Source organism: Petromyzon marinus, chromosome 36, assembly GCF_048934315.1.
Source record: "Petromyzon marinus isolate PM22_M1 ecotype Great Lakes invasive population chromosome 36, UKy_Petmar_22M1.pri1.0, whole genome shotgun sequence".
In the NCBI taxonomy this organism is placed as follows: domain Eukaryota; kingdom Metazoa; phylum Chordata; class Hyperoartia; order Petromyzontiformes; family Petromyzontidae; genus Petromyzon; species Petromyzon marinus.
Window position 1 is genome coordinate 11,862,404 of NC_133702.1, and position 72,089 is coordinate 11,934,492.

The following is a 72,089-nucleotide window of genomic DNA, read 5'->3' on the forward strand; positions in this document are numbered from 1 at the left end:
ACTCCACACTCCGCACTCCACACTCCGCACTCCACACTCCACACTCCGCACTCCGCGCTCCGCACTCCGCACTCCGCACTCCACACTCCGCACTCTACACTCCGCTCCGCACTCCACTCCTCACTCCACACTCCGCTCCGCATTCCGCTCCGTACTCCGCACTCCACACTCCGCGCTCCGCACTCCACACTCCGCGCTCCGCACTCCACACTCCGCACTCTACACTCCACACTCCGCTCCGCACTCCACACTCCACACTCCGCACTCCACACTCCACACTCCACACTCCGCACTCCACACTCCGCACTCCACACTCCACACTCCACACTCCGCACTCCACACTCCACACTCCGTTCCGCACTCCGCACTCCACACTCCACACTCCGCACTCCGCACTCCACACTCCACACTCCGCACTCCACACTCCACACTCCACACTCCGCACTCCACACTCAGCACTCCACACTTCGCGCTCCGCACTCCACACTCCGCGCTCCGCACTCCACACTCCGCGCTCCGCACTCTTCGCTCCGCACTCCACACTCCACACTCTGCACTCCACACTCCGCACTCCGCTCCGCACTCCACACTTCGCGCTCCGCACTCCACACTCCGCGCTCCACACTCCGCACTCCGCTCCGCACTCCACACTCCGCACTCCACACTCCGCACTCCACACTCCGCACTCCGTTCCGCACTCTACACTTCGCGTTCCGCACTCCACACTCCGCACTCCACACTCCTCACTCCGCTCCGCACTCCACACTCCGCTCCGCACTCCACACTCCGCTCCGCACTCCACACTCCGCACTCTGCTCCACACTCCGCTCCGTACTCCGCTCCGTACTCCGCACTCCACACTCCGCTCCGCACTCCACACTCCGCACTCTGCACTCCGCTCCGCACTCCGCACTCCGCTCCGTACTCCACTCCGCACTCCACACTCCGCACTCCGCACTCCGCACTCCACACTCCGCAATCCACACTCCGCTCCGCACTCCACACTCCGCGCTCCGCGCTCCGCACTCCGCACGCGTGGATTTTCTCCGGGCCCTCCGGTTGTATTCCCTCCACACTGAGAAACAACATCACGCGTTTAGACTATTTGGCTGCATTCACTTTCCACATGACGATGATAAGCCACTAAGTTGCGCTATCGTTTGTGGACAGGTCGCTTTTGAAAACGATCTATACACACCCGTGGGTCTTAGCTGGTGCAATAACAAAAATAGTAGACTTTTATTTGGTTAGTTTAAAGTAATTGTTAATATCTTCTGCTGCTATTGCTGCTGTTAATGCTGATACCCCCCCTGCTGCTGCTGGGCTATGGCGTGGCTCGCCAGTGCAACTGGACGTCTGTGAACAGCGGACAACCTGTGGGGAAAAAGAGCTTCGTGGCTCATCGGATTTCTCCAGGACGATTAAAAAAAATAGAATTCTGATGGATTCTGAACTGCGCTGGGTCCCTACAAATACATCAGACACTCGTGTCACACACTCACCTGTACCCCCCCCCCCAACCCCGGCCCTATAGCCCCCCAATCCTACAAATACATCAGACAGCCGTGTCACACACTCACCTGTACCCCCCCCCCGGCCCTATAGCCCCCCAATCCTACAAATACATCAGACAGCCGTGTCACACACTCACCTGTACCCCCCCCCCCCACCCACCGGCCCTATGGCCCCCCAATCCTACAAATACATCAGACACTCGTGTCACACACTCACCTGTACCCCCCCCCCACCCACCGGCCCTATGGCCCCCCAATCCTACAAATACATCAGACACTCGTGTCACACACTCACCTGTACCCCCCCACCCACCGGCCCTATAGCCCCCCAATCCTACAAATACATCAGACACTCGTGTCACACACTCACCTGTACCCCCCCCCACCCCCCGGCCCTATAGCCCCCCAATCCGCTCCGCTTGAAATCCCAGGGCTCCATTGTGATGATGTTTGGAGGGAGGGGGCCGTGCTAGCGGGGGGCGGGGGGTCTCGCTGATTGCTTCTGCCATTGGCTCTTGGTAGCTGCCAGGCCCAGAAAGGTCAACTCGGTGCCCCTCCCCTCCCTACCCCACCGCCCCCCCCTCCCCCCCCCACAAACCCTCCCACCCCGATCGTCCGCAGTGCTCGCCTCGAATTGGTTACCCGCTCAGAGTTATGATTGCCTTCTTCGGCGAGTTAATTAAAAAGTCAAAATAAAAAATGCCACAATGTGCCCGCCACGGTGGTGCCTGTGCGCCGTGGGTGCAGGTGCGGGACTAAGGCAGTCGCCCCAGCGCTTATTGATGGCGACCGGCGTGTTGGGGGAGCCGGTGGCGCGGTGGTGTGCGGATCCCTCCCCATCCCCTCCCCCCGCGAGAGAGAGAGAGAGAATTCGGTTCACGGCCCTAAGGTGTTGCCCAGATACGACACGAGTGGGAGAGTGATATCTGCACGAGCGGTGTGTAAAGACATCGGCACTGGGAGGAGACAAAGGCGGCCGGGCGTGGTGGTGGTCTCGCAGACCCTCGTGTTTGCCGGGCCGGCCTTCAATAGGTGCTCGCTAACAGCGCTTGCCCCGACACTCTGTGTGGTCTGCACAGGGGATCTTTGTCATGCACAAACACAAGCAGAAGCAGGACACAACACACACACTACTACGACTGGTCGTCTATTGTGACTTGGGGTTGAATCATGCACTCGATCGACTCGTCGCCCGGGCTTCAGGTGAATCGTGATTGATATCGCCAGCGGCGTTCCCTCCCTCCCTCTCTCTCTCGCTCATATCGTGGAGTTGTCCAAACTTCCCCATGTAGGATCGCAGAGCTGGGGCAACTTGCGTTGGTAGTGCCCGACTCTGGCTGCGATTGGCCCATGCGTGCACCTCCATAGGAATACCGCGCGAGTGTCGCAGCGATTTGAGATTTCAGTTTGAGAACCATAACTCATAGCTTTAACCTTGGCCTGAAGCCAAACCTCGACCGTAACTACATAACGTTAAGCCTTACCCTGGTATGGGCATCAAGCGTAACCATAACCTGAATCGCAAGCTCAATCGAAATGTTAACCCGAACTATCTAACCTTAAACCCATCCCATACACTTGAACCTCACCTGAACACGAACTCTAGCCATGCTATTCAGGGCTATGTTTACATATTGGTGTTCCAGTCACCCGTTGTCTGTTTATTGCCGTTACTAAAGCTTCGTTTTTTAGTTTGTGTTGTGTTCATCGGGAGGTCATCTGGAGTTCATTTGGAGGTCATTTGTAAGTCATCTAGGTGAAATATGGAGTCAATATGAAGATCACCTGGAAGTCATCTGGATGGAATCTGGAGGTAATCTGAAATTCATCTGTAGGTTATCTGTAAGTCATCTGGGTAAAATATGGAGGCAATCTGGAGGTCATCTGGAGGTCAACGGGATATAATCTGGAGGTAATCTAATGATCATCTAGAGGTCATCTGGAGTTCATCTGTAGGTCATCTGTAGGTCATATGGGTAAAATCTGGGAGCAATCTGGAGGTCATCTGGAGGTGCTCTAGCCAACCGTGCTAATCGGAGGTGCGGAGGTTGGCTTCGTGTACAGTGCAAAATAATTTCAAAATAGAGTGCATGCATATGTCGAGATCGTATCGTTCCCAACGACACTCACCTGACGTGGTGGACAGCGTGCGACACGGATACTCAGGAAGTAAAAAACACAACCCTCTGATTGGTACTTCAGGGGGCCTGAAAGGGGAATTGGTTAGAGGCAGGTTAAATTGAGAGGGATTGGAGGTAGAAATACAACATTGAAAGGACGGGAAAGGAAGGGTGATTGACAGGGAGGATGGTTGGGATCCGTTTGAGAAAGTGAGAAGGTGATTGGCTGGAGGGAAAATGGGTCAAAGAACCTTTGAGCAAGGGGCTTGAGGGATATAGAAGTGGGGGGAACGCGGCAGCTCGGGACGCTTGGAGTGAACGGAATTTTTGAAGACCCGCGTGTGTGTCTCGTGCTGGAAGAAATAAAGACGACTGCTGTGTCGGGCGTCACTTCACATACATACGTGGGTCGTCATAGCCCTAAACACCTTCACTCGATTTCCCTAACCCGCGTCTCAAACCCTGTGGGGGCAATCCACCATCATCTGGAGGCCCGATTGTCTCTGTGGTTGTTTGTCATCGCTATGAAACTCCCAGGCCGGCTGTCTCAAGTAACGCAGTGACGGAGCGTTTACCGGCACCCCTCTGTCTACGCGGTATTTATGATGAAAAATAACAATAGTTGTGGTTCGTTTTACCCTTTTCTGGCAATAATACCGGAGTTGAGTTAAGAGGTTCAAATGCCAAATAGACGGTACATCTGTTTCTGCAAGGCATCGAGTCTGCATTCACCACACATACTCGTGGCTAAAACATGCAAAACAAATATGGCCCGGATAATAATGTGCGCATTGTCTTTGAAACTGACTGGCTCCTTTAATGCTCCCAGCGCGGCCCTGGCTCCGCCCTGCCCGCGCCTCCCTTCTCGAACCCGCCAGCAGGTTCCAGGGGCCTCCAGACGGGGTCCTCCATGACCCTTGCCCCAGTTCCTCCGCTCTGCCCACACACCGTGCACGCCCTCACCGACGAGTGTACTGTCTGTCCACCACAGTTGCCGCTACTGTCCACCAGCCGGCGCTATTACACTACACGAGTACCGTGCCAGGTAAGTGGTCTGCTAGTTGTCGGTCTTTACACAAATATCAGAGCATTTATGTTTCCCGTTGGCGAGTCTTATCTATTTAGCGGTTCGCAATCGGCCGATACAGCGCCATTACTAAACCTCGCGATGCATATTTATCGGCCGAATGAATTCAGAAAATATTTGTTTTTATCGGCTGTCTAAGTGTACGGCCCTTCTCGTGATCCACTGCTGGATGAAGGCCTCCCCAGGTGCCGTGTCGGTCACAGCCGGGTAGGACATCTTCATTTATAAGAAATTCAAAACATCTTGTGAATGTGATTAAAGATATTCAACTTAACCCTAATGATATTCTGGTGAGTTTTGATGTAATTTCTCTATTCACTAAGGTTACAGTTAACGAGTCACTTAAATTACTTGATACACTGGTAAAGAAGACAGGTTTACCAGAAGATATTCCAAAACTAGCTGCCCATTGTCTAAATAACACTTCTTATGGAGAGGGGATTTCTTTAAACAAAAGGAAGGAGCAGCAATGGGCTGTCCTTTATCTCCTGCTATAGCAAATTTATACATGGAAATTTTTGAAACAAGAGCACTTGCCTCAAGTACATTAAAACAATATTTTTGGTTGAGATATGTCGATGAAACTTTGGTTGTCTGGCCACATGGTAAAGATAAACTTAATGATTTTTAAAAATAATCTCAATGCACAAAACCCGGCCATCCAGTTCACCATGGAAATGGATGTGAACAACACACTCCCCTTCCTAGATATTTTGCTTGGACACGGCCTAAATGGCAAAATAACACACAGCGTTTACAGAAAGCAAATGCACACTGATGCCTATCTGAATGCAGATTCACATCATTAGCCAGCACAGAAATCCTCTCTCATCAAGACGCTCATACATCGGGCAAAAACAGTGTCAGATGGTGAAAGTCTAAGGAGAGAGATTAAACACGTTAAAGAAGCACTACGACTGAATGGCTACAATAATGTTCAAATTAACAGAGCACTGAATGCCAAACCAAGACCGAACAACAATACTGCTGAAAGTGATCAGATTATATAAAAAAATAAAATACCATATATCTCAGGAGTAATTGACAAATTAGCCCTTATTTTGCAAAAGTAAAACATTACCGTAAGATTTGGTACGGTACACAAAATAAAAAAAATGTGTCTTGTACTAAAGATGAATTACCGAAGTTATCAACAGAAAGTGTATATCGGATCAATTGCTTATGCGGTAAATGTTATATTGGACAGACGGGACGTAACAGCAGCGTACGGCTAAAAGAACACCAAAGGAACATTAAATTATCTCAAACACAGCTGTCAGCAGTTGCAGAACATGCTTGTCAACAAGGACACTCAATTGATTTTGATAACGTTGAAGTGTTATGCAAAACGAATGACTGGCCAAATCTAATTAGAGAATCCATCGAAATTGAGAAAAATACAAATATTGTTAACCACTCTGATAGCTACAGACTTAGCGCAGCCTGGAAGCGTATTATTAAGTAATACACAACACATATTGCAATTCCTTATAGAGGAGTCACTAGCTAAGCGGCTGATTACTGGTCTATTACGTAATTGCAATACCCCCCCACCTCCGCCTCTGACCTCGAATCCTGATGGGGTTCAACAATGATGACATCATCCTGCACTATTTAAGACCGGGAGCAGGTGGATGATGGCTTCACTGGTCTGGCAAATCGCCCGAAGATGCTGGTTGATGTAATTACCAGCGAAACGTGGTACTACTCAAATTCTAAATGTTGTGGATTCACTCTTCAAACACACCGGTTGGGCTGATGAAGTAACTAATTGGCGTTTTGTTAACGTGACACATTTTTTACTGATTGGCCGTGTCGGGTGGTGGAGGGTTGCGACACATTTACCAGAACACGATCTAACCCAAAAATCTTTATTATGAATATATTACTGGTCGAGAAAGCTTACACGTGTTAAACTGAATTGTTAAATCTTGACTAAAAGCTTTCGTCACTGCAGGAATTCATATTCTTTGGGTCTTTCAGTAAAGCCACGTAGATAGGAAAATAATGGAAATGTCGTGATATTGTTATTACTTTGATTATTATTTTGATTATTTGGATTATTATTTTGATTATTTTTTATATCTACGTGGCTTTACCATAAAGACCCAAAGAATATGAATTCATGTTCCAAGTACTGTATGTTGAACTTCTTTCGCGCCGTACGGTATGGTAAGATGTACTGTGCAGTTAATGGGTAGAGTGGTGGCGCAGTGGTTGAGCACCCTGCACTCCACACCCAGCAACCTGAGTTCGATTCCTGACCACGGCTAAAATCAGTGGCGAGTGGCAACCCTTCACCAACTCGCACTGACCAGCGTGGTGATGTATGGTCACAAACAACCTCCACGACCGACGACAGTGTGGCGATTACTTTATCCACCAGTGGGCCCTTGCCCGGAACGTCGCATATGACCATGCCGTGTGTGTATTTATAAAAACGTTTTGTATCTATTAAGGCCAAACAGCGGTGTTGACAAATGTGTTGGTTTGACTGAGGGCTGCTGATGATTTGATAGCCCCCACATCGCCTCTCAAAGCTACACAGTCCGCAGGCTGGGAATTGGTGGGGGGTAGGTGGGGGGTGGGGATGAAATTGTGGGGGATAGGGAGAGGGGGGTAGGGGGAGGAGGGGGGCTATGGGGGATTGAGGGGGATAGGGGGGAGGGGTTAGTGGGGCAGCGGTAGGAGGGTGAGAATTGAGGTGGAGGGGGCTAGTGGGGTAGGAGTGGGGGGCTAGGCTATGGTGGGGATGGGGGGTTGAGGGGGATGGGGAGAGAGGGAGGGGGCTAGTGGGGGTGGGGTAGGAGGGGGACGGCTATGGTGGGTGGGGGGGGATTTAGTGGGGTAGGGGGAGGAGGGGTGTTTGGGTGGGGGGGATTGAGGGGGGTGGGGGGGGCCCACGTGACCCTGCCTCGCGCTGCCGTGGTCTGGCGGCTTCCGCTGCAGCGCTCCGGAGAGACACCACGTGGGGTGGGGATGGAGAGACACCACGTGGGGTGGGGATGGAGAGACACCACGTGGGGTGGGGATGGAGAGACACCACGTGGGGTGGGGATGGAGAGACACCACGTGGGGTGGGGATGGAGAGACACCACGTGGGGTGGGGATGGAGAGACACCACGTGGGGTGGGGATGGAGAGACACCACGTGGGGTGGGGATGGAGAGACACCACGTGGGGTGGGGATGGAGAGACACCACGTGGGGTGGGGATGGAGAGACACCACGTGGGGTGGGGATGGAGAGACACCACGTGGGGTGGGGATGGAGAGACACCACGTGGGGTGGGGATGGAGAGACACCACGTGGGGTGGGGATGGAGAGACACCACGTGGGGTGGGGATGGAGAGACACCACGTGGGGTGGGGATGGAGAGACACCACGTGGGGTGGGGATGGAGAGACACCACGTGGGGTGGGGATGGAGAGACACCACGTGGGGTGGGGATGGAGAGACACCACGTGGGGTGGGGATGGAGAGACACCACGTGGGGTGGGGATGGAGAGACACCACGTGGGGTGGGGATGGAGAGACACCACGTGGGGTGGGGATGGAGAGACACCACGTGGGGTGGGGATGGGAGGAGCAGGGGTCGGGTTGAACCCTAACCCTGACGTTGACCCCAATCCCATCCCGGACTCCAACATTCATCTTAACCCCAACATTAACCCTAACTCCAACATTCATCTTAACTCCAACATTAACCATAACCCCAACATAAACCCTAACTCCAACATAAACCCTAACTCCAACATTAACCCTAACTCCAACATTAACTCCAACATTAACCCTAACTCCAACATTAACCCTAACTCCAACATTCATCTTAACCCCAACATAAACCCTAACTCCAACATTAACCCTAACTCCAACATTAACCCTAACTCCAACATTCATCTTAACCCCAACATAAACCCTAACTCCAACATTAACCCTAACCCCAACATTAGCCGTAACTCCAACATTAACCCTAACTCCAACATTAACCCTAACTCCAACATTAACCCTAACTCCAACATTAACTCCAACATTAACCTTAACCCCAACATTAACCCTAACTCCAACATTCATCTTTGCCCCAACATTAACCCTATCCCTAATAGCGCTAACACCATCCCTAACCCTAACAGTAACCTTGACTCTATCCCTAACATTAATCCTGTCCTTAACCCTGTTTCTATCTGCAACAACCTACTTGTGAATCCCTAATCATAACCATGAACTTACTTTAAAGCCTTACCATGGAATAACCTTATCTCCTTCAACTAACCCGATCATTAAACCTCTTGCCTTACCCATAACCTCCAACCCCACCCGTAACCCTGACATTAACCCTACACAGGACACGATTCCCATTTGCCATCTTATCCGTGTACCCTAACCCCTATACACTAAACCCTATTCCTGTACCCTAACCGCTGTTCATATACCCTAACCCCTATACCGATACCCTAACGCCTAGACCCTAAACTCTATCCTTATAACCTAACCATGTCAGCTAAGGTGCAGCATTTGTCGTAGTTGTGAAAAAACAAGAGCGAGAGAGTGAGCGATAGAGCGCCAAATGGAGTAGGAAGAGAGGGGGCAGAGAGAGAGAGGGGGGGGGCAGAGAGGGGGGTAGAGAGAGGGGGAAGGGGTAAGGAGAGCAGAAAAAATAAATAATATATTTAGTTGGGTCTTTCATTTAAAAGGGGGGGGGGTTACACAAAGCAAAGCATTAAAAAACCGAAATGATGAACGGAGCAAAGTGCCGACTATCCCGAGCACTTCTTGTCTCCTCTGATCGTAAAGAAAGAGAGGGAGAGAGGGAGCTATCGTGACCTCTCTCTCGTTTTTCTACGATCAAGAGAAACTTGAAGATGCTCGGTTTAGTCGGCACTTTGCTCCGTTCGTCATTTCGGTTTTTCCATTGCTTTGCTTTATGTGCTCCCCCCTCCCCCTTTTTAAATGAAAGATTTCACGTATTTTTTTTCACGTGTCTTTCTCTACCCCCTCTCTCTCTACCCCTCTCCCCCCCCCTCTCTCTACCCCCCCTCTCTCCCTACCCCCTCTCTCTCTCTCTACCCCCTCTCTCTCCCTACCCCTCTCCTCTCTCTACCCCCTCTCTCTCTACCCCCTCTTCTCCTACCCCCTCTCTCCTCTCTACCCACTTCTCCTCTACCCCTCTCTTCTACCCCCTCTCTACCCCTTCTCTCTCTACCCCTCTCTCTCTACCCCACTCTCTCTCTACCCCCTCTCTCTCTACCCCTCTCTCTCTACCCCACTCTCTCTCTACCCCTCTCTCTCTACCCCCTCTGTCTCTACCCCCTCTCTCTCTACCCCCTCTCTCTCTCTACCCCCTCTCTCTCTCTACCCCCTCTTTCTCTACCTCCTCTCTCTCTACCCCTCTCTCTTTACCCCCTCCCTCACTACCCCCTCTCTCTCTACCCCCTCTCTCTCTACCCCCTCTCTCCCCCCTACCCCTATTCTCTCTACCCCCTCTCTCTCTACCCCCTCTCTCTACCCCTCTCTCTACCCCTCTATCTACCCCCTCCTCTCTACCCCCTCTCTCTCTCTCTACCCCCTCTCTCTCTCACCCCTCTCTCTATTCCCTATCTCTCTCTACCCTCCTCTCTCCCCCCCTCTCTCTACCCCCCTCCCCTCACCCCCTCTCTCTCTCTACCCCCTCTCTCTCTACCCCCTCTCTCTCTAACCCCTCTCTCTCTACCCCCTCTCTCTCTCTCTACCCCTCTCTCTCTCTCACCCCCTCTCTCTCTACCCCTCTCTCTCTACCCCTTCTCTCTCTACCCCACTACCTCTCTACCCCTCTCTCTCTACCCCCTCTCTCTCTCACCCCCCTCTCTCTACCCCCTCTCTCTCTACCCCCCTCTCTCTCACCCCCCTCTCCCCCTCTCTCTACCCCTCTCTCTCTCACACCACCTCTCTCTACCCCTATCTCTCTACCCCCTCTCTCTACCCCCTCTCTCTCTACCCCCTCTCTCTCTATCACCTCCTCTCTACGACCCCTCTCTCTCTACCCCCTCTCTCTCTACCCCTATCTCTCTACCCCCTCTCTCTCTACCCCCTCTCTCTCTACCCCTCTCTCTCTACCCCCTCTCTCTCTCTCTACCCCCTCCCTCTCTACCCCCTCTCTATCCCCTCTCTATCTACCCCCTCTCTCTACCCCCTCTCTCTCTACCCCTCTCTCTCTACCCCTCTCTCTCTACCTCCTCTCTCTCTACCCTCTCTCTCTACCCCCTCCCTCTCTACCCCTCTCTATCTCTCTATCCCCTCTCTATCTACCCCCTCTCTCTCTACCCCTCTCTCTACCCCCTCTCTCTCTACCCCCTCTCTCTCTACCCCTCTCTCTCTACCCCCTCTCTTTCTATCCCCTCTCTCTCTACCCCCTATCTCTCTACCCCTTCTCTCTCTCTCTCTACCCCCTCTCTCTCCACCCCCTCTCTCTACTCCCTCTCACTCTACCCCCTCTCTCTCTACCCCCTCTCTCTCTACCCCTCTCTCTCTACCCCTCTCTCTACCCCCTCTCTCTCTACCCCCTCTCTCTCTACCCCCTCTCTCTCTACCCCCTCTCTCTCTACCCCCTCTCTCCCTCTCTCTACCCCATCTCTCTCTACCCCATCTCTTTCTCTCTACCCCCTCTTTCTCTACCCCTTATCTCTCTACCCCCTCTCTCTCTACCCCTCTCTCTACCCCCTCTCTCTCTACCCCTCTCTAGCTCTAACCCTCTCTCTCTACCCCCTCTCTCTACTCCCTCTCTCTCTACCCCTCTCTCTACCCCCTCTCTCTCTACCCCCTCTCTCTCTACCCCCTCTCTCTCTACCCCTCTCTATCTCTACCCCCTCTCTGGGAGGAGGCTGCATGCAGGTGGAGCTCCGCGCTTCCCGCCTGGATCAATGGAGGCCTGATTATTCCATCGTTTAGGCTAGACCCGAGAGAGAGTTCATCAACGAAGAAGAATACAACAACCGTGACTCCCCTCCCTTCTCTTCCCGTTTCGGGGTTCATATCCCCACCTTTATTTCTTTCTCCCCTAGTCGGTCTCGTGCGGACCGTGAGTGTTGCACAACTTTACAGCAGGGACAACAGCAGCAGCGGCAGCGACAGGAACAACAGGGACGCGCCCAGGTGCGCTGTGGCCGGCTACCACCATGGCGCAGCGCACCAGGCTGGAGAGCCTCGCGGTCGTCGCGTTCCCCCCGCCGGAGGCGACCGTCGAGGCCGTCGTGGACGCGGCGGCCGGGCCCGTGGGCTGCGCCCGGCGTCGTCGCCGCCCAACGAGAGAACCGAGGGGCGACCGCGTCCGTGGCGGAGGAGGGGACGGCGGCGCGCCTCGTGGAAGCGGAGCCGCACGTCGGCGTCGCGCGCCCCGCTCGCGACGCCCGCGGTCAGGGTGTGCCGCTCTCGGGCGCGCCGCCGTTCCTGAGGAGCGCGGACACCCGGCAAGACTCGCAAAGGTTCGGCACGGCGGTGTCGCGAATTGCGATGCTCCCCTTACGCACGGAAACCCGAGGAAGGGGCACGTCGTGACGCTGCAGCGCCACGCATCCATGATACTCGAAGGCGGCGAAACCGAGTTGAATGCGACCCTCAAATATACAATAGAGGGGCACGTCTGCACGGTTTGCGCGTCCTCGGCCTTGCCGCGGTGCTTCGGGTGTGGTGGAACCGGCCACACCCAGAGAACCTGCCCGAGCAAGAAGAGCGACGGCACCGCTCCTGCCGTGCCACACACACCGGCGTACGCGGAGCAGCAGCGGCAGCAGCAGCCACAGCCGCAGCTGCAGCAGCGGCAGCACCAGCGGCAGCAGCAACAGGAGGAGCAACCGCAACAGCAGCAGCAGCAGCGGCGGCGGCAGCAGCAGCAGGAGGAGCGGACAACCCGCGTCGACCCGGCGCCCAGCTGCGGCGCGCAAGAGCCCGAGGACGTCGGCGGCGGCCCCTTCACCCTGGTCCAACCACGCAGTGCACGGAGGGCGAGCGATGGCTCTGAGGCGGCAGGTCGTGCCGGAGCTCCCCCGAAGAAGACGGCGGCCGTCGTCATTGACGACCACGGCGGCGGCGTGTCGGGAGGTCCCGCGGAGACGGCGGCGGCGGGCGACGTCGCCGGGCCTGGAGACGGACATCGGTGACGGCGCCCTCGTCCCACCGGTCGGCGGCGGGGGTGAGGAGCGTCCGCCGGACCCCGGACCGGACTCCGGTCGCGCCATCGGGAGAGGGAGGAGGCCGGCTGACCCCCCCCCCATCGCACGACGAGGCGACGACGGCGACGACGTCGGCGATGACGACCACGGAGCGGGCGGAGGAGAGCCGCCCTGGGTCGAGCGACGCCCCAGCCCCGAGTGGGTTGGCAGGGGACGCGGAGGCCGAGGGCGGCGCCGTGGACGAGGTGGATGACGACGACGAGGACGACGGGTATGTGGTCGACGACGACGAGGACGGTTGCAGCTGCGCCAGCGACTGGATCCACGCGTCGGTCAAGCAGGAGAGGGAGGTCCCTGCGGGAAAAATCCTCGCCTTCCTCAGGGAAAACTTTGGGAAGAGGGTGAAACCCCTAGAAGCGTTCCCCAACATCGTGGCCTTCCTGGCGATGGCGCACAAGATCAGCCCGGAGCCCAGAGGCGTTCGGGCGCACTCCACGAGAGTGCCACCGCGTCAAAGCGCTGGCGACGAGGCTCAAGGCGGACTCCCGCGTCCCCCAGAAGCGGAAGCCGGACATAAACCTCCCTTGATAATCGCGATGGCACCAGAAGTCCGTGTGGGCGTCTTAAACTGCGACAGCGCACGAAGCGACGACAGGTGGCACCGGGTGCGCCGGCTGCTTCGGGATCAGAAGATCACGGCGGCGCTGTTACAAGAGACGCACTTTGACGCCGTGGTACAGGCGCAGGGCCAACACCTGATGGGCGGTCGGTCCTTTTTCAGTAACGGCGTGGCCGGAGCGGCGGGTGTCGCGATCGTGCGCGCCCCGGGGTTCGCCCCGGATCACGTGACGTTCAAAGAGGTGGCGTAGGGCCGCCTCATCACGGCGGAGTTAACTATCGGCGGCACCAGACTGCGGGCACTCAACCTCTGTGCGCCCAGCGCGAGCCGGGAGAGGGCGGCTTTCTCCGCGGGCGCGCTGCGGCGCACGGCGGAGGAGGCGCGCGGCGATGACGGCGTGCCCGCGGTCGTGGGGGGTGACTTTAATTGCATGCTCGCACCGGCCCTCGATCGGAACGGCCCCGAGCCCCACCCGGGGTCGGCGGGGGCGTGGGCCGCCGTCGTCAAGGATTTTGACCCGCCGGACACGTGGCGTCTTCAACACCCGGGCCAGCGCCAACACACGTGGTGCAGGTGCGGCGCGCAGGGGCGAGTGAGCCTCGCGAGGCTGGACCGAATATACGTCGGCGCCGGGGGGGGCACCCCGGGTTTCTCGGACCACCACCTGATGGTCACGAGTCTCCGCCCCCCCCGGTTGAGCAGCGTAGCCCGTATTGGCGCCTGAACACGCAACTGTTGGAGAACGAAGAGTTCCAGGCGGCCTTCAGGGCCTTCTGGAAGGTGTGGGCGGGGAGAAAAGGGTCTGTTCACCTCAATCCAACAATGGTGGGACAACGCGAAAGCCCAAGTGGGAGTGTTGAGCCGGCTCTTCCTGAGCCAACATGCCGCGACCGGGCGGGCGGAGGAGGAGACGCTGCGGGGTCAGCTGCTGGCGATGGAGGAGGAACCGGGTCACCACCAGACAGCCGCGGGCCACCGTGCGCTCCAGGAACAACAGCGGCTGCTGCGTGCGGTCTCCGACCAGGAGGCCTATCGGGGTTTTGTCGAACAGAAAATGCAGCACCTGCACCGCCTGGACGCTCTGACCAGGGCTTTCTTCAGGCAACGGAGCCGGCCGGTGCAAGGGAACGTCATCACTGGCCTGCTGGCGCCGAGCGGTGAGATCCGAACGGGCGACACGGAGATCGCCAAAATCGTCAAAGACTTTTCTGGAACGCTGCTTGCGGCGGAGGGCGTCCGAGAATCCGCACTGGAGGAGCTGCTGCAGGGCGTGCCCAGGCTGGTCCCTCCTGACGCGGAGCTTCTAGAGAGGCCGGTCACCGCCCCGGAGCTCGAGGCCGCGGCGAGACTGTTCGCCGCGGGGAAGGCCCTGGGGATTGACGGCCTCCCTACGGAGTTTTATAGAACCTTCTGGGGCGAGCTTGGCCCAGCGCTAGCCGACGTGATCCACGCGAGCCTGGAGTCGGGAGAACTGCCGCAGAGCAGCAGGAGGGCGGTGGTCACCCTTCTGCCCAAGAGGGGTGACCTGCGCCACGTGTGGAACTGGCGACCGGTGTCCGCGCTGAGTGCGAACTACAAGATTTTGGCGAAAGCGCTGGCAAACCGCCTAAAGACCGTGGCGGGTAGTGTCGTGCACCCGGATCAATCGTACTGTGTCCCCGGGAGAACCATACACGACAACATTGGGACAGCACGGGATATGATTGACCTGGCGGCTGCCCACAGGGTCGACGCCGGCCTTCTATCTCTAGATCAAGAGAAGGCTTTCGACCGTGTGGGTCACGAGTACATGTGTGCAGCGCTGAGGGCCTTCGGCGTCGGCGACGGGTTTATGGCGCACATTCGCCTCCTAGACACCAACGTCAGCAGTATAGTGAAAATTAACGGAAGGCTCCGTGGCCCTCTGGCCGTTACGAGAGGGGTCCGCCAGGGTTGTCCACGATGAGAGATCTGTGTGGAGACACGATGAGACCTCTGAGTGGAGACACGATGAGAGATCTGAGTGGAGACACGATGAGACCTCTGCCTGGAGACACGATGAGAGATCTGAGTGGAGACACGATGAGAGATCTGAGTGGAGACACGATGAGAGATCTGTGTGGAGACACGATGAAAGATCTGTGTGGAGACACGATGAGAGATCTGTGTGGAGACACGATGAGAGATCTGAGTGGAGACACGATGAGATATCTGAGTGGAGACACGATGAGACCTCTGAGTGGAGACACGATGAGAGATCTGTGTGGAGACACGATGAGAGATCTGTGTGGAGACACGATGAGAGATCTGTGTGGAGATACGATGAGACCTCTGAGTGGAGACACGATGAGAGATCTGTGTGGAGACACGTTGAAACCTCTGAGTGGAGACACGATGAGAGATCTGAGTGGAGACACGACGAGAGATCTGAGTGGAGACACGATGAGAGATCTGTGTGGAGACACGATGAGAGATCTGTGTGGAGACACGATGAGAGATCTGAGTGGAGACACGATGAGAGATATGTGTGGAGACACGATGAGACCTCTGAGTGGAGACACGATGAGAGATCTGTGTGGAGACAAGTTGAGAGATCTGAGTGGAAACAAAGAGAGAGCTCTGAGTGGAAACACGATGAGAGATCTGAGTGGAGACACGATGAGAGATCTGAGTAGAGACACGATGAGAGCTCTGTGTGGAGACACGATGAGAGATCTGAGTGGAGACACGATGAGAGATCTGAGTAGAGACACGATGAGAGATCTGAGTAGAGACACGATGAGAGATCTGAGTGGAGACACGATGAGAGATCTGAGTGGAGACACGATGAGAGATCTGAGTGGAGACACGATGAGAGATCTGAGTTGAGACACGATGAGACCTCTGAGTGGAGACACGATGAGAGATCTGAGTGGAGACACGTTGAAACCTCTGAGTGGAGACACGATGAGAGATCTGAGTGGAGACACGATGAGAGATATGAGTGGAGACACGATGAGAGATCTGTGTGGAGACACGATGAGAGATCTGAGTGGAGACACGATGAGAGATCTGAGTGGAGACACGATGAGAGATCTGAGTAGAGACACGATGAGAGATCTGAGTAGAGACACGACAAGAGATCTGAGTGGAGACACGATGAGAGATCTGAGTGGAGACACGATGAGAACTCTGAGTGGAGACACGATGAGAGATCTGTGTGGAGACACGATGAGAGATCTGAGTGGAGACACGATGAGAGATCTGAGTGGAGACACGATGAGAGCTCTGCCTGGAGACACCATGACAGATCTGTGTGGAGACACGTTGAGAGATCTGAGTGGAGACACGATGAGAGATCTGAGTAGAGACACGATGAGAGATCTGAGTGGAGACACGATGAGAGATCTGAGTGGAGACACGATGAGAGATCTGAGTAGAGACACGACAAGAGATCTGAGTGGAGACACGATGAGAGATCTGAGTGGAGACACGATGAGAACTCTGAGTGGAGACACGATGAGAGATCTGTGTGGAGACACGATGAGAGATCTGAGTGGAGACACGATGAGATATCTGAGTGGAGACACGATGAGAGCTCTGCCTGGAGACACCATGACAGATCTGTGTGGAGACACGTTGAGAGATGTGAGTGGAGACACGATGAGAGATCTGAGTAGAGACACGATGAGAGATCTGAGTGGAGACACCATGAGAGATCTGTGTGGAGACACGATGAGAGATCTGAGTGGACACACCATGAGAGATCTGAGTGGAGACACGATGAGACCTCTGTGTGGAGACACGATGAGAGATCTGAGTGGAGACACGATGAGAGATCTGTGTGGAGACACGATGAGAGATCTGAGTGGAGACACGATGAGAGATCTGTGTGGAGACACGATGAGAGATCTGTGTGGAGACACGATGAGAGATCTGAGTAGAGACACGATGAGACCTCTGCCTGGAGACACGATGAGAGATCTGAGTGGAGACACGATGAGAGATGTGTGTGGAGACACGATAAGAGATCTGTGTGGAGACACAGAGAGGGCTCTGAGTGGAGACACGATGAGAGATCTGAGTGGAGACACGATGAGAGATCTGAGTGGAGACACGATGAGAGCTCTGCCTGGAGACACCATGAGAGATCTGAGTGGAGACACGATGAGAGATCTGTGTGGAGACACGATGAGAGATCTGTGTGGAGACACGATGAGAGATCTGAGTAGAGACACGATGAGACCTATGCCTGGAGACACGATGAGATCAGAGTGGAGACACGATGAGAGATCTGAGTGGAGACACGATGAGAGATCTGAGTGGAGACACGATGAGAGATCTGAGTGGAGACACGATGAGAGATCTGAGTGGAGACACGATGAGAGATCTGAGTGGAGACACGATGAGAGATCTGAGTAGAGACACGATGAGAGATCTGAGTGGAGACACGATGACAGCTCTGAGTGGAGACACGATGAGAGATCTGAGTGGAGACACGATGAGAGATCTGAGTGGAAACAAAGAGAGAGCTCTGAGTGGAAACACGATGAGAGATCTGAGTGGAGACACGATGAGAGATCTGAGTGGAGACACGATGAGAGATCTGAGTGGAGACACGATGAGAGATCTGAGTTGAGACACGATGAGACCTCTGAGTGGAGACACGATGAGAGATCTGAGTGGAGACACGTTGAAACCTCTGAGTGGAGACACGTTGAGAGATCTGAGTGGAGACACGATGAGCTGCCGTCGTAGGCCGTAGGACTGCGAGGAGTGGTGGGTGCAGATGCAGCACTTGTCGTAGTTTCTAAAATACATTAAAAAGGGGGAACATAGAGAGAGCATCGGGGGGGGGGGGGTGGCGGGGGGTAGAGAGAGAGTGGAGAGAGAGAGAGAGGGGGGGGGGGGGTAGAGAGAGAGGGGGTAGAGAGGGGGTAGAGATAGAGAGGGGGTAGAGATAGAGAGGGGGTAGAGAGAGAGGGGGTAGAGAGAGAGGGGGTAGAGAGGAGGTAGAGATAGAGAGCGGGTAGAGCGAGAGGGTGTAGAGAGAGAGGTAGAGAGAGAGGGGGTAGAGAGAGAGGGGTAGAGAGAGAGGGGGTAGAGATAGAGAGGGGATAGAGAGAGAGTGGGGGTAGAGAGAGAGAGAGGGGGTAGAGAGAGAGGGGATAGAGAGATAGTGGGGGTAGAGAGAGAGAGGGGGTAGAGAGAGAGGGGGTAGAGAGGTAGGTGGTAGAGAGAGAGGGGGTAGATAGAGAGGGGGTAGAGAGAGAGGGGGTAGAGAGAGAGGGAAGGGGTAAGGAGGAGGAGCAGAGCGTTCTTCTTCGTGTTGAGGTTTGTGTCTACGAAGAAAGTCGAACAGATTGATTTTGTTTCACAATGGGAAAACACGTGAAATCTTTCATTTAAAAAAGGGGGGGGGGGGGAAGCACATAAAGCAAAGTAATGGAAAAAAACACAAAAAACGAAATGACGAACGAAGCAAAGTCTCGACTCCAGCGAGCATCTTCTTGTTTCCTCTGATCGTAGAGAGAGAGGCAGGTCACGGGATCTCTCTCTCTCTGTGCGCTCCCTCACCAGAGCGGTGATCTCCGATCCCGCTCACACACACACACAGAGTAAATATTCGTCCCATGACGGTCAAACCGAAATTTAAAAAAAAATCAGAGCTGGAATTTAGACAAATTAAGTGCAGAACCACGTTTCATTTCATGTGGTTGTTTTTGGTGGTGGTGGTGGTGGTGATGGCACAGTAGGGGGCACAGGTGATGCATCTTACACTCATCTCAGTCAGCCATGGCACCTGCTGGGTCTGTCCCGAGACCTGCTCCTGTCAGCAGCGAGCCTTCGACACTTCACGCGATAGCCTCAAAGTGCACCTAGCCTGGCACGGGTGCCGTGGTCACGTCGCGTTCACTTAGCGGCGAATGGCGGGTGTCGCTATTGGTTGATGGTGGCGGTGATAATGGTGATGGTGGCAGTGATGATGGTGCTGGTGATGGCGTTGATGATGGTGATGGTGCTGGTTCTAGATTTAAAGCTTTCGTGACTGCAAGGATCCATACTCTTTGGTTCTATTCGGTAAAGTCACGTAGGTAAAAAATTAAACAGCAAAAATCACGACGTTTCGGCCACAACACAAGCGGCCTTCATCAGGTGAAGGGATCAGGTTGTCTCGATGACAGCGCTGGAGTGAAACACAGCCACGCTCAGACCGCGGACCTTTAAGCTGTGTGCGCGGAAACAAGGTGCCTTGAAACAATACCTACTTTACTTGGAATGGCTCCTTCTACAAACAAAATGAGGGTACCCCCATGGGATCCCCCTTGTCACCAGTGATAGCCAATATTTTCATGGAGAAATTTGAATCAGACGCCATCCAGACTTCCACCCTCAGACCTTCCCTGTGGAAGATATGTGTGGATGACACTTTCGTCATTTGGCTACATGGCCTCCCAGCTCTGAACCTTTTCCTACACCACATCATTTCCAGACATCCCGCCATCAAATTCACCATGGAAGTGGAGAAAGATGGCAAGCTACCATTCTTAGATGTTCTGTTTGAGAGGAGACCTGATGGCTCATTGGGGCATTCTGTCTACAGGAAACCCACCCACACAGATTCCTACTTGAAACCTGATTCCCACCACCACCCAGCCCAAAATAATTCTCTCATCAAAACTTTATACCATAGGGCTCATTGCATTTCGGACCAACACCACCTGACCAGTGAATTAAAACATGTACACCTGGCCCTCAAAAGGAATGTATACTCTGACCGTACCATCCGCCAAGCTGTTTCTCCCTCCGTACAGAAACAACCACTTGATACTCCGGTCAAAACCATCACACTACCATATATAGCAGGCGTTACTAAAAAGATTTCCAAAATTCTAAACAAACTCAAGATCCAGGTCCGGTTCAATACAGTACACAAAATTCGTTATCTGATCCCATCCGTGAAGGATGTCATTCCTGACTTACAGTACCCCGGGGTTTACAAATTGAGTTGTACCTGCGGTGATTGCTATATCAGGGAGACAAAGCGACATGTATCTGACCAAATTCGCGAGCACAAATCAGATTTGAAACACGGCAAAACGAATTCTTCTGCCGTGGCTGATCACTGTTACAACGCTGTGGGTGATCACGATATAATTTTCTCCGATACCAAGGTTCTTTGCAAACCCACGGGTTTTTATCAGAGATTTGTTCACGAGGCAATTCAGATCTACAAACACAGACACAATTTCAACCGAGAAGATGGTTTCAAATTAAGCAACCATTGGAAAGATGTTCTAAATAGAACTAAACATTAAACTAATTTTTAATGGTACAGTATATTTTTCAAGTAGTGGTACCCCAAACTTTCGCAGCTCTTAAAAATTCCTTTTCACACCATCAATAGGTAAACTCCCCCCCCTCCCCGCGCCAAACGGCAAGTCCACCCGCACGTACACCACCACTATGCTAAGTCGGCCAATCAAATGCTAATTTTTATGCTAATTCCTTTGTCAAGGCACCTTGTTTCCTCACATACAGCTTAAAGGTACGCGGTCTGAGCGTGGCTGTGTTTCACTCCAGCGCTGTCCTCGAGACAACCTGATCCCTTCACCTGATGAAGGCCGCTTGTGTTGTGGCCGAAACGTCGTGATTTTTGTTGTTTTATTTTTACCTACGTGACTTTACCGAATAGAACCAAAAAGGATGGTGCTGGTGATGGTGGCGGTGATAATGGTGATGGTGGCAGTGATGGTGGCAGTGATGATGGTCATGGTGCTGGTGATGGCGTTGATGATGGCCGTGGTAATGGTGGTGATGATGGCGATTGCCGTGATGAGCGTAACGATAATGACGTCATCCACCACCATTCACCTCCGAGAGGAGGCGACGTAGCGAGTTAATTATATCTCTCTTAATTGGAACACTCTCCTGGGAAAATGAACACGAATTAGGTGGGGAGGGAGGAGAGGGGGGGAGAGGGGGGAGAGAGGGGGAGATACACAGTCTAAAAAAAATGCACGAAAAATGTCAAACCGTTCAGAAATGTGCTCGCATGCTCCCCCCTAATTAGGGCCATTAGCCAGCTGAGGGGTAGACGCTAATGCGCGCGCGATCCGAGTCGCGACTAATTGATATATTCACTGAATCCGTGGCAGGATCATGTGGATGACTTGCCACGTCTTCCTCCGGCCCACGCGTGCTTCCCCCACTCGGGGTGACGCGAAGCGCCAGGCGGAGAGAGCCGAGGCCAAGGAGTCGAACCGTGGTGGCCGAGCTCCGTAGCGCTCCACCACCACCACCACCACCCCCATGCGCGCACTCGCCACGGCAGCTTGTAGAGCCGAGGGTGGCCTCACTTCCGACTTTGACTCGATGTGGATTTCGGCTGAATGTCTGCGGGCTTCCAAGGATGTCTGCTCGGGATGATTCTGTCACCCCCACCACCAACACCCACCCACCACTCACCACCCACCCTCACATCCCAGCCACCACCAACACCCACCCACCCTCACATCCCACCCACCACCCACCCTCACATCCCACCCACCACCCACCCTCACATCCCACCCACCACCCACCCACCCACCACCCACCCACCCTCACATCCCAGCCACCCTCACACCCTTGCAGCGAGGTCTCAGCCCCCATCAGTGCCCCCGCGCCAACACTCTCATCAATCAATGACCAATCAATTAAATTTAGATTTAAAATAAAACACAAAGACGACCGCACGGGGCTTCACATCGTCACGGGAGGCTCCTTGAGAAATGGGGGGCGCGGTGCGGGGCGGTTTGGGGGTGGGGGGCGCTATCGGGTTGTGGTGGTGAAGGATGGCCGGATTGGGATGCTGTGGGGTTTGACAGCGGAGCTGGGAAACAGTTTATGATTGGCTGCTGACGAGTTGACACCTCATTTAACAGCCCCGTGTGCGCGTGTGTGTGCGTGCGTGTGTGTGCACGTGTGTGCGTGCGTGTGTGCGTGCGTGTGTGCGCGCGTGTGTGTGCGCGTGCGTGCGTGCGTGTGTGTGGGCGTGCGTGTGTGCGTGCGCGTGTGCGCGTGCGTGTGTGTGTGCGCGTGTGTGTGCGTGTGTGCGCGTGTGTGTGTGCGTGTACGCGTGTGTGTGCGTGTGTGTGTGCGCGACAGCGATTGGGGGGAGCGGTGGCGCACCGGTTAGCGCACTGCGCTACGAACCCGGCGACCCGAAATCGATTCCTGCTCACGGCCAACAGCAACATTTGCCCCAACAGTCTGTCAAGGCTATACGGGGGATCTTTGTCTTTGTGTGTGAGAGTGAGTGTGTATCCTAGCTGCTGCTCGCTAACTGCACTTGCCCCATCAGTGTGTCAAGGCTATACGGGGGATCTTTGTCTTTGTGTGTGAGAGTGAGTGAGTGTGTATCCTAGCTGGTGCTCGCTAACTGCACTTGCCCCATCAGTGTGTCAAGGCTATACGGGGGATCTTTGTCTTTGTGTGTGAGAGTGAGTGAGTGTGTATCCCAGCCGGTGATCGCTAACTGCACTTACCCCATCAGTCTGTTGAGGCTACACGGGGGATCTTTGTCTTTGTGTGTGAGAGTGAGTGAGTGTGTATCCCAGCCGGTGATCGCTAACTGCACTTACCCCATCAGTCTGTCAAGGCTATACGGGGGATCTTTGTCTTTGTGTGTGAGAGTGAGTGAGTGTGTATCCCAGCCGGTGATCGCTAACTGCACTTGCCCCATCAGTCTGGTGAGGCTATACGGGGGATCTTTGTCTTTGTGTGTGAGAGTGAGTGTGTATCCTAGCTGGTGCTCGCTAACTGCACTTACCCCATCAGTCTGTTAAGGCTATACGGGGGATCTTTGTCTTTGTGTGTGAGAGTGAGGGAGTGTGTATCCCAGCCGGTGATCGCTAACTGCACTTGCCCCAACAGTCTGTCAAGGCAATACGGGGGATCTTTGTCTTTGTGTGTGAGAGTGAGTGAGTGTGTATCCCAGCCGGTGATCGCTAACTGCACTTACCCCATCAGTCTGTTGAGGCTACACGGGGGATCTTTGTCTTTGTGTGTGAGAGTGAGTGAGTGTGTATCCCAGCCGGTGATCGCTAACTGCACTTACCCCATCAGTCTGTCAAGGCTATACGGGGGATCTTTGTCTTTGTGTGTGAGAGTGAGTGAGTGTGTATCCCAGCCGGTGATCGCTAACTGCACTTACCCCATCAGTCTGTCAAGGCTATACGGGGGATCTTTGTCTTTGTGTGTGAGAGTGAGTGAGTGTGTATCCCAGCCGGTGATCGCTAACTGCACTTACCCCATCAGTCTGTCAAGGCTATACGGGGGATCTTTGTCTTTGTGTGTGAGAGTGAGTGAGTGTGTATCCTAGCTGGTGCTCGCTAACTGCACTTGCCCCATCAGTCTGTTAAGGCTATACGGGGGATCTTTGTCTTTGTGTCCCAGCCGGTTTCGCGTTCGCCGTTTTCTCGTCACGGAGGTTTGCGGTTGGAATCCAGCGGCTGCCTTAGTTATTTAGAAGCACGCGTTTAGAGGAATTGGCTGCTGTAAATGTCGACACGATGATAAGGCCACTTCGTTGAGCTACCATTTGTGATAGCCAGCTCGCTTCTGATTAAAAACAAAGTTACCTAGCTCAGAGACAAGAATATAAACATTTGTTTTTTATATAGTTTAATTTGCGTCACTCACAGCGGAGGGAGTTAAGGATTCCGTGACATGATTCGTAAGAGCAGGTCATTGCGTCAGGGGCAAAATTTGCCAAAATCGAAAATGACCCCGCAAATAACTCAATTGGGAGAAACACAAAGATCCCCCGTGTAGCCTTTACAGACTGCTGGGGCAAGTGCTGTTAGCGAGCAGCACCTGTGAAGGCCTACGCGGTACACGAGGAGGTGGGTGTCCAACACCACGCCCGACCGCCTTTGTCTCCCCAGTGGCGATGTTTACTACACACCGCACCAGGTGCTCGTTTGAGGCTGAGTACAGCTCTACGCGCCGCCACGAAGCAGCAGGGACGTGTGGTCAGGGGAGAAGAGCCTCCTCACCTGACACACTCAAATGAAAATCTCTCCCACTGATGTGTGTGTGTTATAAATGTCATTTCTGTTTGATTACAATCGTTACAGAGAGATAGCAACGGGCACGCGCTTATTGCCCACGCTGCCTCCTCGCCTCTCGTCTCTGTCTCTCGTCTCTGTCTCTCGTCTCTGTCTCTCGTCTCTGTCTCCTCGTCTCTGTCTCTGTCTCTGCCTCTCGTCTCTGTCTCCTCGTCTCTGTCTCTCGTCTCTGTCTCCTCGTCTCTGTCTCCTCGTCTCTCGTCTCTGTCTTCTCGTCTCTGTCTCTCGTCTCTGTCTCTCGTCTCTGTCTCCTCGTCTCTCGTCTCTGTCTCTCGTCTCTGTCTCCTCGTCTCTGTCTCTCGTCTCTGTCTCCTCGTCTCTGTCTCCTCGTCTCTCGTCTCTGTCTTCTCGTATCTGTCTCTCGTCTCTGTCTCTCGTCTCTGTCTCCTCGTCTCTCGTCTCTGTCTCTCGTCTCTGTCTCCTCGTCTCTGTCTCTCGTCTCTGTCTCCTCGTCTCTGTCTCCTCGTCTCTCGTCTCTGTCTCTCGTCTCTGTCTCCTCGTCTCTGTCTCTGTCTCTGCCTCTCGTCTCTGTCTCCTCGTCTCTGTCTCTCGTCTCTGTCTCCTCGTCTCTGTCTCCTCGTCTCTCGTCTCTGTCTTCTCGTCTCTGTCTCTCGTCTCTGTCTCTCGTCTCTGTCTCTCGTCTCTGTCTCCTCGTCTCTCGTCTCTGTCTCCTCGTCTTTGTCTCTCGTCTCTGTCTCCTTGTCTCTGTCTCCTCGTCTCTGTCTCTCGTCTCTGTCTCCTCGCCTCTCGTCTCTGTCTCCTCGTCTCTGTCTCCTCGTCTCTCGTCTCTGTCTCCTCGTCTCTGTCTTCTCGTCTCTGTCTCTCGTCTCTGTCTCTCGTCTCTGTCTTCTCGTCTCTGTCTCTCGTCTCTGTCTCCTCGTCTCTCGTCTCTGTCTCTCGTCTCTGTCTCTCGTCTCTGTCTCCTCGTCTCTGTCTCTGTCTCTCGTCTCTGTCTTCTCGTGTCTGTCTCTCGTCTCTGTCTTCTCGTCTCTGTCTCTCGTCTCTGTCTCCTCGTCTCTGTCTCTCGTCTCTGTCTCCTCGTCTCTCGTCTCTGTTTCTCGTCTCTGTCTCTGTCTCCTTGTCTCTGTCTCTCGTCTCTGTCTCCTCGTCTCTCGTCTCTGTCTCTCGTATCTGTCTCTCGTCTCTGTCTCCTCGTCTCTGTCTCTGTCTCTCGTCTCTGTCTTCTCGTCTCTGTCTCTGTCTTCTCGTCTCTGTCTCTCGTCTCTGTCTCCTCGTCTCTGTCTCTCGTCTCTGTCTCTCGTCTCTGTCTCCTCGTCTCTCGTCTCTGTCTCTCGTCTCTGTCTCTGTCTCCTCGTCTCTGTCTCCTCGTCTCTCGTCTCTGTCTCTCGTCTCTGTCTCTCGTCTCTGTCTTCTCGTCTCTGCCTCTCGTCTCTGTCTCTCGTCTCTGTCTCTCGTCTCTGTCTCCTCGTCTCTGTCTCTCGTCTCTGTCTCCTCGTCTTTGCCTCTCGTCTCTGTCTCTCGTCTCTGTCTCTCGTCTCTGTCTCCTCGTCTCTGTCTCTCGTCTCTGTCTCCTGGCCTCTCGTCTCTGTCTCCTCGTCTCTGTCTCCTCGTCTCTGCCTCTCGTCTCTGTCTCCTCGTCTCTGTCTCTCGTCTCTGTCTCCTCGTCTCTGTCTCCTCGTCTCTGTCTCTCTTCTCTGCCTCTCGTCTCTGTCTCTCGTCTCTGTCTCTCGTCTCTGTCTCCTGGCCTCTCGTCTCTGTCTCCTCGTCTCTGCCTCTCGTCTCTGTCTCTCGTCTCTGTCTCCCGTCTCTGTCTCTCGTCTCTGTTTCTCGTCTCCTCGTCTCTGTCTCCCGTCTCTGTCTCTCGTCTCTGTTTCTCGTCTCCTCGTCTCTGTCTCCTCGTCTCTGTCTCTCGTCTCTGTCTCTCGTCTCTGTCTCCCGTCTCTGCCTCTCGTCTCTGTCTCTCGTCTCTGTCTCCTCGTCTCCCGTCTCTGCCTCTCGTCTCTGTCTCTCGTCTGTCTCCTCGTCTCTGTCTCACGTCTCTGTCTCCTCGTCTCTGTCTCCTCGTCTCTCGTCTCTGTCTCTCGTCTCTGTCTCTGTCTCCTTGTCTCTGTCTCTCGTCTCTGTCTCCTCGTCTCTCGTCTCTGTCTCTCGTCTCTGTCTCTCGTCTCTGTCTCCTCGTCTCTGTCTCTGTCTCTCGTCTCTGTCTTCTCGTCTCTGTCTCTCGTCTCTGTCTTCTCGTCTCTGTCTCTCGTCTCTGTCTCCTCGTCTCTGTCTCTCGTCTCTGTCTCCTCGTCTCTCGTCTCTGTCTCTCGTCTCTGTCTCTGTCTCCTCGTCTCTGTCTCCTCGTCTCTGTCTCTCGTCTCTGTCTCCTCGTCTCTCGTCTCTGTCTCTCGTCTCTGTCTCTCGTCTCTGTCTCTCGTCTCTGTCTTCTCGTCTCTGCCTCTCGTCTCTGTCTCTCGTCTCTGTCTCCTCGTCTCTGTCTCTCGTCTCTGTCTCTTCGTCTCTGCCTCTCGTCTCTGTCTCTCGTCTCTGTCTCTCGTCTCTGTCTCCTCGTCTCTGTCTCTCGTCTCTGTCTCCTGGCCTCTCGTCTCTGTCTCCTCGTCTCTGTCTCCTCGTCTCTGCCTCTCGTCTCTGTCTCCTCGTCTCTGTCTCTCGTCTCTGTCTCCTCGTCTCTGTCTCCTCGTCTCTGTCTCTCTTCTCTGCCTCTCGTCTCTGTCTCTCGTCTCTGTCTCTCGTCTCTGTCTCCTGGCCTCTCGTCTCTGTCTCCTCGTCTCTGCCTCTCGTCTCTGTCTCTCGTCTCTGTCTCCCGTCTCTGTCTCTCGTCTCTGTTTCTCGTCTCCTCGTCTCTGTCTCTCGTCTCTGTCTCTCGTCTCTGTCTCCCGTCTCTGCCTCTCGTCTCTGTCTCTCGTCTCTGTCTCCTCGTCTCCCGTCTCTGCCTCTCGTCTCTGTCTCTCGTCTGTCTCCTCGTCTCTGTCTCTCGTCTCTGTCTCCTCGTCTCTGTCTCCTCGTCTCTGCCTCTCGTCTCTGTCTCTCGTCTCTGTCTCCTCGTCTCCCGTCTCTGTCTCTCGTCTCTGTCTCTCGTCTCTGTCTCCTCGTCTCCCGTCTCTGTCTCCTCGTCTCTGTCTCTCGTCTCTGTCTCTCGTCTCTGCCTCTCGTCTCTGTCTCCTCGTCTCTGTCTCCTCGTCTCCCGTCTCTGTCTCCTCGTCTCTGTCTCCTCGTCTCTGTCTCCTCGTCTCCCGTCTCTGCCTGCTCACAGTGCAGCTCCGCAAATGTGGCGACGTGGACCACGCAGACGATTGGAATCGTACAGAAACCACGTGACGCAGATCAGTGGGGGAAATGTTGATTTTGTCTCTATAGGGCCGTCCATAAATGACGTCACGCACCTACGGGGGAGGGGGGTCAGACATTTGTGACGATGTGTGACGAGGGGGGGGGTTTGAGAAATGTGACGTCACATCAAAATGCGCAACTTTAAATATAAACAACACGTTCTACTTAATTAAATATAATTGTTATAACAACACTAATTTTGATTACATTTAATTATTAACTATTTGATAATTTAAATTTTACTAAGGTCACCTTTGATTTATTCTCATGAAGGAGCATTTTGCTTCTTCATCGGAGAATGGAGAAGCATAAATTTAGTTATTAAACATTTTGATTTTAATGATTCTACCAGGGCTTTTCATTCTGTGGAAAGAATATGTGATTGTTATAATTGTACTCTCCATTTTGCTTCATTCCACTACAAAGTTTCAAGTATATTTTTTATAGTTTGAATATATGATAATTTTAAGAGAATTTCAGTTTTAGTTAGACGTTTATTTTCAAGTGAATTTTATGCTAAATTTCAGCTTCCCAACGCCTCCTTTTAATAAATGTTTCTCCTACAATATCATAGTGCAGCGCCACATTAAACACGTACTACAAAGACAATAGTTTAAAGTGAGTTGAAGCATAGTTTATTTTCAAAATGGAAATATGGTTTTGGGGGGGGCAGAGCTTTGTGACGTCATATTTTAGGGGGGGTCTGACTTTTTGTGACGCCGTGTGACGAGATGGGGGGGGGGGGTAAAAAATCGTCCAAAATTGCGTGACGTCATTTATGGACGGCCCCCCAACACATGTGATTACTTTCCATAACGGCTATTTTCATTGGAGTATGTCAGGTGAGGCACTGCCTCCCCCTGCCTCCCCTAGCGGCTCCCCCCCACGCTGTGAGGAAGAGGCACACGGAGCAAGCGGTGCCCCACCCTGGCTCATGGCCCCCACCGGAAACACCCCGACCCACGTGATCACGACTGTCGTGATGCTAGCCACATTAACAAGCGGCTGGATGGCTGAAGCGGCGAGAGATGACCGTTGTGGTGTGTGGTGGTATAAGGGCGTCCCAGTTTGGGTGAAGGGAAAGGTGTGTAGTGTATAGTGTAGAGTATAGTGTAGTGTATAGTGTAGTGTATAGTAGTACATAGTGTAGTGTATAGTGTGTAGTGTAGTGTGTATTATATAGTGTAGTGTATAGTGTAGTGTATAGTGTAGTGTATAGTAGTACATAGTGTAGTGTATAGTGTGTAGTGTAGTGTGTATTATATAGTGTAGTGTATAGTGTAGTGTATAGTGTAGTGTATAGTGTATAGTGTAGTGCATAGTAGTGTATAGTGTAGTGTATAGTGTAGTGTATAGTAGTACAAAGTGTAGTGCATAGTAGTGTTTAGTGTAGTGTATAGTGTAGTGTATAGTGTAGTGTAGTGTATAGTGTAGTGTATAGTAGTACATAGTGTAGTGTATAGTGTAGTGTATAGTGTAGTGTGTAGTAGTACATAGGGTAGTGCATAGTAGTGTATAGTGTAGTATATAGTGTAGTGTATAGTGTAGTGTATAGTGTAGTGTAGTGTGTAGTGTATAGTAGTACATAGTGTAGTGTATAGTGTAGTGTATAGTGTAGTGTAGTCTATAGTGTATAGTGTAGTGTATAATGTAGTGTAGTGTATAGTGTAGTGAATAGTGTAGTGTATAGTGTAGTGTATTGTATAGTAGTGTATAGTGTAGTGTAATGTATAGTGTAGTGAATAGTGCAGTGTGTAGTGTATAGTGCAGTGTATAGTGGTAGTGTAGTGTATAGTAGTGTATAGTGTAGTGTATAGTGTAGTGTGTAGTGTATAGTGTAGTGTATAGTAGTGTAGTGTATAGTGTATTGTATAGTAGTGTATAGTGTAGTGTATAATGTAATGTATAGTGTAGTAAATAGTATAGTGTGTAGTGTATAGTGCAGCGTATAGTGGTAGTGTAGTGTATAGTAGTGTATAGTGTAGTGTATAGTGTAGTGTATAGTGTACAGTGTAGTGTATAGTAGTGTAGTGTATAGTGTAGTGTATAGTAGTGTATAGTGTAGTGTATAGTGTAGTGTAGTGTATAGTGTGTGTAGTGTAATGTATAGTGTAGTGTAGTGTGTAGTGTATAGTAGTACATAGTGTAGTGTATAGTGTAGTGTATAGTGTAGTGTAGTCTATAGTGTATAGTGTAGTGTATAATGTAGTGTAGTGTATAGTGTAGTGAATAGTGTAGTGTGTAGTGTATTGTATAGTAGTGTATAGTGTAGTGTAATGTATAGTGTAGTGAATAGTGCAGTGTGTAGTGTATAGTGCAGTGTATAGTGGTAGTGTAGTGTATAGTAGTGTATAGTGTAGTGTATAGTGTAGTGTGTAGTGTATAGTGTAGTGTATAGTAGTGTAGTGTATAGTGTATTGTATAGTAGTGTATAGTGTAGTGTATAATGTAATGTATAGTGTAGTAAATAGTATAGTGTGTAGTGTATAGTGCAGCGTATAGTGGTAGTGTAGTGTATAGTAGTGTATAGTGTAGTGTATAGTGTAGTGTATAGTGTACAGTGTAGTGTATAGTAGTGTAGTGTATAGTGTAGTGTATAGTAGTGTATAGTGTAGTGTATAGTGTAGTGTAGTGTATAGTGTGTGTAGTGTAATGTATAGTGTAGTGTAGTGTGTAGTGTATAGTAGTGTATAGCGTAGTGTATAGTAGTGTAGTGTATAGTGTAGTGTATAGTGCAGTGTATAGTGGTAGTGTATAGTTTAGTGTAGTATGGAGTGTATAGTGTAGTGTATAGTGTAGTGTATAGTAGTGTATAGTGTAGTGTATAGTGTATAGTAGTACATAGTGTAGGGTAGTGTGTAGTGTATAGTGTAGTGTATAGTATACTGTATAGTAGTGTATAGTGTAGTGTATAGTGTAGTGCATAGGGTATAGTGTTGTGCATAGTGTAGTGTATAGTGTAGTGTGAAGTGTATAGTGCAGTGTATAGTGCAGTGTATAGTGTAGTGTATAGTGGTGTATAGTGTAGTGTACAGTGTAATGTATAGTATAGTGTAGTGTGTAGTGTAGTGCATAGTAGTGCAGTGTGTAGTGTAATGTATAGTGTAGTGTATAGTGTAGTGCATAGTGTATAGTCAGTGTATAGTAGTGTATAGTGTAGTGTATAGTAGTGTATAGTAGTGTATAGTGAAGTGTATAGTGTATTGTATAGTAGTGTATAGTGTAGTGTATAGTGTAGTGTGTAGTGTAGTGTGTATTGTATAGTGTAGTGTATAGTGTAGTGTATAGTGGAGTGTATAGTGTAGTGTATAGTAGTGTATAGTGTAGTGTATAGTGTAGTCTATAGTATAGTGATTAGTGAAGTGTATAGTGTAGTGTATAGTGTAGTGTATAGTGTAGTGTATAGTGCAGTGTATAGTTCAGTGTATAGTGTATAGTGGTAGCGTGATGTATAGTGTAGTGTATAGTGTGTGTTTAGTGCAGTGTATAGTGTAGTGTATAGTGTGTGTATAGTGTAGTGTATAGTGGTAGTGTATAGTGTAGTGTATAGTGTAGTATACTAATGTAGTGTATAGTGTAGTGTATAGTGTAGTGAATAGTGGTAGTGTATAGTGTAGTGTATAGTGTAGTGCATAGTGTAGTAGTGTGTAGTGTATAGTTTAGTGTATAGTGTAGCGTATAGTAGTGTATAGTGTATTGCATAGTGTAGTGTATAGTGTAGTGTATAGTGTTGTGCATAGTGTAGTGTATAGTGTAGTGTATAGTGTAGTGTAGTGTGTAGTGTATAGTTCAGTGTATAGTGCAGTGTATAGTAGTGTATAGTAGTGTATAGTGTAGTGTATAGTATAGTGTATAGTGTAGTGTGTAGTGTAGTGTATAGTAGTGTAGTGTGTAGTGTCATGTATAGTGTAGTGTATAGTGTAGGGCATAGTTTATAGTCTAGTGAATAGAAGTGTATAGTGTAGTGCATAGTAGTGTATAGTAGTGTATAGTGAAGTGTATAGTGTAGTGTATAGTAGTGTATAGTGTAGTGTATAGTGTAGTGTGTATTGTATGGTTTAGTGTATAGTGTAGTGTATAGTGTAGTGTATAGTGCAGTGTATAGTATTGTATAGTGTAGTGTATAGTGTAGTGTATAGTGTAGTGTATAGTAGTGTACAGTGTAGTGTATAGTGAAGTGTATAGTGTAGTGTATAGTGTAGTGTATAATGTAGTGTATAGTGTGTGTATAGTGCAGTGTATAGTGTAGTGTATAGTGTGTGTATAGTGTAGTGTATAGTGTAGTGAATAGTGTAGTGTATAGTGTAGTGTATAGTTTATAGTGTAGTGTATAGTAGTATATATAGTGTAGTGTATAGTGCAGTGTATAGTGTGTAGTGGTAGTGTATAGTGAAGTGTATAGTGTAGTGTATAGTGCAGTGTATAGTGTAGTGTATAGTGGTAGTGTATAGTAGTGTATAGTGTAGTGTATAGTGTAGTGTGTAGTGTAGCATATAGTGTGTGTATACTGTAATGTATAGTGTAGTGTATAGTGTGTGTATAGTGTAGTGTAGGGTGAAGTGTATAGTGCAGTGTATAGTTTAGTGTATAGTGGTAGTGTTTAGTGCAGTGTGTTGTGTAGTGTATAGTGTGTGTATAGTGTTGTGTAGTGTATAGTGCAGTGTATAGTGTAGTGTATAGTGTAGTGTATAGAGTAGTGTATAGTGTAGTGTAGTGTGTATTGTATATTGTAGTGTATAGTGATATTGTAGTGTATAGTGTAGTGTATAGTGTAGTGAATAGTGGTAGTGTATAGTGTAGTGTATAGTGGTAGTGTATAGTGTAGTGTATAGTGTAGTATACTAGTGTAGTGTATAGTGTAGTGTATAGTGTAGTGAATAGTGTAGTGTATAGTGTAGTGTATAGTGGTAGTGTATAGTGTAGTCTATAGTGGTAGTGTACAGTGTAGTGAATAGTGTAGTGTATAGTGTAGTGTATAGTGGTAGTGTATAGTGTAGTGTATAGTGTAGTATACTAGTGTAGTGTATAGTGTAGTGTAGTGAATAGTGGTAGTGTATAGTGTAGTGTATAGTGGTAGTGTATAGTGTAGTCTATACTGTAGTATACTAGTGTAGTGTACAGTGTAGTGTATAGTGTAGTGAATAGTGTAGTGTATAGTGTAGTGTGTAGTGTAGTGTATAGTAGTGTAGTGTGTAGTGTCATGTATAGTGTAGTGTATAGTGTAGGGCATAGTTTATAGTCTAGTGAATAGAAGTGTATAGTGTAGTGCATAGTAGTGTATAGTAGTGTATAGTGAAGTGTATAGTGTAGTGTATAGTAGTGTATAGTGTAGTGTATAGTGTAGTGTGTATTGTATGGTTTAGTGTATAGTGTAGTGTATAGTGTAGTGTATAGTGCAGTGTATAGTATTGTATAGTGTAGTGTATAGTGTAGTGTATAGTGTAGTGTATAGTAGTGTACAGTGTAGTGTATAGTGAAGTGTATAGTGTAGTGTATAGTGTAGTGTATAATGTAGTGTATAGTGTGTGTATAGTGCAGTGTATAGTGTAGTGTATAGTGTGTGTATAGTGTAGTGTATAGTGTAGTGAATAGTGTAGTGTATAGTGTAGTGTATAGTTTATAGTGTAGTGTATAGTAGTATATATAGTGTAGTGTATAGTGCAGTGTATAGTGTGTAGTGGTAGTGTATAGTGAAGTGTATAGTGTAGTGTATAGTGCAGTGTATAGTGTAGTGTATAGTGGTAGTGTATAGTAGTGTATAGTGTAGTGTATAGTGTAGTGTGTAGTGTAGCATATAGTGTGTGTATACTGTAATGTATAGTGTAGTGTATAGTGTGTGTATAGTGTAGTGTAGGGTGAAGTGTATAGTGCAGTGTATAGTTTAGTGTATAGTGGTAGTGTTTAGTGCAGTGTGTTGTGTAGTGTATAGTGTGTGTATAGTGTTGTGTAGTGTATAGTGCAGTGTATAGTGTAGTGTATAGTGTAGTGTATAGAGTAGTGTATAGTGTAGTGTAGTGTGTATTGTATATTGTAGTGTATAGTGATATTGTAGTGTATAGTGTAGTGTATAGTGTAGTGAATAGTGGTAGTGTATAGTGTAGTGTATAGTGGTAGTGTATAGTGTAGTGTATAGTGTAGTATACTAGTGTAGTGTATAGTGTAGTGTATAGTGTAGTGAATAGTGTAGTGTATAGTGTAGTGTATAGTGGTAGTGTATAGTGTAGTCTATAGTGGTAGTGTACAGTGTAGTGAATAGTGTAGTGTATAGTGTAGTGTATAGTGGTAGTGTATAGTGTAGTGTATAGTGTAGTATACTAGTGTAGTGTATAGTGTAGTGTAGTGAATAGTGGTAGTGTATAGTGTAGTGTATAGTGGTAGTGTATAGTGTAGTCTATACTGTAGTATACTAGTGTAGTGTACAGTGTAGTGTATAGTGTAGTGAATAGTGTAGTGTATAGTGTAGTGTATAGTGGTAGTGTATAGTGCAGTGTATAGTGTAGTTTACTAATCTAGTGTATAGTGTAGTGTATAGTGTAGTAAATAGGGGTAGTGTATAGTGTAGTGTATAGTGTAGTGTATAGTGTAGTAGTCTGTAGTGTATAGTGTAGTGTATAGTGTAGTGTATAGTAGTGTATAGTGTAGTGTATAGTGTAGTGCATAGTGTATAGCGTTGTGAATAGTGCAGTGTATAGTGTATTGTAGTGTGTAGTGTATAATGCAGTGTATAGTGCAGTGTATAGTGGTAATGTATAGTGTAGTGTATAGTGTAGTGTATAGTAGTGTATAGTGCAGTGTATACTGTAATGTATAGTATAGTGTATAGTGTAGTGTGTAGTGTAGTGTATAGTAGTGTAGTGTAATGTATAGTGTAGTGCATAGTGTATAGTATAGTGAATAGTGTAGTGTATAGTAGTGTATAGTGAAGTGTATAGTGTAGTGTATAGTCGTGTATAGTGTAGTGTATAGTGTAGTGTAGTGTGTATTGTATAGTGTAGTGTATAGTGTAGTGTATAGTGCAGTGTATAGTGTAGTATATAGTAGTGTATAGTGTAGTGTATTCTATAGTGTAGTGTATAGTAGTGTACAGTGTAGTGTATAGTGAAGTGTATAGTGTATAGTGTAGTGTATAGTGTAGTGTATACTATAGTGTCGTGTATCGTGTGGTATAGAGTGTGTGTATAGTGTATAGTGTAGTGTATAGTGTAGTGTATTCTATAGTGTAGTGTATAGTAGTGTAGTGTAATGTATAGTGTGTGTATAGTGTATAGTGTAATGTATAGTGCAGTGTATAATTCAGTGTATAGAGGTAGTGTGATGTATAGTGTAGTGTATAGTGTAGTGTATAGAGTAGTGTATAGTGTAGTGTAGTGTGTATTGTATAGTGTAGTGTATAGTGATATTGTAGTGTATAGTATAGTGTATAGTGTAGTGAATAGTGGTAGTGTATAGTGTAGTGTATAGTGGTAGTGTATAGTGTAGTGTATAGTGTAGTATACTAGTGTAGTGTATAGTGTAGTGTATAGTGTAGTGAATAGTGTAGTGTATAGTGTAGTGTATAGTGGTAGTGTATAGTGTAGTGTATAGTGGTAGTGTACAGTGTAGTGAATAGTGTAGTGTATAGTGTAGTGTATAGTGGTAGTGTATAGTGTAGTGTATAGTGTAGTATACTAGTGTAGTGTATAGTGTAGTGTAGTGAATAGTGGTAGTGTATAGTGTAGTGTATAGTGGTAGTGTATAGTGTAGTCTACAGTGTAGTATACTAGTGTAGTGTATAGTGTAGTGTATAGTGTAGTGAATAGTGTAGTGTATAGTGTAGTTTATAGTGGTAGTGTATAGTGCAGTGTATAGTGTAGTTTACTAGTCTAGTGTATAGTGTAGTGTATAGTGTAGTAAATAGTGGTAGTGTATAGTGTAGTGTATAGTGTAGTGTATAGTGTAGTAGTGTGTAGTGTATAGTGTAGTGTATAATGTAGTGTATAGTAGTGTATAGTGTAGTGTATAGTGTAGTGCATAGTGTATAGCGTTGTGCATAGTGCAGTGTATAGTGTATTGTAGTGTGTAGTGTATAATGCAGTGTATAGTGCAGTGTATAGTGGTAATGTATATTGTAGTGTATAGTGTAGTGTATAGTAGTGTATAGTGCAGTGTATACTGTAATGTATAGTATAGTGTGTAGTGTAGTGTATAGTAGTGTAGTGTGTAGTGTAATGTATAGTGTAGTGCATAGTGTATAATATAGTGTATAGTGTAGTGTATAGAACTGTATTGTGAAGTGTATAGTGTAGTGTGTAGTCGTGTATAGTGTAGTGTATAGTGTAGTGTAGTGTGTATTGTATAGTATAGTGTATAGTGTAGTGTATAGTGCAGTGTATAGTGTAGTGTGTAGTAGTGTATAGTTTATTGTATAGTGGATTCTATAGTGTAGTGTATAGTAGTGTACAGTGTAGTGTATAGTGAAGTGTATAGTGTATAGTTTAGTGTATAGTGTAGTGTATACTATAGTGTCGTGTATAGTGTGGTATAGAGTGTGTGTATAGTGCAGGGGTCGGGAACCTTTTTGACTAAGAGAGCCATGAAAGCAAAAAATTTGGAAATTTATTTCAGTGAGAGCCATATAATATATTTTAAAAGTGAATTCAACTAAATGTCAGTATAATAAGCCTCTGAATTTATTCTTTTAAATAATGTTGTTATAACACTCACCATTAATGCGACTTCTGGTGCTGCATGGATTTGCTGATGTCTTTGTAGTCGGGTTGGTACTTGGTGAGGTTAAGCTTCATGCAAGCGTTGAGGCTTTCATCCGTTAAACGTGATCGTAGGTTGGACTTGATGTTTTTAAGATGTGAGAATGACTGCTCACATGCATACGTAGATCCAAACATGGTCAATACAGCAATACTCACACGCTGCAGTGTGTGGTATGTGACAGGAAGCGCGTTCCAAGTTTTGAGAATCAGCTGGTCTTCGGGTTGGAGTTTTTTCATTTCTGTCCACATGTGCTTGCTCGCCAACTCCGCTTTCTGTCGTGTGATTCTTTCCAAATCTTCATTCAGTGACTTGAACTTATTCACCCACATGTCTGAGGCCTTCAGGTCAGCCACTTCTGCTTCAAAATCTCTGACGGAGACACCAGGGATGTAATTCAGGTCGGCTGTGTTCAGTGAACACTCGTTTGGATGGGTGATGAACTTAAAAAGACGAGTGTGCTCACGAAATTCTCCAAAGCGTGCTTTGAAGGACTGTAGGAGACTGGATGTGCAGCCAGCTAGCTGGTGGAGATCAAGGTTTTGAATGGGCTCACTTGCTGTGCATGCATCTTTAAATTGGCTCAGTTTTTCAAAATGTAGTAAACGACCTGTTTCAAGATCCGTGATGAAAAGCTCCAGCTTGTTTTCAAAAGCAAATACAGCTTGTTGAAGGGATAACACTGTATTTCCAATGCCTTGCATTTTCACGTTGAGCTGGTTCAGATGTTCAGTCAGATCTACGAGATAGTAAAACTTGAGGAGCCACTCGGTGTCGGCTAGCTCAGGATGCCCGACGCCTTTCATTTCAAGGAAAGTCCGGATTTCGTTCAGGCAAGCCGCAAAACGGCTAAGCACCTTCCCTCTTGACAACCAACGCACATTGCTGTGCAAAAGCAGACCAGGATAGTTATTTACAACTTCATCCAGCAGTGTTTTAAACTGGCGATCATTTAAGGCTCGGGCAACAATAAAGTTGATCACACGAATGACCAGCGACATCACTTCGCCAAACTGCCTGTCACACATCTGAGCACAAAGTGCCTCCTGGTGTATAATGCAATGGAAACTTAGGATGGGTCTATTTTCATGTTCACGGAGAAGCGCCACAAATCCTTTGTTTTTCCCCACCATACACGGAGCACCATCAGTACACACTGAGAGAAGTTTATCCATAGGTAGACTTTTTTCTTGAGCAAACTCCATGAAAGACTTGAATAAATCCTCACCTCTTGTGGACCCTTTTAATGGCAGAACAGCAAGACTTTCTTCGCGCAGTGTGTCACCAACAGCATATCTTGCAATCACGCTGAACTGCGACAAATGGCTCACGTCTGTTGACTCATCCAAAGCCAGAGAAAAGAACGGCGCTGCATTTATGTCCTTCACTTGCGTTTCCTCCACTTTGTTTGCCATCACGATGGTACGATCATGAACAGTTCTTGCCGACAGAGGCATGTCTTGTATCCGTTTGATTATCTTGTCTTTGTTCGGAAGATCATCAAAAAGTTCATTGGCTACATCCAGCATGAACGTTTTAGCATACTCGCCATCTGTGAATGGTTTTCCGTTCCTCACTATTGCTAAAGAACCAGCAAAGCTAGCCGAATTATAGTCACCTTGCCGGGTCCATACGCGGAGTTGCTGCTGGCTAGCTTGCACCCTGCTCAGAAGCTCTTGGCACGCTTTCTTTCTGCTGTCTCCCGCAGGGTATTTTGATGCAAAGGTAGCGTGGCGCGTGTCGAAGTGCCGCTTTACATTCGACCGTTTCAACGATGTAATTTTGTCATTGCAAATTAGACACACCGCAGAACCCGCTCTCTCCACAAAGGCGAATTCTTCGGTCCATTCGTCCTGAAATGTACGATACTCGTCGTCTTTTTTTCTTTTCGCCATCTTTTTCGTCGAAGGGTTAGCTTTGAGCTAATGACCGAGCAGACGCAGTCTCAGACTGATTCAAAAGGGGGCGTTTACCTGTTTTACCCAGCAACGGCAAACGTAGGCCAGTATCATCCAATTAAAATAATGGACAATTGCTCCTGCAGCCCTGAACAGGACATGCGCAGTGAAAAATCGATGGATGGATTAAAACAAGTGAGAATATTTTGTTTTATCTGCGAGCCATATGCAATCATCAAAAGAGCCACATCTGGCTCGCGAGCCATAGGTTCCCGACCCCTGGTATAGTGTAATGTATAGTGCAGTGTATAATTCAGTGTATAGAGGTAGTGTGATGTATAGTGTAGTGTATAGTGTGTTTATAGTGCAGTGTATAGTGTAGTGTATAGTGTGTGTATAGTGTAGTGTATAGTGTAGTGAATAGTGTATAGTGTAGTGTGTAGTGTATAGTGTAGTGTATAGTAGTGTATAGTGTAGTGTAGAGTGTAGTGCATAGTGTATAGTGTTGTGCATAGTGCAGTGTATAGTGCAGTGTAGTGTGTAGTGTATAATGCAGTGTATAGTGCAGTGTATAGTGGTAATGTATAGTGTAGTGTATAGTGCAGTGTATAGTGGAATGTATAGTATAGTGTATAGTGTAGTGTGTAGTGTAGTGTATAGTAGTGTAGTGTGTAGTGTAATGTATAGTGTAGTGCATAGTGTATAGTATAGTGTATAGTAGTGTATAGTGTAGTGTATAGTCGTGTATAGTGTAGTGTATAGTGTAGTGTGTAATGCGGTGTGTATTGTATAGTGTAGTGTATAGTGTAGTGTATAGTGCAGTGTATAGTGTAGTGTATAGTAGTGTATAGTGTAGTGTATAGTGTATTCTTTAGTGTAGTGTATAGTAGTGTACAGTGTAGTGTATAGTGAAGTTTATAGTGTATAGTGTAGTGTATAGTGTAGTGTATACTATAGTGTCGTGTATAGTGTGGTGTAGAGTGTGTGTATAGTGTAATGTATAGTGCAGTGTATAATTCAGTGTATAGTGTATAGTGGTAGTGTGATGTATAGTGTAGTGTATGGTGTGTTTATAGTGCAGTGTATAGTGTGTAGTGGTAGTGTAGTGTATAGTGAAGCATATAGTGTAGTGTATAGTGCAGTGTATAGTGTAGTGTATAGTGGTAGTGTATAGTGGTAGTGTATACTAGTGTAGTGTAGTGTATAGTGTAGTGTATAGTGTAGTGTATAGTAGTGTATAGTGTAGTGTAGCGTATAGTGTGTGTATAGTGTAATGTATAGTGTAGTATATAGTGTGTGTATAGAGTAGTGTAGTGTGTAGTGTATAGTTCAGTGTATAGTGTAATGTATAGTGGTAGTGTATAGTGTAGTGTGTTGTGTATTGTATAATGTGTGTATAGTGTAATGTATAGTGTAGTGTGTGTATAGTGTAGTGTAGTGTGTAGTGTACAGTGCAGTGTATAGTGTAGTGTATAGTGTAGTGTATAGAGTAATGCATAGTGTAGTGTGTAGGGTATAGTGTAGTGTATAGTGATAGTGTAGTGTATAGTATAGTGTAAAGTGTAGTGTATAATGTAGTGTATAGTGTAGTGTATAGTGTAGTGAATAGTGTAGTGTATAGTGTAGTGTATAGTAGTAGTGTATAGTGTAGTGTATAGTGGTAGTGTATAGTGTAGTGTATAGTGTAGTATACTAGTGTAGTGTATAGTGTAGTGAATAGTGGTAGTGTAGTGTATAGTGTAGTATACTAGTGTAGTGAATAGTGGTAGTGTATAGTGGTAGTGTATAGTGTAGTGTATAGTGGTAGTGTATAGTGTAGTGTATAGTGTAGTGTATAGTGGTAGTGTATAGTGTAGTGTATAGTGTAGTGTATAGTGTAGTAGTGTGTAGTGTAGTGTATGGTGTAGTGCATAGTAGTGTATAGTGTAGTGTATAGTGTAGCGTATAGTACAGTGCATAGTGTATAGTGTTGTGCATCGTGTAGTGTATAGTGTAGTGTGTAGTGTATAGTGCAGTGTATAGTGCAGTGTATAGTAGTAATGTATAGTGTATTGTATAGTGTAGTGTATAGTGTAGTGTAGTCTGTAGTTTATAGTGTAGTGCATAGCGTAGTGTATAGTATAGTGTATAGTGTAGTTTGTAGTGTAGTGTGTAGTGTATAGTGTAGTGAATAGTGGTAGTGTATAGTGGTAGTGTATAGTGTAGTGTATAGTGGTAGTGTATAGTGTAGTGTATAGTGTAGTGTATAGTGGTAGTGTATAGTGTAGTGTATAGTGTAGTAGTGTGTAGTGTATAGTGTAGTGTATGGTGTAGTGCATAGTAGTGTATAGTGTAGTGTATAGTGTAGCATATAGTACAGTGCATAGTGTATAGTGTTGTGCATCGTGTAGTGTATAGTGCAGTGTAGTGTGTAGTGTATAGTGCAGTGTATAGTGCAGTGTATAGTAGTAATGTATAGTGTAGTGTATAGTGTAGTGTATAGTGGTAGTGTATAGTGTAGTGTAGTGTGTATTGTATAGCGTAGTGTATAGTGTAGTGTATAGTGTAGTTTGTAGTGTTGTGTGTAGTGTATAGTGCAGTGTATTGTGTAGTGTATAGTGAAGTGTAATGTGTGGTGTATAGTGGTAGTGTATAGTGTAGTGTGTAGTGTATAGTGTAGTGTATAGTGTAGTGTATAGTGTAGTGTAGTGTGTCGTGTATAGTGTAGTGTCTAGTGAAGGTGAGTGACTGGGGGAGTGTGAAGGTGAGTGACTGGGGGAGTGTGAAGGTGAGTGACTGGGGGGCGTGTGAAGGTGAGTGACTGGGGGGAGTGTGAAGGTGAGTGACTGGGGGGGGAGAGTGAAGGTGAGTGACTGGGGGGAGTGTGAAGGTGAGTGACTGGGGGGAGTGTGAAGGTGAGTGACTGGGGGAGTGTGAAGGTGAGTGACTGGGGGGAGTGTGAAGGTGAGTGACTGGGGGAGTGTGAAGGTGAGTGACTGGGGGGAGTGTGAAGGTGAGTGACTGGGGGATTGTGAAGGTGAGTGACTGGGGGAGTGTGAAGGTGAGTGACTGGGGGGAGTGTGAAGGTGAGTGACTGGGGGAGTGTGAAGGTGAGTGACTGGGGGAGTGTGAAAGTGAGTGACTGGGGGAGTGTGAAGGTGAGTGACTGGGGGAGTGTGAAGGTGAGTGACTGGGGGAGTGTGAAGGTGAGTGACTGGGGGAGTGTGAAGGTGAGTGACTGGGGGAGTGTGAAGGTGAGTGACTGGGGGAGTGTGAAGGTGAGTGACTGGGGGGCTTGTGAAGGTGAGTGACTGGGGGGAGTGTGAAGGTGAGTGACTGGGGGAGTGTGAAGGTGAGTGACTGGGGGAGTGTGAAGGTGAGTGACTGGTGGAGTGTGAAAGTGAGTGACTGGGGGAGTGTGAAGGTGAGTGACTGGGGGAGTGTGAAGGTGAGTGACTGGGGGAGAGTGAAGGTGAGTGACTGGGGGAGTGTGAAGGTGAGTGACTGGGGGGAGTGTGAAGGTGAGTGACTGGGGGGGGAGTGTGAAGGTGAGTGACTGGGGGAGTGTGAAAGTGAGTGACTGGGGGAGTGTGAAGGTGAGTGACTGGGGGAGTGTGAAGGTGAGTGACTGGTGGAGTGTGAAAGTGAGTGACTGGGGGAGTGTGAAGGTGAGTGACTGGGGGAGTGTGAAGGTGAGTGACTGGGGGAGAGTGAAGGTGAGTGACTGGGGGAGTGTGAAGGTGAGTGACTGGGGGGAGTGTGAAGGTGAGTGACTGGGGGGGGAGTGTGAAGGTGAGTGACTGGGGGAGTGTGAAAGTGAGTGACTGGGGGAGTGTGAAGGTGAGTGACTGGGGGGGGGAGTGTGAAGGTGAGTGACTGGGGGGGAGTGTGAAGGTGAGTGACTGAGGGAGTGTGAAAGTGAGTGACTGGGGGAGTGTGAAGGTGAGTGACTGGGGGGAGTGTGAAGGTGAGTGACTGGGGGGGAGTGTGAAAGTGAGTGACTGGGGGAGTGTGAAGGTGAGTGACTGGGGGAGTGTGAAGGTGAGTGACTGGGGGAGTGTGAAGGTGAGTGACTGGGGGAGTGTGAAGGTGAGTGACTGGGGGAGTGTGAAAGTGAGTGACTGGGGGAGTGTGAAGGTGAGTGACTGGGGGGGAGTGTGAAGGTGAGTGACTGGGGGAGTGTGAAGGTGAGTGACTGGGGGAGTGTGAAGGTGAGTGACTGGGGGAGTGTGAAGGTGAGTGACTGGGGGAGTGTGAAGGTGAGTGACTGGGGGAGTGTGAAAGTGAGTGACTGGGGGAGTGTGAAGGTGAGTGACTGGGGGGGAGTGTGAAGGTGAGTGACTGGGGGAGTGTGAAAGTGAGTGACTGGGGGGAGTGTGAAGGTGAGTGACTGGGGGGAGTGTGAAGGTGAGTGACTTAGGGGAGTGTGAAGGTGAGTGCCTGGGGGAGTGTGAAGGTGAGTGACTGGGGGGAGAGTGAAGGTGAGTGACTTGGGGGAGTGTGAAGGTGAGTGACTGGGGGGAGTGTGAAGGTGAGTGACTGGGGGAGTGTGAAAGTGAGTGACTGGGGGAGTGTGAAGGTGAGTGACTGGGGGAGAGTGTGAAGGTGAGTGACTGGGGGAGTGTGAAAGTGAGTGACTGGGGGCAGTGTGAAGGTGAGTGACTGGGGGGAGTGTGAAGGTGAGTGACTTGGGGGAGTGTGAAGGTGAGTGACTGGGGGAGTGTGAAGGTGAGTGACTGGGGGGGAGAGTGAAGGTGAGTGACTTGGGGGAGTGTGAAGGTGAGTGACTGGGGGGAGTGTGAAGGTGAGTGACTGGGGGGAGTGTGAAGGTGAGTGACTGGGGGGGAGTGTGAAGGTGAGTGACTGGGGGGAGTGTGAAGGTGAGTGACTGGGGGGGAGAGTGAAGGTGAGTGACTTGGGGGAGTGTGAAGGTGAGTGACTGGGGGGAGTGTGAAGGTGAGTGACTGGGGGGAGTGTGAAGGTGAGTGACTGGGGGAGTGTGAAGGTGAGTGACTGGGGGGGGGAGTGTGAAGGTGAGTGACTAGGGGGAGTGTAGTGGGAGCGGTGAGTGGGAGTGGTGAGTAGGAGCGGTGAGTGGGAGTGGTGAGGGGGAGCGGTGAGGGGGTGTGGTGAGTGGGAGCGGTGGGAGGGAGCGGTGAGAGGGAGTGTAGTGGGAGTGGTGAGTGGGAGTGGTGAGAGGGAGCGGTGAGTGGGAGTGGTGAGGGGGAGTGGTGAGGGGGAGCGGTGAGGGGGAGTGGTGAGGGGGAGCGGTGAGAGGGAGTGGTGAGGGGGAGTGGTGAGTGGGAGTGGTGAGGGGGAGCGGTGAGGGGGTGTGGTGAGTGGGAGCGGTGGGAGGGAGCGGTGAGAGGGAGTGTAGTGGGAGTGGTGAGTGGGAGTGGTGAGAGGGAGCGGTGAGTGGTGAGGGGGAGTGGTGAGGGGGAGCGGTGAGGGGGAGTGGTGAGGGGGAGCGGTGAGAGGGAGTGGTGAGGGGGAGTGGTGAGGGGGAGTGGTGAGAGGGAGTGGTGAGGGGGAGTGGTTAGAGGGAGCGGTGAGTGAGAGCGGTGAGTGGGAGTGGTGAGGGGGAGTGGTGAGAGGGAGCGGTGAGTGTGAGTGGTCAGAGGGAGTGTAGTGGGAGTGGTGAGAGGGAGCGGTGAGTGGGAGCAGTAAGTGAGAGTGGTGAGTGGGAGTGGTGAGAGGGAGCGGTGAGTGGGAGTGGTGAGTGCGAGTGGTGAGTGGCAGTGGTGAGGGCGAGCGGTGAGTGTGAGTGGTGAGTGCGAGTGGTGAGTGGGAGTGGTGAGTGGGAGTGGTGAGAGGGAGCGGTGAGTGGGAGCAGTAAGTGAGAGTGGTGAGTGGGAGTGGTGAGAGGGAGCGGTGAGTGGGAGTGGTGAGTGCGAGTGGTGAGTGGCAGTGGTGAGGGCGAGCGGTGAGTGGGAGTGGTGAGTGCGAGTGGTGAGTGGGAGTGGTGAGTGGGAGTGGTGAGAGGGAGTGGTGAGTGGGAGTGGTGAGGGCGAGCAGTGAGTGGGAGTGGTGAGTGCGAGTGGTGAGTGGGAGTGGTGAGTGGGAGTGGTGAGAGGGAGCGGTGAGTGGGAGTGGTGAGTGCGAGTGGTGAGTGGTGAGAGGGAGCGGTGAGTGGGAGTGGTGAGGGGGAGGCCTGAGTTTGTCAATATTAATAAACACACAGGGTGTGATAGTGAACAATGTTAATACACACAGGGTGTGATAGTGAACAGTGTTAATACACACAGGGTGTGATAGTGAACAGTGTTAATACACACAGGGTGTGATGGTGAACAATGTTAATAATAAAGTATTTGTACTTAACGTGCCCGGCAGGTGCTTAGTTTTAGTGGGGCGGATGGTAAGGCCCCACCTCTTAGTGGCAAGCTCCAGGTTCAGCAGCAGCGCATCCAACTCCTCCTCTGAGCAGCAATCACCAGATCATCGGTATACATAACGTGGTTGACCAATAGGGAGCCATCCCTTGACCGCACACGAGCATCGATCAGCCTCCCATTGTATCTGTACCAGATGGAAATTCTTCTGGTAACGCAATCAAAGGCTTCACGAACTACGTGGTCGAAATTGATGTTAAATAATGTGGGAGCCAGAGGACATCCCTGTCGCACCCCAAAGTGAACAGGGAATGGCTCTGACTCCTGGTCACGTAGTTTTACCCGGGCCCGCTCACCATCAAGAAGGTCCATACTTCTTTGGTTCTTTCAGTAAAGTCACGTAGAATGATAATAAAATAATAAATTGATAAAATAAAATAACACAATAATATTCTCACGACGTTTCGGCCACAACACAGGCGGCCTTCATCAGGTGAAGGGGGCGAGACTGTCTGGTAGGACAGCGCTGGAGTGAAAGAGCCACGTTCAGATACGGCCTTTAAGCTGTGTGAGAGGAACAAAGCGCCTTGACAAAGGAATTAGCCTATAATTTAGCATTGAAATGGCTGAATGATTAGCTTGTGACTGGTCACAGAAATAGCTATGTTAAAAGTTAAAGCATACACACCCGCAGAGGCACCCATTGTTAAAGGAATTAGCATAGAATTTAGCATTGAAATAGCTAAGTTAAGGCATACACATCTTGACAATGGAATTAGCATAGAATTTAGCATTGAGATAGCTGAGTGATTAGCTTGTACCTGCTGCAGAAATAGAGCTTGTACCTGCTGTAGAAATAGCTACGTTAAAGTCAGAGCATACACATTCACCGAGGCCCTTAGTACAAATCAAACAGGAGAATTTAGCATTGAAATAACTAGGCGAATCCAGCATTGAAACAACTGAGTGATTAGCTAGTGACTGGTCACAGAAATGACTACACATCTGAGCTATTCACAGTACTATATAGTGAACCAATAAAAAACTAAAATATAAATTACCTTCATGTTATCAATAAACTCTATATTCTCCAATCAGCTAAGCTACCAACAATAAGTCGTTATATATCACAATGCTATATGTCGAAAAAATGGGTGGATTCTTACCCTCAAATTTCAGTACCACGGATAGCTACGGGCCCCGTTCAGACGGACGAGTTCGTCCATGGTCGGAACAGAGGAGGGGGAGAGAGACAGCTGCGAGGCCCTAGTATGCTCCATGTTGTAAAACTATATCATTAACCGTGGTGTGAGAGGTATTAAGAGGCAATGCTGGCGAAAGAGCTGCGGTCTGAAGGTCATCGTAAAAATACAATTAATTAAGAACAGAAATGATTTAAAACATCTTTCCAGTGGTTACTAAGCCTGAATCCATCTTCTCGGTTGAAATTGTCTCTGTGCTTGTAAATGTGAATGGCCTCATGAACGAATCTCTCATGGTAGCCGGTTGGTTTGCAAAGAACCTCCGTCTTGGAGAAGTCAATGTCATGTGAGCCCACTGAATTATAACAGTGATCTGCCACGGCAGAGGAGTTCGTCCTACCGTGTTTCAAGTCTGCTTTGTGTTCGCGGATGCGGTCCGAGATATGTCTTTTGGTTTCTCCAATGTAGCTACTACCACAGAGGCACTTTAGTTTGTAAACGCCCGGGTACTGTATGTCTGGAACAGCATCTTTTACAGATGGAACTAAATCACGGATTTTATGTACTGTGTTGAATCGGACCTGGATCTTGTGTTTGTTCAGGATTTTGGAGATCTTTTTAGTGGCCTCTGCAATGTAGGGTAAGGTGATGGTTTTGAGTGGCTCCACAAGAGGATCCTTCTTCATGACTGGAGTGATGGCTTTGCGGATTGTGTAGTCGGAGTAGCCATTAGCCCTGAGAGCCTGGTGTACGTGCTTGAGTTCACTGGTAATGTGTTCCTGGTCGGAAATGCATTGGGCTCTATGGTATAGAGTCTTGATGAGGGAGTTCTTCTGGGAAGGATGGTGGTGGGAATCCGGTTTCAAGTAAGCATCTGTATGGGTAGCTTTCCTGTAGACAGAGTGGCTCATTGAACCATCATGTCTTCTTTTAATTAAGACATCCAAAAAGGGTAGTTTGCCATCTTTTTCGACCTCCATGGTAAATCTGATGGCTGGGTGTATGGAATTGATGTGGTCGCGGAATTGGTCTAGAGCAGGCTGGCCATGTAGCCAGATGACAAAGGTGTCATCAACGTACCTCTTCCATAAGGTCGGGTGTAGAGTGGCAGTCTGGATGGCGTCAGTTTCAAATTTTTCCATGAATACGTTGGCTACAACCGGAGATAGGGGGGAGCCCATTGGGGTGCCCTCAGTTTGTTTGTAGAAAGTTCCATTCCAGGTGAAGTAAGTGTTGGTTAAGCAATGTCTCACCAGGGGGGTACATCAGTATGCAGTCCTTGATGAACCAGGTCTTCAATGATAGCGATGGTGTCAGGTACCGGGACTTTGGTGAACAAGGACACCACATCAAAACTGACAAGCAGATCGTTTGGGGACAGGGAAATGCCTTTGATTGTCGATACCAGGTGAGTGGAATTTAGTACCGCAGAGGTGGTTTTTCCAGTGAAAGGTCGCAGTATATCAGCAAGAAAACGTGCCAGTTTGTAGGTGGGGGAGCTTATAGTAGAGACGATGGGACGAAGGGGTGTATCTTCTTTGTGTATCTTTGGAAGGCCATATAATCTTGGTGGTCTGGCAGCAGAGGGTAATACCAACCGCATTTACACTAACCTCTGCTATTGCAACTTCTCTCAATGCAAAACGAATTCTAGCTAGAACTAGCTTCGCTCTTATCTCGGAAAAAATCAGACTTACACGCACCGAACTCGATCAGTTAGACAAGACACTCTACAAATCACACTTAAAATTGACAGCAACAATGTCTACATCGGATTGGGAACATGTAGACAATATGACTACCTCTTCGGCTGCCACTATGTCGAACAAATGTAGGGACAATTTGATTTCCAAATTCAATCACCTCTCCAGCAAAAAATTGGATCCACACACCGAAAAGATAGACGTCAACAAAGTCGTAATTAATCGCAGTAACAGTTCCATTTCTGATGGTCTGAAATCCGTTGTAGCTAAAGGTCTAAACTTTGCTGTCACGCCGAGACACTTACCGGTTAATGATATCATTGCCCATGTCGACGTTGCACTCAAGGGCTTGAGTCACATCTCTGCAGACGTAGCAAGATCCGAAATCGCTGCAACCCTCAAAAACGCTAAGTTGCCACCCAGCAACATCAGCAAAGACGAACGTTTTGAATTATCTCAATTAAAAAATAGGGATGATATTGTCGTCCTCTCAGCCGACAAAGGCAATGCCACTGTCATCATGGACAAAACAGAATATAACAACAGAATTCAAGAACTACTCAACGATGGCAGCTACACAAAAATAAAAAGAGATCCCACCAACAGCCTGGTCACCAAAACGAACAAAATCATCTCTGATTCAACAGCATTAATTGATGAGATCAAACAGTTCTCGTTGAAGCCCTCTGCTGCCAGACCACCAAGATTATATGGCCTTCCAAAGATACACAAAGAAGATACACCCCTTCGTCCCATCGTCTCTACTATCAGCTCCCCCACCTACAAACTGGCACGTTTTCTTGCTGATATACTGCGACCTTTCACTGGAAAAACCACCTCTGCGGTACTAAATTTCACTCACCTGGTATCGACAATCAAAGGCATTTCCCTGTCCCCAAACGACCTGCTTGTCAGTTTTGATGTGGTGTCCTTGTTCACCAAAGTCCCGATACCTGACACCATCGCTATCATTGAAGACCTGGTTCATCAAGGACTACATACTGATGTACCCCCCCTGGTGAGACATTGCTTAACCAACACTTACTTCACATGGAATGGAACTTTCTACAAACAAACTGAGGGCACCCCAATGGGCTCCCCCTATCTCCGGTTGTAGCCAACGTATTCATGGAAAAATTTGAAACTGACGCCATCCAGACTGCCACTCTACGCCCGACCTTATGGAAGAGGTACGTTGATGACACCTTTGTCATCTGGCCACATGGCCAGCCTGCTCTAGACCAATTCCGCGACCACATCAATTCCATACACCCAGCCATCAGATTTACCATGGAGGTCGAAAAAGATGGCAAACTACCCTTTTTGGATGTCTTAATTAAAAGAAGACATGATGGTTCAATGAGCCACTCTGTCTACAGGAAAGCTACCCATACAGATGCTTACTTGAAACCGGATTCCCACCACCATCCTTCCCAGAAGAACTCCCTCATCAAGACTCTATACCATAGAGCCCAATGCATTTCCGACCAGGAACACATTACCAGTGAACTCAAGCACGTACACCAGGCTCTCAGGGCTAATGGCTACTCCGACTACACAATCCGCAAAGCCATCACTCCAGTCATGAAGAAGGATCCTCTTGTGGAGCCACTCAAAACCATCACCTTACCCTACATTGCAGGGGTCACTAAAAAGATCTCCAAAATCCTGAACAAACACAAGATCCAGGTCCGATTCAACACAGTACATAAAATCCGTGATTTAGTTCCATCTGTAAAAGATGCTGTTCCAGACATACAGTACCCGGGCGTTTACAAACTAAAGTGCCTCTGTGGTAGTAGCTACATTGGAGAAACCAAAAGACATATCTCGGACCGCATCCGCGAACACAAAGCAGACTTGAAACACGGTAGGACGAACTCCTCTGCCGTGGCAGATCACTGTTATAATTCAGTGGGCTCACATGACATTGACTTCTCCAAGACGGAGGTTCTTTGCAAACCAACCGGCTACCATGAGAGATTCGTTCATGAGGCCATTCACATTTACAAGCACAGAGACAATTTCAACCGAGAAGATGGATTCAGGCTTAGTAACCACTGGAAAGATGTTTTAAATCATTTATGTTCTTAATTAATTGTATTTTTACGATGACCTTCAGACCGCAGCTCTTTCGCCAGCATTGCCTCTTAATACCTCTCACACCACGGTTAATGGTATAGTTTTACAACATGGAGCATACTAGGGCCTCGCAGCTGTCTCTCTCCCCCTCCTCTGTTCCGACCATGGACGAACTCGTCCGTCTGAACGGGGCCCGTAGCTATCCGTGGTACTGAAATTTGAGGGTAAGAATCCACCCATTTTTTCGCCATATAGCATTGTGATATATAACGACTTATTGTTGGTAGCTTAGCTGATTGGAGAATATAGAGTGTATTGATAACATGAAGGTAATTTATATTTTAGTTTTTTATTGGTTCACTATATAATACTGTGAATAGCTCAGATGTGTAGTCATTTCTGTGACCAGTCACTAGCTAATCACTCAGTTGTTTCAATGCTGGATTCGCCTAGTTATTTCAATGCTAAATTCTCCTGTTTGATTTGTACTAAGGGCCTCGGTGAATGTGTATGCTCTGACTTTAACGTAGCTATTTCTACAGCAGGTACAAGCTCTATTTCTGCAGCAGGTACAAGCTAATCACTCAGCTATCTCAATGCTAAATTCTATGCTAATTCCATTGTCAAGATGTGTATGCCTTAACTTAGCTATTTCAATGCTAAATTCTATGCTAATTCCTTTAACAATGGGTGCCTCTGCGGGTGTGTATGCTTTAACTTTTAACATAGCTATTTCTGTGACCAGTCACAAGCTAATCATTCAGCCATTTCAATGCTAAATTATAGGCTAATTCCTTTGTCAAGGCGCTTTGTTCCTCTCACACAGCTTAAAGGCCGTATCTGAACGTGGCTCTTTCACTCCAGCGCTGTCCTACCAGACAGTCTCGCCCCCTTCACCTGATGAAGGATGCTTGTGTTGTGGCCGAAACGTCGTGAGAATATTATTGTGTTATTTTATTTTATCAATTTATAATTTTATTATCATTCTACGTGACTTTACCGAAAGAACCAAAGAAGATGAATCATTGCAGTCACGAAAGCTTTAAATCGAAAGGTCCATACTCTTTGGTTCTATTGGGTAAAGTCACGTAGGTGAACATAAAATAACAAAAAAAATCACGACTTTTCGGTCACAACACAAGCGGCCTTCATCAGGTGAAGGGACGAGACTGTCTGGACAGGACAGCGCTGTCCTCCAGACAGTCTCGTCCCTTCACCTGGTGAAGGCCGCTTGTGTTGTGGCCGAAACGTCGTGATTTTTCTTGTTATTTTATTTTTTTACCTACGTGACTTTACCCAATAGAACCAAAGAGTATGGATCCTAGCAGTCACGAAAGCTTTAAATCTAGAATCAAGAAGGTCCTTAATGATTGTGAGCAGTGGGTCAAGGACTCCGAAAGCACGAAGAACAACCCAGAGCCCAGGCCTACTGATGGTATCATAGGCCTTGACCAGGTCAATAAAGCAGAGATGTAGGTCTTGCTGGAATTCTCTACACCTCTGCTGTAGTAGACGGACAGAAAATATGGCATCTGTGCAGGATCGCCCTTCGTTTTTTGGTGATTTGGAAAAGTTTTTTTGGTTTGGACATGTTTGTTTTGTTGTAGTACGGAGTTAGACTGATGGCCTTAATCTAAGTTGTCTTGTTGTTGTTGTTTGACTTGCATCCCACTGGGATTTTTTGCACACAGCGTTGGTGTACGGTGCTTTTTTCAGGAATATTTTGCTGTTTTTTCTTGGATTTTCTGGTTGCACGGTCACATAGTCACTTTAAGATGTTTTCTTGTTCGTGTTTTTGTTTTTATGTTTGTTGTGGTTGCACCCGATTCAAGAGCCGAATGGCTCACAGGGCTATACCAAAATAAATAACTGAAAAAAACCTGAAAACCCTTTCCTTAATCCACATTGGGGCTCCACAAGCCTCTCCTCAGCGTGCCTGGAAAGGCGATGTTGAATAATTATTCAACACGACCACCACCCGACCACCCCCACCACCACCACTCCCACCACCTTCATCACCACCCCCACCACCCCCACCACCACTCCCACCACCCCCACCCGACCACCACCACCATCACCTCCACCACCACCCCCACCCGACCACCACCCCCATCACCCCACCACCTCCATCACCACTACCATCACCACCATCCCCACCATCCCCACCACCCCCACCTCCATCACCACTACTGTCACCACCACCACCACCACTCCACCACCCCTACCACCACCCCCACACGACCACCACCACCCCCACCACCACCACTACCACCCCCACTACCACCACCACCACCACCACTACTACCACCACTACCACCCCCACTACCACCAATACCCCCACCCGACCACCCCCACCACCACCACCACCACCCACCACCACCACCGGTTCTGGGCCTCCCCTAGGTCGACTCAGCCTTAATCGAGTCCCTGGTGCGGTGTGCAGTAAACATGACCACGAGGGAGACAAAGGCGGCCGGGCGCGGCGCTGACCACGCAGCCGCTCGTGCGCCGTGCCGCCCTTCGTCGCTGCGACTCGCGAACAGCAACTTGACCCCCCCCCCTCCCTCCCATGCTGCGTGGGCTACACGGGGGACCTTTGCTTGTAGCTTGACGCGCGCCCACGCGCACCCTCCCGATTTAATTCCGCTAAATATTTATAAGCGGTCGCGCAGGATCGACGAAGGCATTCATCACGCAAAGCTGCCCCTCCCCCCACTGCTACCCCCCTTTCACAACCACCCAGCCCCCCACTGCTACCCCCCTTTCACAACCCCCCAGCCCCCCACTGCTACCCCCCTTTCACAACCCCCCACACCCCCCCCCCACTGCTACCCCCCTTTCACAACCCCCCAGCCCCCCCACTGCTACCCCCCTTTCACAACCCCCCACACCCCCCCCCACTGCTACCCCCTTTCACAACCCCCCCCACTGCTACCCCCCTTTAACAACCCCCCAGGCCCCCCCCACTGCTACCCCCTTTCACAACCCCCCCCCACTGCTACCCCCTTTCACAACCCCCCCCACTGCTACCCCCCTTTAACAACCCCCCAGGCCCCCCCCACTGCTACCCCCCTTTCACAACCCCCCCCCCCACTGCTACCCCCTTTCACAACCCCCCACACCCCCCCCCCACTGCTACCCCCTTTCACAACCCCCCTCCCCCCCCCCCACTGCTACCCCCTTTCACAACCCCCCAGGCCCCCCCCCCACTGCTACCCCCTTTCACAACCCCTCTCCCCCCCCACTGCTACCCCCTTTCACAACCCCTCAGCCCCCCCCCACTGCTACCCCCTTTCACAACCCCTCTCCCCCCCCCCACTGCTACCCCCTTTCACAACCCCCCACACCCCCCCCCCACTGCTACCCCCTTTCACAACCCCTCTCCCCCCCCCACTGCTACCCCCTTTCACAACCCCTCTCCCCCCCCCACTGCTACCCCCTTTAACAACCCCCCAGGCCCCCCCCCCTCTCTCCCAAGGGCCAAACTGTCGCAAGGCAACACTCGGTGTGTACACAGTGGCTGTGTAATTGACATCCCAGTGTAAACACCAAGAGAGGCTGAGGGATAGGGAGAGGAGGAATTACACAATTCCATCTGCGTGCGTGCGTGCGAGTGAGAGATATAGCGATCGATCAACTCAGCCTTCGCGTCATTGTGCATGTACGCGTGTGTGCGCACGCGTGTGTCCGCGTGCACCTGAAGGTATTGCCTGCGTCCATCACCGGATCTTCCGCAACCCACAATGGAACCGCCTTTAAATGAACATCTGCGCCGGTTTGCAACATTCAGAGCGGCCCGCCTGCCATCCATCCTGGGTTTAACCATGCGGCCCGGAATGTGCGAGCAGCTCATACATCATCGAGAGATGTGGACGCGGGTCCCATCGGTGAGCTCCTCGGGCATTGCGAGGCTGCGTTGGCTGGGTCGTGCCGCCCGTATGCCCAGCCAATGCGTCGCCCAATCAGATTGCGTTTGGGCGGAGAGAAGGGGGTGGGGGCTCAAAGAGCGCGGCACGGGCTGGACGGATGGAGCTGACGCGGTTCTACAGGAGGACGTGGAGCTGAGTGGACTTGCCAATGAGCGGTACCAGCGGTGTCAAGATCGGCCTCTGTGGAGGAGACTCGTGAAGGACGCTGCTACTGGGCAGTTGGAGGCAGTCGCCCTCCAACAACAACGGAGGTCGGAGGAGCGACGCTCAGAACAACGAGCGGAGCGCCGGGTGGCTAAAGCACAGCAGGTTGGCACAGTAGGGGGCACAGGTGGTGCATCAGCCAGTCATCTCAGTCAGTCGACCCGTGGCACCTGGGTCTGCCCCGTAACCTCCTGCCAGCGGGCGTTCGACACTTCACGTGGCCTCAACGTGCACATAGCCTGGCACAAGCGTCGTGGTGACGTCACCGCCACTTAGTGGTGAATGGCGGTTGTTGTTGTGTGTTGGTGTGTGTGTGCGTGTTGGCGTGTGTGTGTTGGTGTGTGTGTGTTGGTGTGTGCGTGTTGGTGTGTGCGTGTTGGTGTGTGTTGGTGTGTGTGTTGGTGTGTGCTGGTGTGTGTGTTGGTGTGTGTGTGTGTGTTGGTGAGTCCGGCAAAACAACCCCCTACCTCCTCGCGGTGCCGGATGGGCAACTCTGTCGTGGACAGTGCTGTGGGGGGAGGTCCAATTTTGATTGGCTCCTCCCCTCATGGCATATGTGTCCACCACAGGGGCTAAACGGGGGCTCTGGACAGGTGCGAGGGGCTGGTATCCCCTCCACCTTCAATTAATTACCACTAAACCACGAGTTAAACTGAAATATGTAACTAATAAGCTTGTGCCGGAGGCCCCGGGGGGCCAGGCGTCTATGACGTCTCCTGGCCAAACCCCAATTGGCGGAGCCAGGAGATTGAATATCTACCCTCGGGGCTCCTCCAGAAACAACGAAAAGCCACTACGGGTGGCCACGTGGAATGTTCGAACGCTCACTGCGGAGGAGAGGCTGCCACTCCTTTGTCGGGAGCTGGACCGGTACCGCCTGGATCTGTGTGGCATTCAGGAGGTCCGGTGGACCGGCTCTGGCTCCTGCCACCATGAGGGGTGGACAGTCCTCTTCTCGGGGCAGCAGACTGCCAAACAACAGGGTGTGGCTCTTCTTTTGAACAAAAGAATGAAGGGGGCGTGGGAGCGTGGTGGTGAGGTGTGGGAAGCTGTAAGTCCCAGGCTACTTTGGGCTCGCCTTCCCATCAACCGGAGGCAAGGAATTGTGGTCGTGGTTACTTATGCCCCCACCGAAGATGAACATCTGTGGAGGGATGCAGGCAAAGCCGATGAGTCAGATGCCTTCTATGACCTCCTGTCACAGGTGCTGGCTAAAGTGGCCCCTCGGGATAGAGTCATCATGTTGGGTGACTTCAATGCCCGAGTTGGTCATGATACTGGCACCTGGTCTGGAGTGATTGGAGGGCATGGGCCAGATCAGCTCAATAACAACGGTAGGAGGCTGCTAGATTTTTGTGCAGCCCATGAGCTTGTAATTACCAACACGCTGTTCCGGCATCGGCGCATCCACACAACATCATGGATGCATGCCGGGTCCAAGCAAGAACATCTGCTGGACTACATAGTGACGGACCAGCGGATGCGAGCCCATGTCCTTGACACCAGGACCTACCGTGGAGCTGATCTGCCCTCTGACCATCGACTAGTCATCTGTAAGATGCGCCTGCCATTCTTCCACTCCGGTGGTGGGTGTACACCCAGGACCACATTCCAACCTAAAGTGGCCTGGTCTCAGTTATCTGATGAAAGTTGCAAGCGAGAATTTCATCATCGCTTGCGGCTGGGATTGGCATCGTCCCCGACTCCTCCTGATGTCGAGGGTAAATGGGCGAGGTTTAGGACTGTGACTCATGCAGCTGCAATGGCTGCTTTGGGTACGCGGTCCAGACCTCCCCAGAGACCCTGGCTGACAGAGGAGGTGTTCAGGATGGTTGAGAAAAAGCGACAGGCCCACTGTCATCGGCTACAGAATCCCACGTCAGAGAATGAGGAGGCTTACCGCAGCCTTCGCTCGGAGGTTCGGAGAGCCGTGAGGCGCTACAAGGATGGGTGGTGGTCGCGGGTTGCTGAGGAGATGGAGTCTGCCTCAGTGACCCGTGATCACAAATCTCTATTTAACTCCAACAAAAAAGTAATCTGCAGCGCCACACCTATTACCATCATTAGGGGAAAAAACGGTGACCCAATCTCCGACCCCCAGGAACAGGTTTGCAGATTTGCTGAGCATTTCTGTGAGGTCCTGGGGGAGGGAAAATCCCTCAGCCAGGAAAACATCGTGGCACAAAGTGAGGATGACCCTGCTGAGGCTGCGGTGCCTCAAATATTGGAAGAAGTCACCTGTGAGTGGCTGGCTGAGGTGCCATCTGTTGAGGAAGTACTGAAGGCGATCCGGAGTCTGAGACCAGGAAAGGCAGCGGGCAGAGATGATCTCCCAAGCGAAATGCTGAGGGAGGGTGGCGTTTGTGCACAGACTGCCCTATATGACATCATAACAACAGTCTGGACCACTGGACGGGTTCCGCAGGATTGGAAGGATGCCCTGGTGGTCCCCCTTTTTAAGAAGGGGGACCGCACAGACTGTAACAACTACAGGGGCATCTCACTCCTCAGTGTGCCGGGAAAGGTCCTGGCAAGGATTATTCAGCATCGCCTTGCCAGGCACGCTGAGGAGAGGCTTGCGGAGCCCCAATGCGGTTTCAGGAAAGGGCGGTCCTGCACAGATGCCATATTTTCTGTCCGTCTGCTACAGCAGAGGTGTATGGAATTCCAACAAGACCTACATCTCTGCTTTATTGACCTGGTCAAGGCCTATGATACCATCAGTAGGCCTGGGCTCTGGGTCGTTCTTCGTGCTTTTGGAGTACCTGACCCTCTGCTCACGATCATTAAGGACCTTCATGACGGTGAGCGGGCCCGGGTAAAACGACGTGGCCGGGAGTCAGAGCCATTCCCTGTACACCTTGGGGTGCGACAGGGATGTCCTCTGGCTCCCACATTATTTAACATCTATTTTGACCACGTAGTTCGTGAAGCCTTCAATAGCTGTACCGGGGGAATCTCCATATGGTACAGATATAATGGGAGGCTAATCGATGCCCGGGTGCGGTCAAGGGATGGCTCCCTATTGCTCAACCACGTTATGTATGCTGATGATTTGGTAATAGCTGCTCAGTCAGAGGAGGAGTTGGAGACGCTGCTGCTGAGACTGGAGCGTGCCACTAAGAGGTGGGGCCTTACCATCAGCCCCACCAAAACTAAGCACCTGCCTGGGTATTTTGTACCATCGGACACTCCACCCCCACAACTCCCAATCGGTGATGGGGCAGTTGTGGAGAGAGTGGAGAGTTTCCCATACCTGGGCAGTGTGATTATGACTGGCTCCAGTTTAACAGCAGAGGTCTCACTCCGAATCAGTCGAGCGGCAATATCTTTTCATCGGTTGCGTAACGCTGTGTGGAAGCTACCTGGTCTGTCGCTCCGCACTAAGCTTCAGGTCTTCTCGGCCACGGTCATTCCCTCCCTTCTCTACGCTTGCGAAACGTGGACCCCCCTAATGGAACATCTTCGCCGGTTAGAAACATTTAGGCTGGCCTGCCTACGATCCATCCTGGGTTTAATCAGACTGGATTGTGTGAGGAGCTCACAAATCCTTGAAAGATCTGGGCAGGGTCCCATTGGTGAGCTCTTCCGGCAGGCAAGGCTGCGATGGCTGGGTCATGTAGCCCGCATGCCCAGCCACCGCATGCCGAAACAGCTTTTGTTTGGCCGGATTGAGGGGGCTAAGCGGGCGCGGCACGGGCTAGAGAAGAGATGGAGTGATGTGGTACAGGAGGACGTGGAGCTGAGTGGACTTGCTGATGACTGGTACCAGCGGTGTCAAGATCGGCCTCTGTGGAGGAGGCTCGTGAAGGATGCTACTGGGCAGTTGGAGGCAGTCGCCCTCCAACAACAACGGAGGACGGAGGAGCGACGCTCAGAACAACGAGCGGAGCACCGGGTGGCTAAAGCACAGCAGATTGGCACAGTAGGGGGCACAGGTGGTGCATCAGCCAGTCATCTCAGTCAGTCGACCCGTGGCACCTGGGTCTGCCCCGTGACCTCCTGCCAGTGGGCGTTCGACACTTCACGTGGCCTCAGGGTGCACATAGCCTGGCACAAGCGTCGTGGTGACGTCACCGCCACTTAGTGGCGAATGGCGGTTGTTGTTGTTGTGTTGGTGTGTGTGTGTGTTGGTGTGTGTGTGTTGGTGTGTGTGTGTGTTGGTGTGTGTGTGTTGATGTGTGTGTGTGTTGGTGTGTGTGTTGGTGTGTGTGTGTGTTGGTGTGTGTGTGTGTGTTGGTGTGTGTTGGTGTGTGTGTGTGTTGGTGTGTGTGTGTGTGTTGGTGTGTGTGTGTGTTGGTGTGTGTGTGTGTTGGTGTGTGTGTGTGTGTTGGTGTGTGTGTGTGTTGGTGTGTGTGTGTTGGTGTATGTGTGTGTGTTGGTGTGTGTGTGTTGGTGTGTGTGTGTGTTGGTGTGTGTGTGTGTTGGTGTGTGTGTGTGTTGGTGTGTGTGTGTGTTGGTGTGTGTGTGTTGGTGTGTGTGTGTTGGTGTGTGTGTGTTGGTGTGTGTTGGTGTGTGTGTGTGTGTGTTGGTGTGTGTGCACCCTCCAGACGCCGTCGTGTCTCGTCGTTAACAACAGCAGCACGAAACCACTGGGGGGTCGACGTGTGCGCAAACATCACCACCAGGATCTCTGTCGCTCTCTGTCTCTATAAGGTCACCCCACTCATCGCTGTACTGCAGCCGCGGGGGGGGGAGGGGACATGTGGCGGCGATATCACAGGGGCGGTTCCTATCGTCATCATCGAGTAACAGGAAAAGCAGCAGCAGCAGCAGACATGGTCTCTCCACTGCTGGATGATGATGACGTCGCGGTCGCTAGGAGATGTTGACTACCTCGCCTGGTATGCAGGAAGCATGAGTTCGATCCCGACCCTGACGCCTGCTGCTGAGTATTTGGAGTCTGCGGTGTCTCTCTCTCTCCGGGTCATCCCCCGTCAACGTCACGCGTTTCAGAGTATTTGGCCGCAAAACCTTTCCGCGTGATGATGCTGATGATGACGATGACGAGAAGTCACTTGGTCGAGTCATCATCATCATCGCGGCAGCGAGGTGGCTTGTGAAGAAGAGCGACGTGGCTCAGTGCGCCTGACCTGGCGAGATGAACAAAGCACTGTTGAGTATTCCTCTCGTCTTCATCACGAGCCATTGAACGCTCCACGCCATCGTCACAGCGGGAGACATTTTCCGTAGCTCGGCCTCGGATAGCTCCGTTCCGCTGGTTTACGCAAAAACATTCCGGGGATGTACAATCAGAGATCACGAAGGGGCTTCAATGCGTGGCGAGCGGTAGGCACCGTCACTGGGGGAGACAAAGGCGGCCGGGCGTGCTTCTGGCCACCCACCACCATCGTGTGCCGTGCCGGCCTTCACAGGTGCTACTCGCTAACAGCACTTGCCCCAACAGTCTGTCAAGGCTACATCTTTGTGTGTGTTCTCAATGGCCAGGCAGACGATGATCGTATTTAGTTGACACACACACACAGAGTGCCCTTACACGTTCACCACGCTGCAATCGCGGAGGTCATCGCATCAGCAGCGTCGGCGTTCGTACAAAGCGAACTCCGAACATCGGTTTTGGGATTCCTCGTGAGAGGAGTCGCCAGTCCGAGAAGCGATCTCCCTCCCTGGACGTGGAGGCCCCGCAGTGGAGGTCGTGCCGGGGTCCGGGTGCGCACGCGGGCAGCGGCAATTTCTGAACCAGATGCGCCAAGATCTCCACTCCCCACTCCCGCCAGCCACTACAGACACCTCAATAGACCGTGGTGGGGGCAAGTGTTGTTAGCGAGGGACCCGTTAAGGTCGGCGCGGCACCCACACGTGGGGTCGTGCGTGGCCAGCAACGCGCTCGTTGCACGTCGCACTCCGGTGCGCGTGTAGCGACATCGCGGACGTCACTGGGTAACGCCGGCCCTAGCGAGGCACGGCGTGCGATGCACTCAGATCAGGGACACCCCCTCCCTCCCCCGTACCTGTGGGTGTTGTACCAGCCATAGAGGGGGCTCGCTAAGCGCTGGGATAGCGCTTCGTGGCAGCACGCGTGGCGTGCAGTGCTGACTTCTACAGGAGGGAGTGTGGGAGAGTGTCAGCCATGGGATGAGGTCACCCTGGGCCATGGCACTCTGGTTGACCCCAGAAGGCACGTGACTAGTGAGATCTGCACAAGGGCCCCAAGTGGGGGTTGGGGGAGGTCACGTGTCGGGGCGAGATCCTGCTCGAGGGTTCGAGAAGGTGGTCGTGGCCGAGGGCGGGGCCAGCCACGACCAGTCAGGATATGAACCGGGTCCCCGAGAGGGGGTTCAGCGAGAAGAGTCACCAACACGTGGACCTGGACCCAAGCCGGGTCCTGTCCGTTGTAGCTACTCCCAGCAGTGTAATTAGAGTAGTTAGCCTGGTGGTCCACCACTATAGTGTGTAGTTAGCCTGGTGGTCCACCACTATAGTGTGTAGTTAGCCTGGTGGTCCACCACCATAGTGTGTAGTTAGCCTGGTGGTCCACCACCATAGGGTGTAGTTAGGCTGGTGGTCCACCACTAGAGGGTGTAGTTAGCCTGGTGGTCCACCACTATAGTGTGTAGTTAGCCTGGTGGTCCACCACTATAGTGTGTAATTAGCCTGGTGGTCCACCACTATAGGGTGTAGTTAGCCTGGTGGTCCACCACTATAGTGTGTAGTTAGCTTGGTGGTCTACCACTGTAGTGTGTAGTTAGCCTGGTGGTCCACCACCATAGGGTGTAGTTAGCCTGGGGGTCCACCACTATAGGGTGTAGTTAGCTTGGTGGTCTACCACTATAGTGTGTAGTTAGCCTGGTGGTCCACCACCATAGGGTGTAGTTAGCCTGGTGGTCCACCACCATAGTGTAGTTAGCCTGGTGGTCCACCACCATAGTGTGTAGTTAGCCTGGTGGTCCACCACTATAGGGTGTAGTTAGCTTGGTGGTCCACCACCATAGTGTGTAGTTAGCCTGGTGGTCCACCACCATAGTGTGTAGTTAGCCTGGTAGTCCACCACTATAGTGTGTAGTTAGCCTGGTGGTCCACCACTATAGTGTGTAGTTAGCCTGGTGGTCCACCACTATAGTGTGTAGTTAGCCTGGTGGTCCACCACTATAGTGTGTAGTTAGCCTGGTGGTCCACCACCATAGTGTGTAGTTAGCCTGGTGGTCCACCACCATAGTGTGTAGTTAACCTGGTGGTCCACCACCATAGTGTGTAGTTAACCTGGTGGTCCACCACCATAGCGTGTAGTTAGCCTGGTGGTTCACCACCATAGTGTGTAGTTAGCCTGGTGGTCCACCACCATAGTGGGTGGTTAGCCTGGTGGTCCACCACCATATTGTGTAGTTAGCCTGGTGGTCCACCACCATAGTGTGTAGTTAGCCTGGTGGTCCACCACCATAGGGTATAGATAGCCTGGTGGTCCACCACCATAGTGTGTAGTTAGCCTGGTGGTCCACCACCATAGTGTGTAGTTAGCCTGGTGGTCCACCACTGTAGTGTGTAGTTAGCCTGGTGGTCCACCACCATAGTGTGTAGTTAGGCTGGTGGTCCACCACTATAGTGTGTGGTGTAGCCTGGTGGTCCACCACCATAGTGGGTGGTTAGCCTGGTGGTCCACCACCATAGTGTGTAGTTAGCCTGGTGGTCCACCACCATAGTGTGTAGTTAGGCTGGTGGTCCACCACTATAGTGTGTGGTGTAGCCTGGTGGTCCACCACCATAGTGTGTAGTTAGCCTGGTGGTCCACCACCATAGTGTATAGTTAGCTTGGTGCTCCACCACTGTAGTGTGTAGTTAGCCTGGTGGTCCACCACTATAGTGTGTAGTTAGCCTGGTGGTCCACCACCATAGTGTGTAGTTAGCCTGGTGGTCCACCACCATAGTGTGTAGTTAACCTGGTGGTCCACCACCATAGCGTGTAGTTAGCCTGGTGGTTCACCACCATAGTGTGTAGTTAGCCTGGTGGTCCACCACCATAGTGGGTGGTTAGCCTGGTGGTCCACCACCATATTGTGTAGTTAGCCTGGTGGTCCACCACCATAGTGTGTAGTTAGCCTGGTGGTCCACCACCATAGTGTGTAGTTAACCTGGTGGTCCACCACCATAGCGTGTAGTTAGCCTGGTGGTTCACCACCATAGTGTGTAGTTAGCCTGGTGGTCCACCACCATAGTGTGTAGTTGGCCTGGTGGTCCACCACCATAGGGTATAGTTAGCCTGGTGGTCCACCACCATAGTGTGTAGTTAGCCTGGTGGTCCACCACCATGGTGTGTAGTTAGCCTGGTGGTCCACCACTATAGTGTGTAGTTAACCTGGTGGTCCACCACTATAGGGTGTAGTTAGCCTGGTGGTCCACCACTATAGTGTGTAGTTAGCCTGGTGGTCCACCACCATAGTGTGTAGTTAACCTGGTGGTCCACCACTATAGTGTGTAGTTAGCCTGGTGGTCCACCACCATAGTGTGTAGTTAGCCTGGTGGTCCACCACCATAGTGTGTAGATAGCCTGGTGGTCCACCACCATAGTGTGTAGTTAGGCTGGTGGTCCACCACTATAGTGTGTGGTGTAGCCTGGTGGTCCACCACCATAGTGGGTGGTTAGCCTAGTGGTCCACCACCATAGTGGGTGGTTAGCCTGGTGGTCCACCACCTTAGGGTGTAGTTAGCCTGGTGGTCCACCACCATAGTGTATAGTTAGCTTGGTGGTCCACCACCATAGTGTGTAGGTAGCCTGGTGGTCCACCACTATAGTGTGTAGTTAGCCTGGTGGTCCACCACCATAGTGTGTAGTTAGCCTGGTGGTCCACCACTATAGTGTGTAGTTAGCTTGGTGGTCCACCACCATAGTGTGTAGGTAGCCTGGTGGTCCACCACTATAGGGTGTAGTTAGCTTGGTGGTCCACCACCATAGTGTGTAGTTAGCCTGGTGGTCCACCACCATAGTGTGTAGTTAGCCTGGTGGTCCACCACTATAGTGTGTAGTTAGCCTGGTGGTCCACCACTATAGTGTGTAGTTAGCCTGGTGGTCCACCACCATGGTGTGTAGTTAGCCTGGTGGTCCACCACTATAGTGTGTAGTTAACCTGGTGGTCCACCACTATAGGGTGTAGTTAGCCTGGTGGTCCACCACTATAGTGTGTAGTTAGCCTGGTGGTCCACCACCATAGTGTGTAGTTAACCTGGTGGTCCACCACTATAGTGTGTAGTTAGCCTGGTGGTCCACCACCATAGTGTGTAGTTAGCCTGGTGGTCCACCATCATAGTGTGTAGATAGCCTGGTGGTCCACCACCATAGTGTGTAGTTAGGCTGGTGGTCCACCACTATAGTGTGTGGTGTAGCCTGGTGGTCCACCACCATAGTGGGTGGTTAGCCTAGTGGTCCACCACCATAGTGGGTGGTTAGCCTGGTGGTCCACCACCTTAGGGTGTAGTTAGCCTGGTGGTCCACCACCATAGTGTATAGTTAGCTTGGTGGTCCACCACCATAGTGTGTAGGTAGCCTGGTGGTCCACCACTATAGTGTGTAGTTAGCCTGGTGGTCCACCACCATAGTGTGTAGTTAGCCTGGTGGTCCACCACTATAGTGTGTAGTTAGCTTGGTGGTCCACCACCATAGTGTGTAGGTAGCCTGGTGGTCCACCACTATAGGGTGTAGTTAGCTTGGTGGTCCACCACCATAGTGTGTAGTTAGCCTGGTGGTCCACCACCATAGTGTGTAGTTAGCCTGGTGGTCCACCACTATAGTGTGTAGTTAGCCTGGTGGTCCACCACTATAGTGTGTAGTTAGCCTGGTGGTCCACCACTATAGTGTGTAGTTAGCCTGGTGGTCCACCACCATAGTGTGTAGTTAGCCTGGTGGTCCACCACCATAGTGTGTAGTTAACCTGGTGGTCCACCACCATAGTGTGTAGTTAACCTGGTGGTCCACCACCATAGTGGGTGGTTAGCCTGGTGGTCCACCAACATAGTGTGTAGTTAGCCTGGTGGTCCACCACCATATTGTGTAGTTAGCCTGGTGGTCCACCACCATAGTGTGTAGTTAGCCTGGTGGTCCACCACCATAGCGTGTAGTTAGCCTGGTGGTCCACCACCATAGTGTGTAGTTAGCCCGGTGGTCCACCACCATAGTGTGTAGTTAGCCTGGTGGTCCACCACCATAGGGTGTAGTTAGCCCGGTGGTCCACCACCATAGTGTGTAGTTAGCCTGGTGGTCCACCACCATAGGGTGTAGTTAGCCTGGTGGTCCACCACCATAGTGTATAGTTAGCCTGGTGGTTCACCACTATAGCGAGTGTCTAAGAGTGTGAGCGAGTGTCTAAGAGTGTGAGCGATTGTCTAAGATTGTGAGCGAGTGTCTAAGAGTGTGGGCGATTGTCTAAAAGTGTTAGCGAGTGTCTATGAGTGTGAGCGAGTGTCTAAGACTGTAGGCGAGTGTCAAAGAGTGTGAGCGAGTGTCTAAGAGTGTGAGCGATTGTCTAAGAGTGTGGACGAGTGTCTAAGAGTGTGAGCGAGTGTCTAAGAGTGTGGACGAGTGTCTAAGAGTGTGAGCGAGTGTCTAAGAGTGTGAGCGAGTGTCTGTGAGTGTGAGCGAGTGTCTAAGTGTGAGAGAGTGTCTAAGAGTGTGAGCGAGTGTCTAAGAGTGTGAGAGAGTGTCTAAGAGTGTGAGAGAATGTCTAAGAGTGTGAGCAAGTGTCTCAGAGCGTGAGCGAGTGTCTAAGTGTGGGCGAGTGTCTGAGAGTGTGAACGAGTGTCTAAGAGTGTGAGCGAGTGTTTGTGAGTGTGAGCGAGTGTTTAAGAGGCTGAGCGAGTGTCTAAGAGTGTGAGTGTGTCTAAGAGTGTGAGCGAGTGTCTAAGAGTGTGAGCGAGTGTCTGTGAGTGTGGGCGAGTGTCTAACAGTGTGAGAGTGTCTAAGAGTGTGAGCGAGTGTCTAAGAGTGTGAGCGAGTGTCTAAGGGTGTGTGAGAGTGTCTAAGAGTGTGAGCGAGTGTGTAAGAGTGTGAGCGAGTGTCTAAGACTGTAGGCGAGTGTCAAAGAGTGTGAGCGAGTGTCTAAGAGTGTGATCGAGTGTCTAAGAGTGTGAGCGAGTGTTTGTGAGTGTGAGCGAGTGTTTAAGGGTGTGAGCGAGTGTCTAAGGGTGTGTGCAAGTGTCTAAGAGAGTGAGGGAGTGTCTGAGAGTTTGAGCGAGTGTCTAAGAGTGTGAGCGAGTGTCTATGAGTGTGAGCGAGTGTCTGAGTTTGTGAGAGGGTCTAAGGATGTGAGCGAGTGTCTGAGTGCGTGAGCGAGTGTCTAAGAGCAGGAGCGAGTGTCTAAGAGCGTGAACAAGTGTCTGAGAGTGTGAGCGAGTGTCTGAGAGTGTAAGCGAGTGTCTAAGAGTGTGAGCGAGTGTCTGTGAGTGTGAGCGAGTGTCTGTGAGTGTGAGCAAGTGTCTGTGAGTGTGAGCGAGTGTTTGTGAGTGTGAGGGAGTGTCTGAGAGTGTGAGGGAGTGTCTGATCGTTTGAGCGAGTGTCTGTGAGTGTGAGAGAGTGTCTAAGCATGTAAGCGAGTGTTTGTGAGTGTGAGCGAGTGTGTGAGTGTAAGCGAGTGTCTAAGAGTGTGAGAGTGTCTAAACGTGTGGGCGAGTGTCTGTGAGTGTGAGCGAGTGTGTGAGTGTGAGCGAGTGTCTAAGAGTGTGAGAGTGTCTAAGAGTGTGGGCGAGTGTCTGAGTTTGAGCGAGTGTGTGTGAGTTTGAGGGAGTGTCTAAGAGTGTCAGCGAGTGTCTAAGAGTGTGAGCGAGTGTGTGAGTATGAGGGAATGTCTGAGTTTGAGCGAGTGTCTAAGAGTGTGAGCAAGTGTCTCAGAGCGTGAGCGAGTGTCTAGGTGTGGGCGAGTGTCTGAGAGTGTGAACGAGTGTCTAAGAGTGTGAGAGAGTGTCTAAGAGTATGAGTGAGTGTGTGTGTGAGTTTGAGGGAGTGTCTAAGAGTGTCAGCGAGTGTCTAAGAGTGTGAGCGAGTGTGTGAGTATGAGGGAGTGTCTGAGTTTGAGCGAGTGTCTGTGAGTGTGAGTGAGTGTTTGAGTGTGAGCGAGTGTCTAAGAGTGTGAGCGAGTGTCTGTGAGTGTGAGCGAGTGTCTAAGAGTGTGAGCTAGTGTCTGTGAGTGTGAGCGAGTGTCTAAGAGTGTGAGCGAGTGTCTAAGGGTGTGAGCGAGTGTCTAAGAGTATGAGCGAGTGTCTGTGAGTGTGAGTGAGTGTTTGAGTGTGAGCGAGTGTCTAAGAGTGTGAGCGAGTGTCTAAGGGTGTGAGCGAGTGTCTAAGAGTGTGAGTGAGTGTTTGACTGTGAGCGAGTGTCTAAGAGTGTGAGCGAGTGTCTAAGGGTGTGAGCGAGTGTCTAAGAGTATGAGCGAGTGTCTAAGAGTGTGAGCCCGTGTCTAAGAGTGTGAGCCCGTGTCTAAGAGTGTGAGCCCGTGTCTAAGAGTGTGAGCGAGTGTCTAAAGGTGTGAGCGAGTGTCTGTGATTGTGCGCGAGTGTCTAAGAGTGTGAGCGAGTGTCTAAGAGTCTGAGCGAGTGTTTGTGAGTGTGAGCGAGTGTCTAAGAGTGTGAGCGAGTGTCACGTGACTAGCCCCTCCCCTACCACCTCCCCTCCTCTTCACCCCCCCCCATTGCCCCCCCCCTCACCATCCCCAAGCGCACGTTCATCCTAATGATGATGTCATTGTTTCAAGGACGCGATTGGTACTCAGCCCACGTACACGCGCACGCGCGCACGCACGCGGCGCTCAGGGAGTGGCGAGGCGCGCATCCACCGCCCCCCCCCCACCCACAAAAAACCCTCCCACCTGCTCCCCCACCCCCACCGGGGGTCAGGGTTTACCCCCCCACCCCCACCACCCCCACTCATCCCGTCACGCGACGTCGTCGGCTGTAGCACAGCGGAACAAAAGGCATCCATCCGACACACGCGGTTCCCTACAATCGCTTCCGAAAGATTGAAATCGAGCCCCCCTCCCCCATCTCTCACCCCCCATAACCCCCCCCCCACCCACCACCTTCATCCCCCGCCGCCGTGAAGGTCACGGCGCCTCTGGTCACGTGACGAGGGCAGAAGTTCTCCCACGTCACATGTTATTTGAACCTGCGAAGCATCTCCACGATGTCTCTGCCCTCTCGCGGAGCTGCCCGAGGCTGAGCTACGGAACATATCCCTGCCGCTGCACGTGCCGCGCGTATGTTGCACTCTCCCCACGAGAAAAGACGTCACGCGTAGCCCTCTGCACGTGTGTAAGGAGACGCGGGACACGTGTGTAAGGAGACACGGGGGACACGTGTGTAAGGAGACACGGGACACGTGTGTAAGGAGACGCGGGACACGTGTGTAAGGAGACACGGGACACGTGTGTAAGGAGACACGGGACACGTGTGTAAGGAGACACGGGGGACACGTGGCGGGATACAGAGACACGTGTGTGGTGTGGTGGGGTGGGAGAGCGGTAGTGGAGCGGTTAGCACGCTGCGCTACGAACCTGGCGACCCGTGACGATTATCTTGAACCGGTCCTGGGCCTCAGCGACGTCGGCTCAGCCTTAAACAAGTGGAGTGGATTACTCTTCGGAGGCAACACATTTATTATTAATACCAACACACTTAACACAAAGGGGTAACTGCCCGATTACCAGATAACATACTATAGTGGTGGACCACCAGGCTAACTATACACTATAGTGGTGGATCACCAGGCTAACTACACACTATAGTGGTGGACCACCAGACTAACTATACACTATGGTGGTGGACCACCAGACTAACTACACACTATAGTGGTGGACCACCAGACTAACTACACCCTATGGTGGTGGACCACCAGGCTAACTATACACTATAGTGGTGGATCACCAGGCTAACTAAACACTATAGTGGTGGACCACCAGGCTAACTACACACTATGGTGGTGGACCACCAGGCTAACTACACCACACTATGGTGGTGGACCACCAGGCTAACTACACACTATGGTGGTGGACCACCAGACTAACTACACCCTATGGTGGTGGACCACCAGACTAACTACACCCTATGGTAGTGGACCACCAGGTTAACTACACCCTATGGTGGTGGACCACCAGACTAACTACACCCTATGGTGGTGGACCACCAGACTAACTACACCCTATGGTGGTGGACCACCAGGTTAACTACACACTATAGTGGTGGACCACCAGGCTAACTACACACTATGGTGGTGGACCACCAGGCTAACTACACACTATAGTGGTGGACCACCAGGCTAACTACACACTATAGTGGTGGACCACCAGGCTAACTACACAGTATAGTGGTGGACCACCAGGTTAACTATATACTATGGTGGTGGACCACCAGGCTAACTATACACTATGGTGGTGGACCACCAGGCTAACTACACATTATGGTGGTGGACCACCAGGTTAACTACACACAATAGTGGTGGACCACCAGGTTAACTACACACAATAGTGGTGGACCACCAGGTTAACTACACACTATTGTGGTGGACCACCAAGCTAACTACACCCTGTGGTGGTGGACCACCAGGCTAACTACACACTATAGTGGTGGACCACCAGGCTAACTACACACTATAGTGGTGGACCACCAGGCTTTCTACACACTATGGTGGTGGACCACCAGGCTAGCTACACACTATAGTGGTGGACCACCAGGCAAACACTCTCTCACACTCTTAGACACTCGCTCACGCTCTGAGACACTCGCTCACACTCACATACACTCGCTCACACCCTTAGACACTCTCTCACACTCTTAGACACTCGCTCACACCCTTAGACACTCGCTCACACTCTTAGACACTCTCACACTCACAGACACTTGCTCACACTCTTAGACACTCTCTCACCCCCTTAGACACTCGCTCACACTCTTAGACACTCCCTCACACCCTTAGACACTCTCTCACACTCACAGACACTCGCTCACACCCTTAGACACTCGCTCACACCCTTAGACACTCGCTCACACCCTTAGACACTCGCTCACACCCTTAGACACTCGCTCACACCCTTAGACACTCGCTCACACCCTTCGACACTCGCTCACACCCTTAAACACTCGCTCACACCCTTAGACACTCGCTCACACTCACAGACACTCGCTCACACCCTTAGACACTCGCTCACACTCTTAGACACTCGCTCACACCCTTAGACACTCGCTCACACTCTTAGATGTCGGTACGCACCACAGCGGGTATCAATTTGAGGCAGAGTCTATCTCGAGGGACGCACAGACTTGATGAAGATTTCTCCACGATGTTGAGTGTTCGTTCAAATGGACCTCGGGTCGCCGGGTTCGGGCTAACTGCTCCGTTAACTTGCGACAACGAAGCAACGGTGACGTCACCATCGTGATTGTGCCAGGCTAGGTGCACTTCGAGGCCACGTGAAGTGTGGCAAGCTCGCTGCCGGCAGGAGGTCACAGGACAGACCCAGGTGTTTTGGGTTCACCGACTCAGATGGCTGACGCTAGAGGCAAAGGTCCCCCGTATAGCCTTGAAGGGTGCGGTCAGTGAGCAACGAGCCGCTTAGCCCCCACTGAAGGTTTACACACAGCACCAGGTACTCGTTTGAGTCGGAGTCGACCTAGAGGAAGCCCCCACACAGGTTTAGAATGTTATAAGCTGCGTCCATAAATGACGTCACGCACCTTGGGGGGGGGGGTCAGACATTTGTGACGATGTGTGACGAGGGGGGGGGGGGGTGAGAAATGTGACGTCACATCAAAATGCGCAACTTTAAATAAATATAGACAACACGTTCTACTTAATAAAATAGACTTTTTAATAAATGTTTTTTCCTACATCAGAGTGCAGCGCCACATTAAACACGCACTACAATGACAATAGTTTAAAGCGAGTTGAAGCATTGGTTTTATTTTCAAAATGTAAATATGGCTTGGGGGGGCGGGGGCAGAGCTTTGTGACGTCATATTTGAGGGGGCGGGGTCTGACTTTTTGTGACGCCGTGTGACGAGGGGGGGGCAAAAATCACGTGACGTCATTTATGGACGGCCCTCAACACATTCACAGACACACACACACTATCACACCACAGCCTGTACACACACCCTACACACACATTAATTATCACATCACACCCTACACACACACACACATTAATTATCACATCACACCCCACACACACGCACATTAATGATCACATCACACCCTACACACACACACATTAATTATCACATCACACCCTACACACACACACACATTAATGATCACATCACACCCGACACACACACACATTAATTATCACATGACACCCTACACACACACACACACATTAATAATCACATCACACCCTACACACACACAGTAATTATCACATCACACCATACACACACACACATTAATGATCACATCACAGCCTACACACACACATTAATGATCACATCACAGCCTACACACACACATTAATGATCACATCACACCCTACACACACACACATTAATGATCACATCACACCCTACACACACACATTAATGATCACATCACACCCTACACACACACATTAATGATCACATCACACCCTACACACACACGCATTAATGATCACATCACACCCTACACACACACATTAATGATCACATCACACCCTACACACACACATTAATGATCACATCACACCCTACACACACACATTAATGATCACATCACACACACACATTAATGATCACATCACACCCTACACACACACGCATTAATGATCACATCACACCCTACACACACACATTAATGATCACATCACACCCTACACACACACATTAATTATCACATCACACCCTACACACACACATTAATTATCACATCACAGCCTACACACACACATTAATTATCACATCACACCCTACACACACACATTAATTATCACATCACACCCTACACACACACATTAATGATCACATCACACCCTACACACACACATTAATGATCACATCACACCCAACACACACACGCATTAATGATCACATCACACCCTACACACACACATTAATAATCACATCACAGCCTACACACACACATTAATTATCACATCACACCCTACACACACACACACACATTAATAATCACATCACACCCTACACACACATTAATTATCACATCACACCCTACACACACACATTAATTATCACATCACAGCCTACACACACACACACATTAATTATCACATCACAGCCTACACACACACATTAATGATCACATCACACCCTACACACACACATTAATGATCACATCACACCCTACACACACATTATTATCACATCACACCCTACACACACACACATTAATGATCACATCACACCCTACACACACGCATTAATTATCACATCACACCCTACACACACACATTAATTATCACATCACAGCCTACACACACACATTAATGATCACATCACACCCTACACACACACATTAATGATCACATCACACCCTACACACACACATTAATTATCACATCACACCCTACACACACACATTAATGATCACATCACACCCTACACACACACATTAATGATCACATCACACCCTACACACACACATTAATGATCACATCACACCCTACACACACACATTAATGATCACATCACACCCTACACACACACATTAATTATCACATCACAGCCTACACACACACATTAATTATCACATCACACCCTACACACACACATTAATGATCACATCACACCCTACACACACACATTAATGATCACATCACACCCTACACACACACATTAATGATCACATCACACCCAACACACACACGCATTAATGATCACATCACACCCTACACACACACATTAATAATCACATCACAGCCTACACACACACATTAATTATCACATCACACCCTACACACACACACATTAATAATCACATCACACCCTACACACACATTAATTATCACATCACACCCTACACACACACATTAATTATCACATCACAGCCTACACACACACACATTAATTATCACATCACAGCCTACACACACACATTAATGATCACATCACACCCTACACACACACATTAATGATCACATCACACCCTACACACACATTATTATCACATCACACCCTACACACACACATTAATGATCACATCACACCCTACACACACGCATTAATTATCACATCACACCCTA